Genomic DNA, 72,089 nt, shown 5'->3' on the forward strand with positions numbered 1-72,089 from the left:
ATGATGGGTGATATGGGGAAGTGTGGTAAAGCCATGGACAAAGATATACTTCACAAAGGCTTTTAAAAAAATTATTTTGGCTAAAATGTTGACATTGATGCGTAATGCCCCTATGGGGCATTAAAGAGGTTGTCTCGAGGAAGCAGTGAATTTTTTTTTTTGCCCAGTCCCCCTAATTAAGCATACATTACTAAGCCCCCCTGTAAATGACTTTTCTAGCTGGTTTGTACTTACAGTTCCAGCGTTTCAGCAACTTATAAAAATTTTCCCAAGATGGCCGCCGGCTCTTTTCCCATCGCTTGCTGTAGCCCGACGTGCGTGCTCCCGAGACGCTACCAGCGGTGTCTCCCTGACAACCAGACGCCCCGCAGCCGCCGACCGGACCCCTTGATTGAACGCGGCCGACCACGGCACACAGTCACCCACCGCCAGGCAGCAGGTAACCGGCGCTAGACCCCTGACCACAGACGAAGGCCCCCCTGGTCCAGCGGCAGCCCCCCCCCCCGGCACAGCGGCAGCCCCCCCCCCGGCACAGCGGCAGCCCCCCCGGCACAACGGCAGCCCCCCCGGCACAGCGGCAGCCCCCCCGGCCCATCACTTACCTGGGCGGCAGGACGGCGGGACAGCTGGGCGGCTTCTCGGGACAGCTGGGCGGCTCTGCACCTTCCTCTAACAGAGGATGGTACAGAATGGCCGCTCCAGCGCGCTCCCGAGCAGTGACAGCTCGTCTGCGCATGCGCAGAAGAGCTGTAGCGGCGAGCACACTGAAGCGGCTCGTGCTGAGAGGAGAAGACCGGACTGCGCAAGCGCGTCTAAAAAAGCAAGCTGCCAGCGAATTTAGACGGAACCATGGAGACGAGGACGCTAGCAACGGAGCAGGTAAGTGAATAACTTCTGTATGGCTCATATTTAATGCACGATGTATATTACAAAGTGCATTAATATGGCCATACAGAAGTGTATAACCCCACTCGATTTCGCGAGACAACCCCTTTAATGTAAGGGCAGTAAGACTATGAAACTCTGTCTGAGGATGTGGTTATGACAAATTCGATGAAAGAGTTCAAGAGGGGCCTTGACATCTTTCTTGAGCGATACAATATTATGTTACAATCATTTATAACTTCAAAAGGGTTGTTAATCCAGGGATTATTCTGATTGCCAAATTAGAGACAGGAAGGAATTTTATCCCTCAAATGGGGAAAATTGGCTTCTACCTCATTGGGGGTATGGGAATGAGTTCATCATTTTGTTTTGGAGGTTTTGATATATAATATGTATGGTTTTGGATTGCAGGACGCATAAGGCAACGGTTTTGGTTGGCGTTGGCTTTGGGTTATTTTTTATGCATATGTTTTTATTTTATTCTGTATTTTTGTTTTACTTAAGACACCTGTTTAAGACACTTGTTTTTTTTGACACTTTTACACTGTAGCTGGAGCAGCCCTAGGAGCCCCTGTTACAGGGAAAAACATCTGCCTGTAGTGACAATAGTCACTGGCAGAGCTGATCAGGGTCTGCTAGGACCCTGTAGCTCTGCAGTGCCATAGGATCCCGGGTCACATGACTGCCAGCTCGCGTAGCGCAAGTTATACATCCACTTTCACTTCTTAGTACATAGCTGTCATTGAGCATTGTGTACTATGGGAAGGAGAATGCAGAAGGGGTTAAAAACCACCCTTGTCTTCTCCTTAGGATTCTCAGCTGTGACTTACAGCTGACAACCCAACCTGCTTCTGATTGATTGCAGAAGCAGGGGCTTTAATCCCCTGCCATATTTTTACTATCGGCTGGGATTAAAGCCCAGGACCAGTGCTTGGTCCTTAATTGGTTAGAAACATTTTTAGTAAGTACATACTGAAATAACTAATATAAATATAAGGAACAGTAGTGATTCTTAGGGGAACAGGAGTTCAGAATTTGAAACCATATGTTGTAGGAATAAAAATCCATACTGGACACCTTTTTGTTTGCCAAGGAAAGGCTCCTTACAGGGTTGATTTGCAGTATTTCAAAGTGATAGTCTTCTTGCCCTTTGCTAAAAATGAGCAGATATTGTAATGCATCGTAATATTTATGTGTTTTAGACACCCTGGTTAACCTGTCATCATGGGAATCTAAAAACTATTCGCCCGTAAGTATGGCCGCGACTTCATTTATCAATGACGTGTTACATCATCGTTTGTGTTCCGCACTTGGCATATGGTCTTGGTACTTCACTAATTTACAATCTTCTCGCAGTATTCTGTCAAAAGCAGTTTTGAAAGTGGTGATAAGATGGTTATTTTCATTTTTTGGATTTTTAGAATAGTATCTTTTTTAACCCCTTGAATATTTTGACATCTGCGGTCAGCTTCATTATTTTCATCCCTTATAAAATAAATCTGTAAGAACTTATGTTCCTGATTATCTGTAGGAAGCAAAGAGCCAATTCTACAGTAAAATTGGCTTTGGATTGTGAAAGTAGGTAAAAAACATAAGGCATTATAATGTCCCCATCCACACCAAATGACGTCATCTGGAAGCACGGATTATATTTCTTAATTCTATTTTTTTTAAAACCATACAAACAGAGAGTGTTATTGGTTCCTCTGGCTCACCAGAACACAGATATCAACAGTTTCCTCCTTCCATTTTAGAGCTTCACAAGGCCTACATTTTTGATTCAGTATGAAGCTTGATAAAGACGTCGATTTAGGTGTTGAAACGTCGCTGCCATACTCTGTGGAGGAATAAAAGCAATTCCCTTTTGTGGCATTTTAATTGCACCATAGTTGCTGCTGGACTTCTTCATATTGACAGTACTTGGGATCTGGGTCTGATCCTTTACCTAGGGTGCATCTTTTACCGCTCCACCATACTTTGGCTTACGTGGTGACTGCTGCTGACACCGTCTTTACTTTGTGGCATTTACATTTTTGATTCAATGTCCCTATGATTACTGATTGATGATTAATATAATCAATCAATCGGTCGTAGTTTGCTCTAGAGTCTCGGCAGCTCTAAGGGATGCGTGATGCTCAGCATCTAAGGTCCGGCAGGCCTTAGATTGCTTCAATGTCTGTGTAGCTCTAAAAGACACGTGACAGTCAGTATCTAAAGTTTTGCCGGCCTGACATTGCTCCAATCTATCTCTAGTTCTGACAGACGCCTGACGCCCAGCATTTAGGGTTCAGCGGACCTGAGATTGCTTCCATATCTCTAAGAGATGCGTAACGCCCATAATCTGAAGTCCAACAGGCCTGAGATGCTCCGGGGTCTCTACTGCTCTAAGAGCAGCTTGTCTTTCAGCTTGTTGATGCCTTCTTGCCTCAGCGAGGTCATCAGATTCTTGGGTTCTTGTAATTTTTGCAGCTCGAGCTCTGATGGAGTTATGTGCTAGATCTGACATGCACGACATATTAAAAGAAGACCAAAAAATGGATAGGAACTACGATTATCAAAAGGAAACTAGTTTTTACACTGCTGAGGTTAAATAAAAGCTGCGCTGTGATTGGTTGCTAGAGCTCAGCTTTCATTTCCTGCACCACTCAGGTAAAATAAAAGCTGTGTAGTGATTGGTTGCTGTTTGTTATACTGCTCAGGTAAAATCAAAGCTGTGCTGTGATTGGTTGCTATGGGCAACACTGATTTTCTTTAAAATCTCAATCCACATTGATGTCTTTCATTCAAGTTTTAATCGGGTATCCTTGCTATGTTAATAATTGTATACATGCAGCAATGACATCTGTCTTCACGTGTCTGCCTGTTTGTGTAGGCCTAGCTTATGAAGTTCACCCTTCATAAGCCAAGGTGCATCTACGCATCACCAAATAAATCTGTCTTGTCGCACTCCCTGGAGAGCTCTATAAATTTTCATCTTAAAATATAGCTTATGTCCTTCCCCAAGATGCAAGCCAAATTTCATCAAAATCGCTCCAGATGGACAGAGCTACTTTTGTATTTATAATATTAGTATGGATATAAATAAAGAGGCATACCAATGCACTTCCTTACAAACGCAATCATTTGGTAACAATCGTTGAGCAAGCATGCTCGGCACAAGGCAATTTTTGAAAATAATCTTATTACCAACCATCTCTATAGAATAATTCACAGAGCACTCCAGCTTCAGTCTGACAATATATACATGTTCGCTGGGTGTTCTGCGTGTAATGGCCACCTCTACGGCTGCTGTACGTCATGGTTTATCGCACCGGTCAGCCCGCTCCTGCCTTGTAAAACTTTTCTGAGAATGGTATTTACATTTTAGAAACTTTATCTCAAGAACATGGTATTAATGTTAGGACCCATCTGAGAGCTTGGTCACCGGGACGTTGGTGGATGGGCCAATGTAATTTGATCAAATTATATACTAAGAACCTTGCGTTATTTAATGTGGTTAGACTATAGATATACCTCTGATAGTACATTTATTTTGACTGCTGTTGCCATTTTTGGTTTCTGCTTCTATCTCAAGAACATGAAAATATCTACTGTAAGTACTGGAGGAGAAATACATGGCCATTACCTAGTTCATTACTGGGGTAGTTTCACTCCTTGGAATGCCATGTTGTAAAGTAGATTATTTTCTCCAGTTTACCTGATTTTGTCTTTGTTTTTGCAGAACACATCTGACATCTTTAGTGTTTACAATTTGAGCTGATATCTGATAGAATTTAATGGGTAGAATCAGGAAAAAAATGCGTCTTGTTTGTTTATTGTTTTCACATTCTGTTTCTAAGGTGCTTTATTCAATGTAAAATGAATCCTTTAATCCTCACCTGCATTGTGATGTCAAACAGGTGTGCAATGTAAAACGGAAGGCTTGACTACGGCAGCAAGAATAAAGAGCAGATTTTAGTTTTTAAGGGGTTGTCCAGTTGTAAAGTGTTAATGGTCTATCCTCAGGACAGTTCATCATAGATTAGTGGGGGTCCATCACAGGACAGCTGTTCTCCAAAGCCACTTAGCTGACTTCTTCAGGAAGAAAACAACTTTTTTCTTACTGTAATGGCCAGGCTTGGTACTGCAGGCCAAGTTCCCACCTGGACAGGAGCTGCCCTACAAAGCAGCTTTCTATTCCAGTCACATAGGAGGATCCCAAGTGATGGACCTCTTCTTTATGATGCTCATATTCCCTAATAGGATCCCTGTTATTTGTTTGTGTTATAAGGCCGCCTGCACACGATCGAGTCAGATTCCGCATGTGGGATCCTGCAGCAGAATCCGACCCTGTGTCCGGCCGGGGAGCCCTGCAAAACTGTCCTGAATCTTCTAATCAGTACTGCGGATGGTCCGGCCGGCACACAGTACAGATTTTGCTGCAACGTCACTAGGCGATGACGCAGATTCCTCTACATTTTTGCAATGATGATTGTGGAAGGGCCGCAGGTTGGACGGCTTCCATTGAAATCCAGAATCCACATAAAAATAGAGCATGCCACATTTTTTTAACTGCAATGGATTTTCGCTTGTGTACTGGAAAAATCGCTTTTCCATTCCATGTTATAGGCAGTATTTGCCTAACTCACATCTGCAGTCTGGATGCAGGAATCCTTCATTATTTCACTTGCCTTAAATTGTCCTTACAGGCACGGTTATCAATCCAGAACCAGACATATGTAAGTCAATGTGAAAGTGTAGGTGAGGCAGGGAAGGAAAGATAATTCATAACCAAGGGTGAGTTTTGGTTAACATACAGCTTTAGGGCTCAGTCACACGGGCGCATCGGCACCCGTACACCAGCGCCAATGCACCCGTGTGACTGAGCTGTTACTGAAGAAAGAAGACGTCCGTCTCTGCAGCGCTGATGAAAGAACACATGACCGGCAATGAAGCCAGTCACATGTTCTTTCCTCCAGCGCTGCAGAGAGACGCCCGTCTTAAGGTACGGCCTACCTGCAGTAACACGGGCGCAGATGCGCCTGTGTGACTGAGCCCTTAGTGAAACTAACCTTTGACAACTCAGAAGCCTCTGCAGCTCCAAATGAGATGAAATTCAGACAGTGGCCACTTCAGACGATATATTCACCGTTTATGAAAAAGTAAACTGTTAGTAAAAAAGTTGCAGTTAGGTGGCGCTGTAGCAGAGCAGGTCTGCGGTGATACGCCTGCATCAGTGTCACATATGCAGGATTGCATTTGTTGGTACATTGTAGCAATTAAAGATGTGTTCACTGGTGGAAAAATGGTTTTGAGAATGGAGAGCATTGCTGAAATCCAAGAAGGACTTTTTAAACATTTGCAGCGTGGTTTGCATAGCTACATTGCCACTGTCACTATTTAGCTGCTTTTTTGTTGTTTTTTTTATAAATGGCAATCGCATCATCTGAAGTTGCATATGTCCAAATTTTGTCTCATTTGGAGTAGCAGAATGACCTCCAGAAGCCTCCGATTTGTGGAAGTTTATATAGCAAACCCTGTACATTTTGCACCTCTGCAAAAATCTGGTAATGGAGGATTTTATTGGGGACACTAGATGACGTAAAACAATGTATCTCCTCCGCAGTGGAATCCGTAACAGAGGATATGCTAGGAAGCTTTTGGGCAGAACTAGACTATGGAATGACATTTGCCATGTCACAAATGGTGCCAATAAGGAAAATGGAACAATACCTCTGCAGCGGCACCTGCAGCATTCTTGCAAACTAATGACACTTTATACAGGTCTTTGAAACAATGATTGGGAATTAAAAACCAAGCCAGAATCCATACACAGACAGCTGTTTCGGGGTGTTTGCTTGGCTAGTGAGGGGCCTATGATGAAAGAGATGGGTATCATCACTTCTTAAGGAAAGCACCTAGAAGATGAGTAAGGAGACTTATAATACCATTCATGCCCCTCCTTTTTTAACGCTGCAATATCACTGTGTTTTTTAAAGCAATTGTCAATGGACTTTCTAATGTTAAAAATGCATTGCATAAAAATCACAGAGCACCAACTTGTGATGCGTTTTTAATAGGGATGATCAAGTATACTCGCTAAAGCACTACTCGCTCGAGTAATGTGCCTTAGCCGAGTATCTCCCTGCTCGTCCCTAAAGATTTGGGAGCTGCCGCAGCTGACAGGTGAGTTGCGGCGGGGAGCGGGGGAGAGAGAGGGAGAGAGAGATCTCCCCTCCGTTCCTCCCTGCTCACCCCCGCAGCTCCCCGCCCCGCGGTGGCACCCGAATCTTTCGGAACGAGCGGGGAGATACTCGGCTAAGGCACATTACTTGAGCAAGTAGTGCTTTACCGAGTACATTCGCTCATCCCTAGTTTTTAACATTAGAAAGTCCCATTGACAATTGGGTTAAAAAAACTGTAATATTGCAGCGTTAAAAAACGCAAGTTGGTAGGAGCCCTAAGGAAGGTGAAACAATACTTTGGCTGGTATATTGTTCTATATTCATTATTTGCATATATACCAGAGGAGCATGAATGGCCTTATACTGTTGTCGTTAGCCGTTTAGTCGTTCACGACCCTCAGCGACCATCCGTGCGAGCTGCCTTCATGTTTTCCGGTTTTGCACTGCTTCTTTCAATTGTGTGATATCCATGCCAGTATCAGCCATCGTGTCCTTTGGCAGCCAGGTCTTCTCTTGCCACTAATCTTTCCAAGCATTATAGTTTTTTCCAGCAACTCTGCTCGCTTTACATGGCCAAAATACGTGAGTCTGAGTCGGGCCATCTTCCCCTCCAGTGATATATTGGTTTGTATATATTTCAGGACTTCTCTGTTTGTTACTCTTGCTGTCCAAGGTATACGTAGCAGCTTTCGCAAGCACCACAGCTCGAACGCATCAATCCTCCTTCTATCAGCTTTTTTCGCAGTCCAGCTTTACATCCATGCATGGCTATGGGGAAAATGGTGGTTTGGACTATCTTGAGTTTAGTTGCTATGCTGATATCACTACGTTTCCAGATTTTGTCCATGTTTAGCATTGCGCTTCACCCCAATGCTACCCTACGTTTTATGTCTGGCATAGATTCTCCACCTTGGTCAATTTTCTAACCAAGGAAGATGAAGTCTAACACACATTGTACAGGCTCTTTGTCGATTTTGATTTGAATCTGTCCATTTTTTGCAGTTGTCATACTTTTTGTCTTCTCTATATTCAGGTAGAGGCCCGTTTTTCCCTTTCAGTTTTAATCTTACATATTAGCTGTTTCAGTCCAGCTTCAGTTTCTGCAAGCTGAGTTGTGTCATCTGTGTAACAGAAATTGTTGATGTTTCTGCCACCTATTCTCACCCTATTTACTATTCATCTAGCTCCATTTTCTGTATGATCACTTCCACCAGAAGGGGGGGGGGGGGGGATACAGCCCTGTCGGAGATCTTTGCCAATCCTAAACCAATCTGTTTCCCCATACTGTGCTCGTACAGCGGCTTCTTGATTGGTGTAAAGTGATTTAATCAGCTTGACTAGATGTGCCGATATGCCCAGATCTCGTAGGGCGTGCCACAGCTTATTATTGTCAACGCATTTAAAGGCCTAGATGTAGTTGATCAAGCACATGTAGAAATTCTTTTGCTATTCTCAAGCTTTTTCCATGGTCCATCGTGGGTTTGCAATATGGTCGTGGCTGCCATGCTAGCCGCTCACTGAAAATCGGCATTTAGTTGCCAAACTTCGTCTTTGTTGCTGTCCGCCTTTGTTGCTTTTCTTTTATCGGCAATTTAAGGATTTTCTCAGACAATCATCATTTTTCCTGCTTCTTATAAGTGAGACTCTTACTGTCTGTTTCCTCTGGATGCTTTTCTGATGTGTCAAGCAATTTGAATCTGTTTGTTACCTCAATAGTGTATGACTGGGAGAATTTAGAGGTGTTGAATTTTCTCAATTGAGCACATTTCGTAATGCTGTAGAATTTAATCTTGATCTTAACTGCAAAGAGTTCATGATCAGTGCTGCAGTCGGCACCAGGAAAGGTTTTTCATTGCAATGACTGAACTTTGCCAACAATGATGACATAAGATGTAATCAATCTGATTTCGATGGAGGCCATTAGGACATGTTTATGTGTACAGTCGGCGTTTGGGTTGCATAAATCATGTGTTTCTTTCACCAACCTTGAATCTTCCTGTGATGTTGCTTCTGGCTGGCTGTCAACTTTGGAATTGAAGTCACTCATGATGTAAATGATGTCCTTCTTTGGCACTTTTTAGAGTTTTCTGGAGTTTGGCATAAAAATCTTAAATCATTTCCTTTTTGGCATCTGTTGTTGGGGCATAGACGTGTAAGATTTAGATTTTTACTGGCTCACCACGTATCCAAATAGCAATGATACAGTCGCTGATTTTTTGTTTTAAACTACTCCATTCTCTTGGTTTCCTCGTGTTCGGCATAGTGCAATGTGAAGTCATTGGACTGAAAATATCCATTATCTATCCAGTGCAGTTTACTCATCCCAAGAATATCAATGTCAAGTCTTGTCATTTCCAGTTTCACAAAGTCCGATTTCCCTAGACTTATGCCACGCACATTCCATGTTGCTGGTATGTGAGCTTTCGTACAGCAAAGTCTTTTCATTTCATCATGAGGCACATTAGCAGCTGGGCATCCCAAGGGTTTTCCCCCAGTTGCATCATAAGTCAACCCCTGACTCCTTGTACTTGGACCTTGCTCTTCACCAGTCACATTTAGATAATCCTTTGGTCTGGGGGGCCTACCATCAGATACCATATCTGAATCCTTTGAGAGCTCTTTCATAGGGTTTCAAAGGTGAGGTTATTACAGGGTAGGTCACCAGGTCTTTCCCTAACCCTTCCCATTTATCCAGGCTTGGAACTGGCATATAGAAATGACTCCTACATGGCTGGTTTGGCTGTATACTAGGCAAGCCAGAATCCTACTGGATACTGATGAGTGGAAAACATCCCAAAATAGCTGTCTGTGCATGGATTTTGGCTTGGTTTTCAATTCCCAGTCATTGTTTTAAAGACCTGTTAAAAGGGTCGGACATTGATTTGTAGGAAAGCTGCTATCCAATAGGTGGCACTGCAGAGCCATTGTTCTATCTTGCTTTTTTGTATATATGTGCCAGAGGAGCATGAATGGCCTTTTAAGTCTCCCCACTCACCTTCATAGGTACCCTCCTTAAGGAGTGATGATACCCTTCCTGACAAATAGTGCCCACATGAAACATCGGTAAAGTACATTAAAAACCTGACGATTCCTTCTCTCTTTTCAGGTCATTCTGATTGTTGTACGTCAATTCACATATAAAGAAATCAGGAGTACATTTGCGCCATTCTTTTTGAACCACTCTGCATATTAGTCATGTGAAATCAGCTTTTTAAAACTAAAAGGGTGAATCAAACATTATCTGCACTTCTGGCTGTAGAATTTATTTTAATCACATTTATGACAAATACTGTACATTATTTTTTTACTAAATCTTCCTCCTCTTTAACCCACTTTGTCCATCTGTCAACAAGCTATCAGATTCTGTCATCGAAAAATGTTTTAGGCTGAGCTGCAAGCCACAAATGCACTATTGTATTTACCTCTTCATTAGATGTAAAGCACATTTAGAATAAGCGCCCCTCTAATTCGATCCTCACATGCTCGTCTCCAGGACCTCTCTAGGACAGCACCGGTCCTCAGGAATGCATTACCACAAAATATCAGGACAATCCCTGATGCACAGAACTTCAGACGTGCCTTAAAAATGCCCCTCTTCAGGGAGGCATACCAAAACTCCTGATCTAATCCCCCACCCCCGACACCATGACACCTGCTCCTCCCTACGGCTCCCCACACTTTTCCCCTTGCCTGTCATACACATTTTCTGCCCCTGTACCTCCTTATCACCACCTCCCCATTTTGTTTCTTAATAACTCAGGACCACTCTTCATACAGTTTGTGTTCCTCTGTGCCACATTTCCTGGCCCTGTACCTCCTGTATTACTCACACCCGTCTGTCTCCAAATAATTGTGTACAACATGTAACTGTCATATTGATTGTGCCCCCCCCCCCCCGTGCTTTATAAGTGTTGCCGAATAAATTGCTGCCATACAAATAAAGATTATTATTATTATGTAAATCTTTGTCCTCTTAAGGCTTCTTTCAGGGGATCAAATATGTAGTCCAATAGTTCGATAGGGTAAGGTCAAGAATATAGGGGGGATACTTTAACACATCGAAATGAAGATTTGAAGAGTGCCGACAGCATGAGCAGCGCTGTGCGGATGTCTTGTCATGTAGCAAGGCAACACCCTTGGATAGCAGTACTGTGCACTTTGTATGAATTTTAGGCTTCAGCTCTTCAGTGAACATCTCAATGTAATGAGCACTGTTGATGGTTGAACCACAACAAGGGCTGTGGTGCTGGATCCCGGTGGATCCCGATGGTAGCAGCAGTGCCACATTAACCATTAGGCAAATAAGGCACGTGCCCTAGGGACTAGAGATGAGCGAACGTACTCGTCCGAGCTTGATGCTCGGGCGAATATTAGGGTGTTCGGGATGCTCGTTACTCGTAACGAGTACCACGCGATGTTCGGGTTACTTTCACTTTCATCTCTGAGACGTTAGCGCGCTTTTCTGGCCAATAGAAAGACAGGGAAGGCATTACAACTTTCCCCTGCGACGTTCAAGCCCTATACCACCCCCCTGCAGTGAGTGGCTGGCGAGATCAGGTGTCACCCGAGTATAAAAATCGGCCCCTCCCGCGGCTCGCCTCAGATGCGTTGTGACAGAGATCAGGGACAGTGGTATCATGTTGGAGCTGCTGTAGGGAGAGTGTTAGGAGTTAGTGTAGGCTTCAAGAACCCCAACGGTCCTTCTTAGGGCCACATCTAACAGTGTGCAGTACTGTGGAGGCTGCCTTTTGCAGTGATGCACATTTTTTTTTTTTTTTGCTATATCGGCCGTGCAGAGCATTGCGCCCTGCAGTAATACTACAGGGACAGAAGTGGTGGTTAGGCAGGGAGAGTGTTAGGAGTTAGTGTAGGCTTCAAGAACCCCAACGGTCCTTCTTAGGGCCACATCTAACCGTGTGCAGTAGTGTGGAGGCTGCTGTTAGCAGTGTTGCACCTTTTTTTTTTTTCCAAATCGGCCGTGCAGAGCATTGCGCCCTGCAGTAATACTACAGGGACAGAATTGTGTAGGCAGGGCCAGAAGACATATTTTATTGATTGAATATAGTCAGTGGGCCTTTCCTTTAAAAAAAAAGGGAAAAAAATCTATTTGGCCTGCCTTTGACAGTCCTCAGCGTTCTGGGTACGTGTGTGCTGGGTGGAGAACTTAAAAAAAATCATACGCAGCCAGCTAAGTTTAACAGCAGGCTTGCGCAAATTTATTTCCTGGCTGGGAAATCACCGCTCTGCTGCAGTTAATAACAGTGCAAGACTGCAGTTCTGTGACACACTGCAGGGCCACAACACATTTATTATTGATTGAATATAGTCAGTGGGCCTTTCCTTTAAAAAAAAAGGGAAAAAATTCTATTTGGCCTGCAGGCTTGCGCCAATTTATTTCCTGGCTGGGAAATCACCGCTCTGCTGCAGTTCATAACAGTGCAAGACTGCAGTTCTGTGACACACTGCAGGGCCACAACACATTTATTATTGATTGAATATAGGCAGTGGGCCTTTCCTTTAAAAAAAAAAGGGAAAAAATTCTATTTGGCCTGCAGGCTTGCGCCAATTTATTTCCTGGCTGGGAAATCACGGCTCTGTTGCAGTTCATAACAGTGCAAGACTGCAGTTCTGTGACACACTGCAGGGCCACAACACATTTATTATTGATTGAATATAGGCAGTGGGCCTTTCCTTGAAAAAAAAAGGGAAAAAACTCTATTTGGCCTGCAGGCTTGCGCCAATTTATTTCCTGGTTGGGAAATCACCGCTCTGCTGCAGTTAATAACAGTGCAAGACTGCAGTTCTGTGACACACTGCAGGGCCACAACACATTTATTATTGATTGAATATAGGCAGTGGGCCTTTCCTTTAAAAAAAAAGGGAAAAAATTCTATTTGGCCTGCAGGCTTGCGCCAATTTAGTTCCTGGCTGGGAAATCAAATCACTGGTAATACACCATGCTGAGGGGTAGGGGTAGGCTTATAGGACGTGGACGCGGGCGAGGATGCGGAGGCCCAAGTCAGGGTGTGGGCACAGGCCGAGCCAGTGCGGTGGCCAGGGGTAGAGGCAGGGCCAGACCGAATAATCCACCAACTGGTTCCCAAAGCGCCCCCTCGCGCCATGCCACCCTGCAGAGGTCAAGGTGCTCTACGGTGTGGCAGTTTTTCACAGAGACGCCTGACGACCGACGAACAGTGGTGTGCAACCTTTGTCGCGCCAACATCAGCTGGGGAGGCACCACCACCAGCATGCGCAGGCATATGATGGCCAAGCACCCCACAAGGTGGGATGATGCCCGTTGACCGCCTCCGGTTTGCACCACTGCCTCTCTCCCTGTGCCCCAACCTGCCACTGAGATCCAACCCCCCTCTGAGGGCACAGGCAGTACCGTCTCCTGGCCTGCACCCACACCCTCACCTCCTCTGTCCTCGGCCCCATCCAGCAATGTCTCTCAGCGTAGCGTCCAGACGTCGCTAGCGCCACAGTTTGAGCGCAAACGCAAGTACGACGCCACGCACCCGCACGCTCAAGCGTTAAACGCGCACATTGCAAAATTGATCAGCCTAGAGATGCTGCCGTATAGGCTTGTGGAAACGGAGGCTTTCAAAAGCATGATGGCGGCGGCGGCCCCGCGCTACTCGGTTCCCAGTCGCCACTACTTTTCCCGATGTGCCGTCCCAGGCCTGCACGACCACGTCTCCCGCAACATTGTACGCGTCCTCACCAACGCGGTTACTGCCAAGGTCCACTTAACAACAGACACGTGGACAAGCACAGGCGGGCAGGGCCACTATATCTCCCTGACGGCACATTGGGTGAATTTAGTGGAGGCTGGGACAGAGTCAGAGCCTGGGACCGCTCACGTCCTACCCACCCCCCGAATTGCGTGCCCCAGCTCGGTGGTGGTATCTGCGGGGGTGTATGCTTCCTCCACTAAACCACCCTCCTCCTCCTACGCAACCTCTGTCTCGCAATCAAGATGTGTCAGCAGCAGCAGCACGTCACCAGCAGTCGGTGTCACGCGGCGTCAGCAGGCCGTGCTGAAACTACTCAGCTTAGGAGAGAAGAGGCACACGGCCCACGAACTGCTGCAGTGTCTGACAGAGCAGACCGACCGCTGGCTTGCGCCGCTGAGCCTCCAACCGGGCATGGTCGTGTGTGACAACGGCCGTAACCTGGTGGCGGCTCTGCAGCTCGGCAGCCTCACGCACATGCCATGCCTGGCCCATGCCTTTAATTTGGTGGTTCAGCGCTTTCTGAAAAGCTACCCCCACTTGTCATACCTGCTCGGAAAGGTGCGCCAGCTCTGCGCATATTTCCGCAAATCCCACACGCACGCTGCCACCCTGCGGACCCTGCAACATCGGTTTAATCTGCCAGTGCACCGACTGCTGTGCGACGTGCCCACACAGTGGAACTCTATGCTCCACATGTTGGCCAGACTCTATGAGCAGCGTAGAGCTATAGTGGAATACCAACTCCAACTTGCGCGGCGCAGTGGGAGTCAGCCTCCTCAATTATTTACAGAAGAGTGGGCCTGGTTGGCAGCCATCTGCCAGGTCCTTGGAAAATTTGAGGAGTCTACCCAAATGGTGAGCGGGGATGCTGCAATCATTAGCGTCACCATTCCTCTGCTATGCCTCTTGAGAAGTTCCCTGTAAAGCATAAAGGCAGACGCTTTGGAATCAGAAACGGAGGCGGGGGAAGACAGTATGTCGCTGGATAATCAGAGCAACCTCATGTCTATATCTCAGGGCGTTGAGGAGGAGGGGGAGGAGCATGAGGAGGAGGGGGAAGAGACAGCTTGGCCCACTGCTGAGGGGACAGATGCTGCTTGCCTGTCATCCTTTCAGCGTGTATGGCCAGAGGAGGAGGAGGAGGGGGAGGAGCATGAGGAGGAGGGGGAAGAGACAGCTTGGCCCACTGCTGAGGGTACAGATGCAGCTTGCCTGTCATCCTTTCAGCGTTTATGGCCAGAGGAGGAGGAGGAGGATCCTGAAAGTGATCTTCCGAGTGAGGACAGCCATGTGTTGCGTACAGGTACCCTGGCACACATGGCTGAATTCATGTTAGGATGCCTTTCTCGTGACCCTCGCGTTACACGCATTCTGGCCACTACGGATTACTGGGTGTACACACTGCTCGATCCACGGTATAAGGAGAGCCTTTGCACTCTCATTCCCGAAGAGGAAAGGGGTCGAGAATGATGCTATACCACAGGGCGCTGGTGGACAAACTGATGGTAAACTTCCCATCCGACAGCGCTAGTGGCCGAAGGCGCATTTCCGCGGCCCAGGTAGCAGGGGAGGCGCAGAGATCAGGCAGCATGTACAGCGCAGGCAGGGGAGCACTCTCTAAGGCCTTTGACAGCTTTATGGCTCCCCAGCAAGACTGTGTCACTGGTCCCCAGTCAAGGCTGAGTTGGCGGGAGCACTGTAAAAGGATGGTGAGGGAGTACGTAGCCGATTGCAGCACCGTCCTCGGTGACGCCTCTGCCCCCTACAACTACTGGGTGTTGAAGCTGGACACGTGGTCTGAACTCGCGCTGTATGCCCTGGAGGTGCTTGCTTGTCCTGCGGCTAGCGTCTTGTCAGAGAGTGTGTTTAGTGTGGCTGGGGGAATCATCACGGATAAGCGTACCCACCTGTCAACCGACAGTGCCGACAGGCTTACACTCATCAAGATGAACAAAGCCTGGATTTCCCCAGACTTCTCTTCTCCACCAGCGGACAGCAGCGATACCTAAGCAATACGTAGGCTGCACCCGCGGATGGAAGCATCGTTCTCTCTCACCATCCAAAACGGGGACATTTCTGCTTCATCAATCTGTGTATAATATTCCTCCTCCTCCTCCTGCTCCTCCTCCTGAAACCTCACGTAATCACGCCGAACGGGCAATTTTTCTTAGGGCCACAAGGCTCACTCATATAATTTTTCTAAACAATTTTTATACGTTTCAATGCTCTTAAAAGCGTTGAAACTTTAACTTGAACCAATTTTTCGTTCAACTGGGCTGCCTCCAGGCCTAGTTACCACTTAAGCTACATTAACCAAAGCGATTAATGGGTTTCACCTGCCATCTTGGTTGGGCATGGCCAATTTTTTCTGAGGTACATTAGTACTGTTGGTACACCAATTTTTTTGGGCCCTCACCTACAGTGTAATCATAGTAATTTCTATGTTCTTCGCCTGCACTCATGGTACAGAAGGGTGTGTTGGGTTGGCCTACACTTTAGCTTCATAAATGTAACTGGGGCCTTGTCTATACTGCAGCTACTGAAATGTGAAAGAGACTGTTATCTCCCTAAACTGCAGCAATGGGAATGTTACTGGGGCCTGTCTTGAATGCTACTATTACTGAAATGGAACTAAGACTGCGCTCCCCCTATACTGCTGCTAGAAATATGTTAGTAGGGCCTGTCCCTAATGCTACCGCTGAAATGTTAATAATTCTGGGCTCTGCCTATACCGCTGCTAATGGTATGTCACTGGGGTGTGGAAACAGAGGCTTCACAAAGACATGATGGCGGCGAGGCCATTTCCCACCAACGCTGTTACTGTTAAGGTGCATATAACCACGGACACGTGTAAAGGACACATAGTGCCTCCAAAACATCCCCCTCCTCCTCCAACAATGAAAACATTCTTGGCAAATGCCTTTGCATTGGTCCGTCTGGTGGCAGTCCAAGAATTTCAACTTTAACGACACAACAAGAGAGCACCACCACCATCCCCCCGCCACGGCCCACTTAATCCTGGCCACATTCCGAAAATCAACTACATAAAACCACGCTACCAGGTCCGCAGTCACCACCACATTACCACCAACGAGGTTACTGTTAAGGTACATAGTACCAGTCTGACTGGGGCATGCAGTGTGGGCCGAAGCCCACCTGTATTGTATCTGACGTTAGCTCTGCTGAGTAGGGCACTGCAATGGGATATATTTATGTACCGCTGGTGGGTTCCAGGGAGCCACCCATGCTGTGGGTCCACACGGAGTTGTAACTGCATCTGTCCACTGGTAAAGAACCCCAGTCAGACTGGGGCATGCAGTGTGGGCCGAAGCCCACCTGCATTAAGCACGACATTACTACCTCAGCTGTGTTGGCAATGCAATGGGATATTTTTATGTACTACCGGTGGGTTCCAGGGAGCCACCCATGCTGTAGGTGCACACGGAGTTTAACCTACATCTGTCCACTTGTAAAGAACCCCAGTCAGACTGGGGCATGCAGTGTGGGCCGAAGCCCACCTGTATTAAGCACGACATTACCTCAGCTGTGATGGGCAATGCAATGGGATATTTTTATGTACCGCCGGTGGCTTCCTGGCACCCACGCATGCTGTGGGTCCACAGGGAGTTGTTACTACATCTGTCCACTTGTAAAGAACCCCAGTCTGACTGGGGCATGCAGTGTGGGCCGAAGCTCACCTACATTAACCACGACATTACCTCAGCTGTGATGGGCAATGCAATGGGATATTTTTATGTACCGCCGGTGGCTTCCTGGCACCCACCCATGCTGTGGGTCCACACGGAGTTGTTACTACATCTGTCCACTTGTAAAGAACCCCAGTCTGACTGGGGCATGCAGTGTGGGCCGAAGCCCACCTGCATTAACCACGACATTACCTCAGCTGTGATGGGCAATGCAATGGGATATTTTTATGTACCACCGGTGGGTTACAGGGAGCCACCCATGCTGTAGGTGCACACGGAGTTGAACCTACATCTGTCCACTTGTAAAGAACCCCAGTCAGACTGGGGTATGCAGTGTGGGCCGAAGCCCACCTGTATTAAGCACGACATTACCTCAGCTGTGATGGGCACTGCAATGGGATACATTTATGTACAGCGGGTGGGTTCCAGGGAGCCACCCATGCTGTGGGTGCACACGGAATTCCCATGGCGGAGTTGTACCTGCCTGTGACTATTTATAAAAAACCGCGGTCTGATTGGGCATGCAGACACCTTGACAGAATGAATAGTGTGTGGCACATAGGTTCCCCATTGCTATGCCCACGTGTGCAGCTCCAGATGGAGGTGGCACAGGATTGGATTTCTCATTGCTTCTGTACAGCATTGTGGACTATCGCTCCGCCCCTTTTATGGGGGGGTCGCTGCCTAGCCATGCCAACCCTCTGCAGTGTGTGCCTGCTTTTCCTGTGGCAGACGCACTTATAAATAGACATGAGGGTGGCGTGGCATGAGGGCAGCTGAAGGCTGGGCAGGGACAATTTGGTGTGCGCTGTGGACACTGTTGTGCGGGGGGGGGGGGGGTTTGGGCAGCATGTAACCCAGGAGAAGTGGCAGCGGAGTGTCATGCAGGCAGTGATTGTGCTTTGTTGGAGGTAGTGTGGTGCTTAGCTAAGGTATGCCATGCTAATGAGGGCTTTTCAGAAGTAAAAGTTGTTGGGGGGGGCCCCACTCTTGCCGGTATTGTGGCTTAATAGTGGGACCTGTGAACTTGAGATGCAGCCCAACATGTAGCCCCTCGCCTGCCCTATCCGTTTCTGTGTCGTTCCCATCACTTTCTTGAATTGCCCAGATTTTCACACATGAAAACCTTAGCGAGCATCGGCGATATACAAAAATGCTCGGGTCGCCCATTGACTTCAATGGGGTTCGTTACTCGAAACGAACCCTCGAGCATCGCGATAATTTCGTCCCGAGTAACGAGCACCCGAGCATTTTGGTGCTCGCTCATCTCTACTAGGGACACAAAAAAAAAAGTTAGAAAAAATTGATAATTAGCAGGTGATGACAAGACTTGGAATATCGTTGCCGCTTGCTGGAAATTGGCATTTAGTTGCCACTCTCTATCAGTGTAAGACTAGACGTTGTTCAGGTTCACTTGTCCGTAAATTGAAAAAGAATTGTAGCTTAAACCGAAGTATAACTAAATATTACGCTTTTGTACAAAGGTAAATACACAAATCCTATTAAATAATTTAGTTTAGCCTATTTAGTTGTGTTTTTAACAAATTTTATTTTAAACCAAAAAAAAGTCAATTTCTACAAGTAACTAATGCTACTGATTGGCCGGCAGCTTGTGACAGGCAATTCCGTTGTACAAGTTTTTCTTATAACCAATTTTCTTTACAATTTATATACAAAATTAAAAGTTATCTAATACATGCATTTATTATACTTTATTTAGTCATTGATTTTTAACAATTTAGTATTTCATTTTTTAATTGGACTTATTATTTTTTCTATTGTGGATAGTGAAACCTGCGTACCCACTTGACCATTGGGGTATCGAAGGCAAACTTATTTATTGTGTGCGTATTTTTGTGGTGTACTTTTGTAAGTTTTGATTGCATACATGAAAAACCTTAAAACCGTAAATCTATATATATATAAATGTATGTCTGTCTGTCTGTCCTTTATGCATTACTACACCATTCATCCAATTGCCATGAGACTTTGGGAAGTTGCTGAGTACACTCCTGGGAAGATTATAGGCATAGTACAACTATCCTACGATAAATGGCGCGCGTGCGAGCATCGCCAACAGTTATGCCCCCCATATGTAGATCGACCAATCGATTTCCACCTCAAGTACGAAAGAAAAAGGCATTACGAGCAACGGGATGAGTGTTCAACTACAAAATGATGCATCCGCCGAACGTATCACAAAACAATTGCTGGATATTGAGAATGCTGAGGTAAAATGAAAGCTGCGCTGTGATTGGTTGCTATTTCTTATACTGCTCAGGTCACCTGAAAGCTACGCTGTGATTGGTTGCTATTTCTTATACTGCTCAGGTCACATAAAAGCTGCGCTGTGATTGGTTGCTATTTCTTATACTGCTCAGGTTACATAAAAGCTGCACTGTGATTGGTTGCTATTTCTTATACTGCTCAGGTCACATAAAAGCTGCGCTGTGATTGGTTGCTATTTCTTATACTACTGAGGTATAATAAAACCTGTGCTGTGATTGTTTGCTATTTCCCATAGTGCTGAGGTAACATTAAAGCTGCGCTGTAATTGTTTGTTATTTCTTATACGACTGAGGTATAATGAAAGCTGTCCTGTGACTTGTTACTATTTCTTATACAGCTAAGTTAACATGAAAGCTGTGCTGTGATTGTTTGTTACTTTCTAAACTTCTGAGGTACCATGAAAGCTGCGCTGTCATTGGTTGTTATATATTATACTGGTGTGGGAACATAAAAGCTGTGCTGTGATTGGTTGCTATTCCTTATACTGCTGAGGTAACATGAAATCTGCAATGTGATTGGTTGCTATTTCTAATACTGCTGAGGTAACATGAGAGCTGCACTGTGATTGGTTGTTATATATTATACTGGTGTGGGAACATAAAAGCTGTGCTGTGATTGGTTGCTATTCCTTAAACTGCTGAGGTAACATGAAAGCTGTGCTGTGATTGGTTGCTATTTCTAATACTGCTGAGGTAACATGAGAGCTGCACTGTGATTGGTTGTTACATATTATACTGGTGTGGGAACATAAAAGCTGTGCTGTGATTGGTTGCTATTCCTTATACTGCTGAGGTAACATGAAAGCTGTGCTGTGATTGGTAGCTATTTCTTATACTGCTGAGGTATACTGAAACCTGTGCTGTAATTCGTAGCTATTTCCTGTAGTGCTAAGCTAACATGAAAGCTTCGCTGTGATTGCTTGCTATTTCTTATACTGCTGAGGTAACATGAAAGCTGCAGTGTGATTGGTTGTTATTTCTTATACTGCTGAGGTAACATGAAAGCTGTGCTGTGATTGGTTGCTATTTCTTACATTGCTGAGGTAACATGAAAGCTGCACTGTGATTGGTTGTTATAACTAAAAATATTGTGTATCCACCAGCACTCAAATGAATAAATAGAATTAAAACGACACTTTGAAATGTTTTCCAGATGAAAATGAATGAGTTTCAATAAAAATGGCAGAATGTAAATTCAATGTTATCAGAACGAGTTTCCTTGAATTTTCTTTCTTCTGAGATCGCAGAAACGCGCAACGGGTACACTAGTTGTCTATAAAAGCCTGGTGAAGTGAGTTTAATGGTCTGCATTATGGCTTTGTTGTCTCAGGGCCTGGACACCTTGTAATCATTGTGGGAACAGTGAATTCTAGGGTGGATTGAAATATTTTACAGGAACAAGTAAGGGTGGCCATCCAATATCTCAAGCTGCAATGTTATAAGAAGGAAGTGCTCACTGTTCAGATGACCATAGGTGGTATTGCATTGAAAGAGAAAGCAATAATGAATGAAGATGTAGATCTTGAAATCGAGATGACGTGTACCCAGTTCATGCAGGTAAAGGAGATACTGCAGAGCGACTTGAGATGACCCCCAAACATATAAATGATGGGGAAGATATATAGAAAGAAAGAAAAAAAGATCTCAGCGCTCAAGGAAAGGGTACCAATTAATGCAACTATGAAAAAATGGATATAATATTGAACTTACTTCACGGAGGCGTCCGTGCACAGACGCCTCCGATCCCAGCAGGCATAGAACAAAGTTCTGCAGTATAGGCAATCAGTTCCACGTGTTTATTGCTTAAAAGGATGGTAGACGCGTTTCGGCCAGTTAAAGCATCTGGCCTTCATCAAGTACAAGGTAAAATGTGACAGACATACAATATATATAACAATAAAAGAAATAGGTAATTACCTTCTCATGTGGTATGTAGGAGTGGTGTCCCATCCTACCGGTAGTCGTGTTAGTAACGTGAAGGCGCCGCAAGATGACGTAGCGGTGTCTTCCTGACCTATTCTAAGATGGCCAACACTGACTCAGCTGCGTAATGACGCAGCTGTGCGTAGCTATTTCAATAAGGATATGGAAATCATGGAGAAGTTTAGTGTGAACGTGATGACGTAATCACGTTAAGCACGTGATCGCGCTCATCTGCATAATGGCGTGATGTCGCAATGTAGATGATTACTGCAAGAACGTACTATATTAACAGTACGGAGGTTTATGAGGGATACTGGCATGATTAAATATCCCCAGAGGGTCATGTTAAGATATGGTGACGTAATCACGTCTCATAACCAGCGGGACACAATTCGTTGCTATGGAAATGCAGCATCATACCGCTGCAGAGGCCCACAGTGCGTACTATGAAAAAGTCACATGATGTGACGTCACCAATGTGGGCGTGGATAACGTCGCCTAGTAATGCGACAAACTTTCAAGAGTCTTATATGGGAAGATAAATATATATAAAATATTAGCACAAAAAGGGCTTCAATTTAAAAGACCGTTATATAAATATACCACAGGTTTTTGTACTATAAGGACTCAATTGTTTGATATCAACAGGGAAGTGTAAACAGCGCTATATCATTTAGCGCAATTGGTTTTCTGCATGCAGTAATCGCATTATATAGAGAAACTACCTACATACTACAACCTTAATAAATGTATCGCATGATATTTCATTAATACATTACATGCATAATAAAGTAAAAATATGAATATAATAAAATACAATATAAATATAAAAATCCTGGTACAAAAGCAACATAATAATGATAATAGTAAAATCAAATTTTCTCTAATATTTCGTTTAACCCGTATGGGGTTAGGGTATTAAAATGGAATATGTGGAACATTTCCTTTGCTTTTAATGTTGAAAAATTGCCTGCAGAGATTTGTTCTATGGGAGTGATTTTTAATAAAGATGGATTAGAATTATGATGAATAGAAAAGTGTTTAGACACACTATGTTTCAGAAATTTATTCTTGATGTTAAATCTATGCTGGTTGGCTCTGGTCCGTAGGGAATTAATAGTGTGTCCTGTATATCTAAAGGGACACGGACATTCAATGAGGTAAATAATGTAGTCAGATCCACAATCCAGATGTTGTTTGATTGGGAATGGAATGCTACCATTGATAGATTCTACCTCTTTTCTTTTATGGCAGATAATCGGGCAGCATTTGCAATTATGTTTGCCGCATTTATAGGTCCCTGGTGGTTTTAAAAGGCAAGTTTGGGAAACTGTTCTGATAGAATTGAACTGTTTCTGACGGGAGGGGGCTAAAATATTGCCCAGAGTGCGGCTCTTTCTAAATAATATTTGAGGTTGAGAAGGCAAATCTGATGATAATAGGGAGTCTGATTTGAGAATGTGCCAATGGTGTTTAATGATCAACTTTAATTCTTTGTGAAAAGAATTATAACGTGTGATGAAGTTGCAATTATAATTGGATAACGAATTACTGTCTTTGGAGCTATATGCCATGGGATTAGGTGGATTAATGCCCCTATCTCCTTGTTGGGCCCTATACCTTGAATTGGAAATAAGAGTCTCTGGATAATGTTTATCTCTAAATCTTTGTGCGAGAATATCTGATTGTTTATTGTACTCATCTAATGTGGAGCAGTTCCGTCTGATCCTTTTGAACTGGCCATATGGGACATTAAGTTTCCACTGCTTTGCGTGGCTACTATGAAAATCAAGGAAAGAATTAGCATCAACTGTTTTGAAGTGGGTTTTGGTTTGGATAGTATTGTCTTCAATAAATAAATCAAGATCTAGGAAGGAAATTTGAGTTTGGCTAAAAGAACCCGTAAATTCAAGGTTCCAAGAATCGCAAAGCAGTGGAAACTTAATGTCCCATATGGCCAGTTCAAAAGGATCAGACGGAACTGCTCCACATTAGATGAGTACAATAAACAATCAGATATTCTGTCTTAAGCACCATAACCTAAGTTAGGTGAGGTGATAAGTATCCGAGCGATGCTTTTTTTAAAATACTCACCTTCTTCCTCATTCCTATAGTGTCCACCTCTGAAGTTTGCAGGCCAGCCAAAAATCTGACTCTATTCAGAGTCCCGTGTCTGAGCTCTCCCATAGACTTGTATGCCATAATCTCATAACTTAGTTTATGTTTCTTTATGATTCCCTTGAAACAAAAGCCTGGTATAATGCCAAGCAGAATTTAACCAAACTGGGGTTACATTTTATTTGATTTTGGATTTTGCTTTGAATGCAGGAGAACAATCGGACTGCAGTCAGTGAGTTTTTCCTCTTAGGATTTCAAGTCAGCAAGAATTTGAAATTTTCCCTTTTTTCTCTGCTCCTCTTGGTTTACTGTGTGACAATATGTGGTAATTTCCTGATCATCACCTTGGTATATATAAACAAGACCCTCCACACTCCAATGTACTTCTTCATCTCACAACTTTCTGTCAGTGACATCTTGTTGACCACAGATATTGCCCCCAACATGTTTCACATCTTACTCAATAACAGGGGAACCATTACTTTTATTGGTTGCATCACTCAGTTTTATTTCTTTAGTGCTGCAGAAATATTTGAATGTCTTCTTCTCACAGTGATGTCCTACGACAGGTATGTGGCCATCTGTAATCCTCTGCACTATATCTCTATCATGACAAGCACATTGTGTGTGAAGTTTGTTGCCCTCTTTTGGTTGCTCAGTTTTTTCACTGCATCCACTGACATTTTCACACTATCAAGTTTTGAGTTCTGTGGGCCGAATATCATTGATCATTTCTTCTGCGATCTTGTTCCCTTGCAAGAAATGTCCTGTTCTGATACATTTCCTATAAAAGTGCAAACTTATTTACAAAGCATTCCATTACTAATTATTCCGAGCATAATCATTGTTATTTCTTATGTACATATTGTCCGCATCATCTTACGAATCCCATCTAATATGAGTAGACAGAAAGCCTTCTCCACCTGCAGCTCCCACCTCATTGTGGTCTTCATATTCTACTGGACTATATTCAGTGTTTATGTTATCCCAACAAAATCAAACACATCAGATGTTAATAAGATCACATCCTTGCTGTATACTGTATTTACTCCATTGGTCAATCCCATTATATATAGTTTCAGAAACAAAGATATTAAGAAAGCCGTACAAGAAACTATTAAGAAATATCTCTAATCTGTTGTCCTTGTCTTTAAATTTTTAAATTTACATACAATATAATGTTGACAACTTTATTTTTCTCCTTTTATTCCTTGTCACTAAAGTTTGACTTTCTCTCTTTGTGACACTGGGATGGTAGTATGATTATGAAGAGGCATTACCTTAGGGGATGCCAAGACCTGTAAAAGTTGTGATGTATTATCTTGTGAGTGAGGTTGAAGTGCTTATGCAGAGTAAAATATCATTACTTGCTGAGAAGAGGGGATTCTATTGGATATAGCACACCCCTCTATTGCTGCATCGAATTGCCCGAACGAGGGTAGTTATGGAATAGCTTAGATTTAATATGTGACAAGCAGATGAGACATCAATACAGTGCAACACATTTGATGGGATATTCCAGCAGGAAAATGCCATCCTGCCCAACTTGTCCAGAATTGGTTAGAGGAACATCCTGGAGAGTTCCTATGAATAGTGTTGCTTGCAAGTTGATCCAACATGTACCTAATCAAGCATTTATGAGATGTTGTGGAGAAGTCTATTTGCACCCGAGATCCTGCACCTTAAATACCACATATTTTTTCCAGATGGCATGGCTCAACATCCCCTCAGATGTATTTCATCTACTAGTGGAATCAATAACACATTGTTGCACTTCCCATCCTTTTAAATTCATGGGGTCCAATTCTGTTCCCCTTACCATCAATCTAACAAGGCCAAACTGCCTTCTTCCTGGACCATTTGCTTGTACAGCTTCTCCAATTCTCATTCACTGATATTCCCTATGTTACCCAGGTTAACTTCAATTAAATTAGACATTAAAAACAGGCCTCTCAACCAACTATCTTCTCTTACCTCCTTTGATCTCACAGGTTGATTCATTGCTCCCTCTTTGCTTGTGTGCCTTCAATCACCTCACTCGTATAGACACATCCATTTGAATAAGAATCTCTAAAATTTAGATATTCAGTTCTCTGATGCTTTACAACCCTTGCTATGTCGGCTTTTACTGAGCCTGAGGCAACACTGGAACATGCAGTAGACTAAATGGCTGAATTTTTATTTCAAAATTGTTCAAACATGGTTGAAGAGATACAAAAGTGAAGATGACTTTCTCATATACAAGTAGGCCAATGGCAGATTGATTGGTGGGGAAGGTTAGAGGAAAAGGCAATAGACTACACATTGTTATTGAAATAATGCCATGAATGTTGAAAAGTCTATGAGCTACCTTTTGGTTGACTTGGGTGCTGGTGAACCAGATAATGCCACATTTAGAGCAAGAAAATCAAAAGTGAGCAGGACAGTGCCTTGAAAGGTGTATGGTAATCAAATGTAAAAATAGCCCTTTCAAAGAAGGAAAGGGTATTTTTATTGTGCCTTCCATAAATGCCCTTCTGTCTTCTTGTATGTTTATGCTTGAAAAAAAGTGCATGCTTGTGCCAAAATGTGTTGCATCTACCTGTACTGCCGAATGAAAACCTTTTCATTGGACATCAATCTTCATCTGGATTTTTGGCCCTATGGAGGGGATTTTCCTATAAGAGACTTTACCCCACCTCTCCATGTAAGTGATCCCATCCCTTTCTAATTGTTTCAAAATCCTTATGAGCCCATAGACATTTAGAACAAGGGCATTGGAGCAATTAAGAGATTGTGCAAACAGCTGGGACTAGGAGACATCATCTTGTAATAGCACAATAGGAACTGGAGTCATGGAATGAACCTAAAGGCACATTTAGACACAACGATTATCACTCAAAACATGGCTTTTGAGCGATAATCATTGTGTCTAACTGCACTGACAATGTGCAGTTTCCGTTAAGCCATCACTCATCATTATCTTTCAGCATGCTGAAAAACAATGATGAGCCTTATCATGGATTCACAGCGGGATACAGCTGATACTATTGTTCCAGCTGTGTCCTGCTTCCTGATGACAGGCTGGGTATGGAAAATGGAGCGGTCCAGCTGTTTTCTCCATACCCCGCACGGAGCGCTCGGCTGTAAAACAGCCGGGCGCTCTGTGCAGAGAACAGCTGGATTCAGAAGACAAGTGGAGCCACCCCACTTGTCTTCTGAATCCTCCACTCAGAGCGCTCAGCTTTATGACAGCGAGGAACAGCTAGATGCAGAGAACAAGCAGTCCCCTGTTTGTTCTCTGCATCCTCTGCTTGGAGCACTCGGCTGTATAACAGGCAGGCATTTAATGCAGAGAACAGCTGGATGCAGAGAACAAGCGCCCCCCCCCCCCCCCCCACACACACACACACTTATCTTCTGCATCTTCTGGAGCGCAAGGTGATCGCTCTTTTGAGCAATAATAGCTGTGTCTAAATGGGCCTTTACTCCTCTAGTTATTGAACAACCATAAATATGATAAATATTTACTGGCTGTTCAATAAATGGAAAAGTCAGGTTCATTCCACAACTCTGGTTGTTATTGTACTATAACCAGAAGGCTGGTTTAAAGCCTCCTTTTATTAATTATGTAGTATATACTGCATATAATTATTATGCAAAACAACATATAAAGCAGAATGCTTAAGGTTTGCATAGTGTAACAATTTCCATACATCTGCTTCATCATAAATACAATTTGCCCTTTAGGGCTTATTCAGACGACCGTATATCGGCCGGGTATTTATGCCGGCCGATATACGGCGTCTCTCTGCAGGGGGAGGAGGTTGGAAGAGTCGGGAGCAGTGCTCTGAGCTCCCACTCACTCTCTGCCTCTTCTCCACCCCTTCTCCCCCCCTCTGCACTATTTGCAATGAGATGGGGTGGGATGGGGCGGGGCTAAGTTTCAGGAATTAGCTCTGCCCCTGCCCCGCCTCCCCTCATTGCAAATAGTGCAGAGGGACGGAGAGGAGTTGGAGAGCTGGCTGAGAGGGGGCGGGAGCTCAGAGCACTGCTCCCGGCTCTTCCAGCCTCCTCCCCCTTCAGAGAGGGGCGCTGTATATCGGCCGGCGTGAATACGCGGCCGATATACGGTCGTCTGAATAAGCCCTTATAGGGGAGATTTTTATGCACAAAATGATTCTTATTCTAGCTGTGTAGATAATAGGGCCAATTATTATTACTGTAGTTGTTTGAGCTTGATTAAAGAACACATTCTTGAGCTTTACTACGTAATATAATAAATTAACACATAAAACAGTTATTTAGAGGGAGTGGGGATTTACAGATTTGAGCAAAGGATGTTGCCTATCAAAAACATATATAATCAGGGTCGCCCTTACTATAGGGCAACCTGAGCTTACAACCTGGCTAGTAATTACTTTTCAAGGGTCATTATTACTACTGGTACCACTGTAGGGGACACTATTTTTACTGAGGCGACTATGGTGGTCTACTGGGGCTACTATGGGGTCACACTTACTCTGGGGCCCCACAAAAAGGGTTATTATAACTACTGGGGCCATTAACAAAGTCACTATTATTATTGGTTACACTAAAGGGGGAAGCCTGCTATTGGGGCCACTACTTGTTTTTATCAGCTGAAGTTAATTATGGATTACTGAATTTTCTTAACATTAGCCCAGAAGTTTAGGATCTTTTTATTTTCTCAGTGAATAATTTATGTAATGCTTTAAATGCAGTTGCAATAAAAATAATTACACCCCCAATTTCAAATTAGGTTTATTGCCCAAATTTAAATATTTCAGCTGTTTAAAAAAATCAATTAAACAATAAAAATTTAACTAGTACAACAAAACTGAGAGAACAAAGTTTTCTTCTAATTCACCACAAATTCCACTTTTAATGAATATTGCAGTCTCAGAATTATTTACCTCCCACAATTTCTTCACAAAGTGTGTTGGATGGCTGAATGTGCCCACACCCTTATATTTCAGATGCTCTGGTGTTTCTTTGTGTATGCAAATGCACCATGTGGGGGGCATGGCCTTGATGCAGACAGAGACAGTCCCATAACCCGGAGCTCTGCTCATATTCAGCCTGCATAGCGACTTAAAGCTATTCCAGCCTCACAAAAAGCATACAAAAGTGGACCGGAGACCTTCTGCAAGAAGATGCCTAAAAGAAGGAGCACAAAAACCCAGCTGAACAAAGTCTCAGACTTCTTCATTACCCGCGGCCCGAGGAGACCGGGACCGCTGAGTAAAGATGGCTCCCTCTCATCCACAAGCTCCAGAGGAGGAGCGGAGGACTCACCCTCTCTCTTACCCGGCGATATAAACCAGGACGCCGACCAAGAGCTGCAGAGAGAGGGGACACCGCTCATCACATCCCAGCGCAGGGTGAGTGTTTCATCCGGGGAAGATGATATTGCCGCTCCACATGGCCGCAAAATGGCGCCGACGGGCTCTCAGCCTCCATCTGCCTCCTCCACTCCCTCTGCGAGCCCCGAAAAGCAGCGCCCTTGTCTCTCCCCTCACACAAATCAATCTCATGGGGACTCCATACTGGAACCTGATCCAATCCTCAGCGTTCCATCATCTAACATGCCTGCTACAGAAGATTTTATCAAGCAAATGATCCTAGCATTAAGAGGATCACTGCAAAAAGATATTAAATCCCTGTCAAGCACAATCAACTCCTCCATACAAGATCTAGAAGAGAGAACTGACCACATTGGAAACAAAATGGGAGAAGTTACCGCATCCCATAATAAACTAATCGATGCCCACTACTCCTTAGAGGATGAAGTGGAAGATATAAAGAAAAAACTCACAGACCTGGAGGATAGAAGCAGGAGATGTAATGTCAGGTTCAGAGGCATCCCGGAGAGTGTCCCACAACACGACCTAAAAGCTTTCTCACCAAGCTAATCAAAAGCATCCTTCCAGATGCTTCAGAATTGGATTGCACAATCGATAGAGCGCACAGACTGCTAAAACCAAACTTTCTACCAGACTCCGTCCCACGGGACGTAATCGCTAAATTCCATTTCTTCCATATAAAAGACGCTCTGATGACAGCCTCAAGAAAGCAAGGTTCCCTACCACCTCCTTATGCAAATATCAGCCTTTTCACCGACTTGTCACAGAATACTATTCAAGCAAGAAAGGCTTTTTCACTAATCACCTCATCCCTGAGAGCTGTGAAAATACCCTACAAATGGGGCTTCCCTGCCAAAATAATAGTCCATAAAGATAATACAGTGCATGCTCTAACTTCTCCAGAAGATGGCGCCAACGTTCTTTCAAAATGGAATATCCTACTTCCAGAAGAATCTCAACCAGGCAAGCCTCAGAGATCTCCAAAATCCTCCCACCGCTGCATGCTCCCTACCACTCCTCCATGAGAATTACACATGTTCTCGAATTACCCTTCTTCTACAATAGATGATGGACACATTCTTCGCTGACCTTCAATGTCAGGCTGATGGTCTGCAAGCCGAACTTTTTCCCCCCACAACACGATTCAGGTTTTTACACCTGCTCTTATTCAATGTTTAATCTGTTTTGTTTTACAGGTTCTTTGCTATTGTCTTGGAGTGCTCACTTCAATGCTCTTGTATAATAAGAGCAGTTATTTAACGTTTGCTCTCCTCTATAACATGAATAGCGCAACATACATATCTCTCAATGTTAACAGGTATATTACTGTTTCTGCCTGTTTTTTTGTTACAGGTTCATATGTTATTTACACTGCCTACCTGTCTCAGATTGCTATGCTCATAACCTACCTCCATAATGGCTATAAAAATCTGCTCCCAGAACGTTAAGGGATTACATTCCCCATTTAAACGTGCGATGGACTGGAAAGACGCTAAAGCGTCCAACATCGACATCTTATGTCTACAGGAAACGCATTTTGCTCAACAGTCCTGCCCTAAATTCTCAAATAAACAATATCCACATATCTTCTTTTCAAATGCCCACAAAAAACATGCCGGAGTATTAATCTCCCTGAGAGACAATCTCCGCTTTACTCTTAATAAACAAATTTCAGATGAAAAGGGCAGATATCTGATACTGCAGGGTACCATTAACAACTCCCCGATAACTCTGGTAAACGTCTATGCACCTAACAAATCCCAAATCTCCTTCTTGAACAAATTATTAAAAAGGATCAAAAAGGTCCTCACGGGCAAATTGATCTTATGTGGGGATTTCAACATGATAGTGGATAGAGAGATAGACTCCACGGCACCCACTAGGAACATGTTAGTTCTCCACGCTTGGTTACTTAAAGAGGGCTTATATGACACATTTAGATGTCTTAACTCCTCCTCAAGGGAATTTACCTTTTTCTCCCCAAGACATAAGACCTATTCAAGGATCGATATGTTCCTGGTGGATAGGGGAACTCTCACTTCAATTACTGATACCACGATTGGCGTCTCCACATGGTCAGACCATTCGCCAATATTTATGAAATTGAATATCGGCGCCCCTTGTGCCCTAACAAAAACTTGGCGTAACGACATTAACCTATACAAATTACCTGAGAACCAAAAAATAATCAATAAAGCATTAGAGGAGTATTTTTCTATCACCTCCACCCCTGATATTAATAAAGCTACGCTATGAAATGCCCATTAGGCAGTTATAAGAGGGATCCTAATAAAACTCAAAATTCAACAAAACAAAAACAAATGAGAGAAAATAGACCTCTTACTAGAAAAGATAAAAAAAACTTGAAACACTCCACCGGGAATCCTCCCAAAATAAACTTCTACTAGAACTGGCTGCCTTGAGGAGAGAATTAAAAAAAACGCTTCTAGATAACTATAACAAAGGCCTGATGTATTCCAAAGCAAACTTCTACTCCCACATGGATAAGCCTTCAAAACTGATGGCTAATCTTGTAAAAAAAAAAGCAAATAAAAGCAAATGCACCATGTGTTTGTGCACACAAATATATAGTCACAAAATCTCATTGATTTTATCCCTATATGCTCCATGAATACACTGGTTTTCAGAGTATTTGTGGCACATTTGCCCAAGCCCATTAAAACCAATGGGCTCTTGTGCTGTGTAAATGCACAGAAAATAGAGCATGTTGCAGCAAATACCAACATGTGAATAAACCCATTTAATCTCTTCAGTGGCGGCTTTCTTACCCCCCTGTAAGACCCACCAGGGCAGGTTTTTTAAATGGGCCAATCATTTAATTTCAACTAATTTTCCAGTCGCGTTCCAAGAGCCATAAATTTTTCATTTTTCCATTGACATGGCCATATGAGGGCTTGTTTTTTTGTGGAACAAGTTGTATTTTTTTGATGGCATAATTTTTGGGTATATACGAGTATTACATAACTTTTATAAAAAATTTGTAGGGAGATTGGGCAAAAAAAGGAATTCTGCCATTTGTTTTTTGGATTTCATTTTTATGATGTTCAGTGTGCAGAATAAATAATGTGATAACATTATTCTCTGAGTCACACGATCCTGGCGATACCAGGTTTATACAGTTTTTTTATGATTTGCTATTTTTGTACATTTAAAACATTTCTTTTCCTTAAAGGTTTGCTTTTGTGTTGCCACATTCCAATAGCCGTATTAATGTTATTTCCCACTGCCAGAGCTCTAGAAGGCCTTGTTTATTGCGGGATGAACTCTAGTCTTCACTTATCTAATTTTTAGGAAAATGTAAATTTTTGATCGCTTTTTTTTTCATTTTTTCTAGGGGCAAGATTAACAAAATCTGTAATTCTGTCATGTTTTTTATTCTTCACTGCATTCTCTGATCAGTATAAATAATATATTAAAGTAATTCTACAGGCCAATATGATTATGCCAATACCAAATTGTAATAGTTTTTTTCTTTTTTGCCACTTTTTCACACTTTAAAAAAATAAATATTTTTTTTATTGCTGCATTCAAAGACCCCTATCAGTTTAATTTTTTTTTATCAAAGGAGCTGTGTATACAACACAAATAGATTTTGTGTTTTAGATACAAGATACTAAGCAAGCGAAGGACCTGTTTGGGCAGAAGGACAACAGTCGCACTATAACTACGAGTGTTATCCCCGGCTTTCTATCGACCGGATCAACACACCATGTTCATGCTGCAATGCTTTAACCCTTTCCAATCCACTGTCTGACGTCTTAGGTCATTATGATTTAAGGCTGTACAGCTCCGATGTTGGAAGACATCCGTTGGGGTTCTCTTACTGTATATTGCCAGCCTCTCTGGTGCCGGAGCCTATCCAACGTGTCACCTCATGCAGTACTGGCTTTAGCCAGCATATAGCACCGTTGTATAATGGAAGAAAAAGAGTAAGCCCCCTAGGAAAACCAGGATACAAATTGGATTGGAAAGGGTTAAAGTGGCCCCAGGAGACCCCTGGACTATGTTGCTGTGGCAGAATGGTTTTACTATCAGCGCTTAGAATTCCTCCAAACCACTAGAGACTCTTGTGTCAGGGTAATTTTCCAGATCAAAACATTTCCTGGACATGTACAATTTCCTGAAGGTACAATTTTCATGACATAATTTGGCCTGACTTCTATACTGGAAAAGATCTTTGAACTGATTATTAAACAGCATGTATGCAAATACTTGGATGAAAATTGAGTAATTAACCAGAGCCAGCATGGGTTTATAACAAACAAGTTATGCCAGACTAATCTAATTTCCTTCTATGACAGAATCACTGACTGGGTTGATCAGGGAAATGCAGTGGATATAGTATATCTTGACTTTAGTAAAGCATTTGACAAAGCATCTCATACCATACTTATTGAAAAAATGACCAAATATGGGATTGACAAGGCAACTGTTAGGTGGATTCACAACTGGCTGAGTAATCATACTCAAAGAGTGGTCATAAATGGCTGCGCTCCAAATGGAAGAATGTATCAAGTGGGGTACCACAAGGCTCTGTCCTAGGCCCAGTTTTGTTTATTATTTATATAAATGATCTCCAGGAGGGAATTGATGGGAAACTGATCAAATTTACCAACGACACAAAGCTAGAAGAGATAGCTAACACTAGGGAAGAGAGGGAGAGTATTCAAAAAGATCTAGAAAAGCTTGAGCAGTGGGTGGCGACTAACAGAATGGTACTTAACAAGGACAAATGCAAAGTCCTACATCTGGGCAAGAAAAATGAAAAAAAAGCACATATAGAATTGGAGGAATTGGGCTAAGCAGCAGCACATGTGAAAAAGACTTGGGTATACTAGTAGATCATAGACTGAACATGAGTCAACAATGTGATGCAGCAGCCAAAAAGACAAACAGAAATATGGGATATATTAAGAGAAGCATAGAGTCTAGATCACGTAAGGTCATTATCCCCCTCTACTCTTCCTTAGTCAGACCTCATCTGGAATACTGTGTCCAGTTCTGGGCACCCCACTTTTAAAAAGACATCGACAAACTGGAGCAAATTCAGAGAAGAGTTACCAAGATGGTGAGCAGTCTGCAAATCATGTCCTATGAGGAATGGTTAAAGGATCTAGGAATTTTTAGCTTCCAAAAAAAGAAGGCTGAGAAGAGACTTAGAAGCTGTCTACAAATATCTGAACGGGTGTCACAGTGCAGAGGGATCAGCCCTATTCTTATCTGCACAAGGAAATATTAGAAGCAATGGTGTGAAACTAAAAGGGAGGAGGCACAAATTAGATATTAAAAAAACTTTTGACAGTAAAGGTGATCAATGAGTGGAATAGGTGGAACAGGTTACCACAGGAGATGGTGAGTTCTCCTTCAATGGAAATGTTCAAAGCTGGACAATATCTGTCTGGGAGTATTTAGTGAATCCTGCACTGAGCGGGGGGTTGGACCAGATGACCCTGGAGGTTCAACTCTACTATTCTATTATTATATGATTAGACTTCTTGAATTCATTGCCATACAACTTATATTGTTGTTGTTATTCTTTGTATTCATTGTGCTACTAATGGTTCTATTAGCTGTTGTATCAGTTCTGACTGTACTAACATCTCCCTCTGTTCAACCCCCTTTCTCAATACTTGGTCCCAGGTCATTGTCTACACTGTCTTCCCCCCTATTACTCTTTTTGCCCTCCCCCACTCCTTAGTTTCTGGACATTTCTGTCCTGAGGAAAATCCAGGCATTGAATCCTGCCTATCCTCTTCCTGAGTGCATTACAATCTGCCTTTCTGAAATCCTACCTTGATGTTTGAGTCTTCTTAGGTCTTCCTCCCCTTATTATCCTAACTTCATTGAAAGCATAATCACTGCCTCCTAAGGTCCCAGCCACCCTTACTTCCTTAAACATTTCCTCCCAGTTTGTAAAAATTAGGTCAAATATCGCAGATGCCTTTGTTTTATCATTTACGTTTTGGAAGATAAAGCTGTTAGGAATTTGTAGGACCCTATACTTTTGCCTGAAAGAGATTTCCAACAAATTGTCTGGATAGTTAAAATCTCCAATAATCCCTATGTCATACTTTTTTGAGTACTTGGCCATCTGATGTAGAAAGAGTTCATCCATATCTTCTGCTTCTCCAGGTGGCCTATAGTAAATGCCTATATTGATATCCTTTTTGTTGTTCTCTCCTTGTATTCTTACACAAACAGTTCTTTACAGAAATACCATTCTCTGAAGCAGACACAGATAGGATGGCACCAGTCATGGCTGATGATGGGGGTGCTTAGTGACCTTAGAAAACCCTTAAGTTCCTGCCAGTATCCAATAGGCTACTCTAATAAACTGCTATACTTCTAAGCCCACTCCAACCCAACGTGCATGGTGCTCATCGGGAATTGCTTAACCAAAATCAAGTTTGTATACCGTATGTTTCTCTTTACATTATATCTCAGTTGCTATCCTACTTCTTTGGTTGTATTTACACCACATCTTGGGTTCCATCTTGGGTTTAAAATTCCAGAGTTTCATCCGGTTTGAAAATGGCATCCAGATCTTTGTTCAAACAGAGGCCAAGATGGCACCTCGGGACAGAGACTAAAACACGGTGTGAACACAGCTTAAAAATATTTGTTGTACTAAATGGACAATGTAGAAAGACCAATATTCAAAATGATTTAAAAGGCATAATACATTTTGCTCTTGAGATTTGTAAAGGCCTGCTTAATATCTCTATTACTTAGACTGTATATTATAGGATTGAGAAGTGGGGTCACTACAGTATACAACAGAGAGAGGATTTTTTTTGCATTGTTCATATTTGGAAATAAATAGATACTGAAAAGTGACCCATAATATAAGGACACCACAGCCAGGTGAGAGCTACAGGTGGAAAAGGTCTTCTGCCTCCTGGTCACAGACGGGATCTTTAGTATGGTGATGATAATATAAACATATGAGGCTATAATCACAGTAAACGGACAAAGTACAAATGGAGCGGACAGAATTATGTCTTCTATTTTTATTAAAAAAGTGTTGGAGCAAGAAAGTTCAACTATAGGATCTAAATCACAGAAGAAATGGTCAATAATGTTGGGTCCACAGAAGTCCAAATGACTCATTGCTACTGAAAGAATCAATAAAACCGCAAACATCATCACCCAACACATGAGAACAGCCTTTATACAAAATGTGAGGTCCATGACTGAGGTGTAATGTAGAGGGTTACAGATGGCCTGATACCGGTCATAGGACATCACAGACAGGAGAAGACATTCCAACGCCTCAGAGCCCGCAAAAAAATAGTATTGAATCAAACAGCCGATAAAGGACACAGAACTTCCTTCATACAGCACGTTGTGAAGCATGTTAGGTACGATGGTGGTGGTGAGTAGAATATCTAAGAAGGAGAGTTGTGTGAGGAAGAAGTACATGGGAGAATGGAGCGATCTGCTGTAGGCCACCACCAGAATGATGAGGAGGTTCCCACATATGGTTATACAGAAGATGATCAAAAGCAGAAGAAAAAAATAAATCTTAAAACTTTGTAAATTCTGAAATCCTAGGAGCAGAATTTTAGTCACCATATTAGAATTGTTGTGCTGCATATTCAGAAAGAACATTTTTTTCTAAAAAGTTGAGTAAAATTGATCGCGAAGAGCCGTGATCAGGTCATTTGGACGATAAGGTTTAGTGTCCCTGGACTTGTAATGCTGTTTTATATAGTGTGACAAATTTGTCTACAGTACATAGGGAAAGAAAAAGTGACAGAAAACTGAAGTTTTAATTTTTTTATATTTATTATACTCTAATTCTGTCCATAAAAGTGAGAGTTACACAGTGTCAATAACACTCCAGGATTTAATAAGCACATTTTGAATACACTCTAGAAAAACATATTTTTTTCTATTATTCAGTCATTTTTACTAGTATAAATCTGATAGAATTGCCGAAGGAATGAGAATTATAATGCGACAGCTGATGAGCTTACATATATGGATTTTAATGCATATGTGTGTGTATATATATATATATATATATATATATATATATATATATATATATATATATATATATATAAATATTACTGTAGGGAAAGCAGAACTTACATTGTACATTTATGGAAGCAGATGATGAGGATCTTGATGTTTTGGGTGAAGTAGAACAACATCATTTCTTCTTGTTTTGCAAATCTACAATATGTAAACCCATTACCTGGTGCCCCATTTATAGATGATTTATTACAAGAATGGCTTAACAAAGCTGGGGGGATTTCTCTAATGGTCTCTGGTGGGAATAGTCACATTTTAAAAATTGGCCTTTATAGATTTATTTCTATGAAATTAAAAATAAGATAGGAAAATGTTTCCAGATATCTTATATGGACGGTCACAAGAAAAAGAAAGTGCACCCTCCCTCAATTCCAGAATTATTTTTAACAATTTCTAAATAACATTTGTGATGTCTTCACCAGCAACTCACTTCCGATTACAACAAAAACACAGTAGATTTCAATATGGATTCAATTTTCACAAACAGTAAACGAATACTCAGAAACAAGATGGCAAAAATAAGAACACCCTCACTACTTTCACAATCAATAATCTCTTTCTACTGCTGTCCTTTTTGTTTTTTTGGTTTTAATTTTTCCTCCCCACTTAAAAAAAAAAAAAAAAAAAACTTTTAAGAAGGTATAAGAGGGGTGAAATTGAAAAATACAACTGTATCTTTATTGGGTTTTTTTCACAGCATTCACGGTGCAGTTATAACATGCTAACATTTTATTTTGCGGGTCAGTACTATCACAGCCATAACAAATGTATGCCGTTTTTTGTATTGTGATGTGTGAAAAAAAAAATGTTTTGTATTGTTTAGGATTCCTGTATGCCTATATGATCCCACTGCACCTGTGTGCTTTTGTTTGGCATTTTAGACGTTAAATTATTTATCTTGCATATTTTCTTCGGTGATTTACATCCTATAGTTAACTAGAGCAACTAGTGTCAGGTAGCTGTTATTAAGGCAAATATGATCATGGGGTAGATTAGAAGAGTTTTAGGGGCACATTATAAGAACATTGTTCTTCCTCTGTATAAATCACTGGTGAGACCACACATGGAATATTGTGTATAGTTTTGGTCAGCAGTACTCAAGAAGTACATATTAGAGCTTGAGTGAGTTCAAAAAATAAATAAATGGAATGGGCAGACTACAATATCCAGACAGGTTATCAAAATTAGGGTTATTCACTAGAGATGAGCGAGCGTACTCGTCCCAGCTTGATGCTCGTTCAAGTATTAGGGTGCTTGAGATGCTCATTACTCGAGACGAGCACCACGCGGTACTCGTCTCGATTAAACGAGCACTGACCATTGAATTCAATGGAGCCGGCAATACAGCCGGCTCCATTGAAAGCAATGGGCTGCCGGCGATCTCAGGATGAATTTTCGGGAAGGGCTTAAAAATATAAGCCCTTACCTGAAAATCATCCTAAAATGTGTAAAAAAAAAAATATGTCAGCATAAAGATCGTTCTCCTCTGCCATAGCTGTAACAGCTGTGGCAGAGAAGAACAATGTTAGCCCATTGAATTCAATGGAGCCGGCAATACAGCCGGCTCCATTGAAAGCAATGGGCTTCCGGCGAGCGCGGGAGTGAGACCCCCCCCCCCCCCACTGTCAGCATAAAGATCGTTCTCCTCTGCCACAGCTGTAACAGAGAAGAACGATGTTAGCCCATTGAATTCAATGGAGCCGGCAACACAGCCGGCTCTATTGAAAGCAATGGGCTGCCGGCGAGCGCGGGATGAATTTTCAGAAAGGGCTTAAAAATATAAGCCCTTACCTGAAAATCATCCTAAAATGTGTAAAAAAAAAAAAAAAAAATGTATACTCACCTTTCTCAACAGTTCTCCTGAATTGCTTTCTGTAGTATTCAGCAGGTGGGGATTTAAAATCCCCGCCTGCTGAATGAGCTGCCTCTGATTGGTCACAGCCTCACCAATCAGAAGCAGCTCTCACTCACACCCATTCATGAATTCATGAATGGGTGAGTGCTGCCTCTGATTGGCTCAGCGCAGGGACCAATCAGGGGCAGCTCTCACTCACACCCATTCATGTATTCATGAATGGGTGTGAGTGAGAGCTGCCTCTGATTGGTGAGGCTGTGACCAATCAGAGGCAGCTCATTCAGCAGGTGGGGATTTTAAATCCCCGGCTGCTGAATACTACAGAGAGCAGTTCAGGAGAACTGCCGGCCAGACGCGGCTGAACTCTGGCTTCAGCGGAAAGGTGAGTATACATTTTTTTTTTTTACACATTTTAGGATGATTTATATGTAAGGGCTCATATTTTTAAGCCCTTCCCGAAAATTCATCCCGCACTCGCCGGCAGCGCATTGCTTTCAATGGAGCCGGCTGTATTGCTGGCTCCATTGAATTCAATGGGCTAACATCGTTCTTCTCTGCCACAGCTGTTACAGCTGTGGCAGAGGAGAACGATCTTTATGCTGACAGTGCGGGGAGGGGGGGGGCACTCTTGCCGCTATTGTGGCTTAATAGTGGGACCTGAGAACTTGAGATGCAGCCCAACATGTAGCTCCTCGCCTGCCCTATCCGTTTCTGTGTCGTTCCCATCACTTTCGTGAATTTCCCAGATTTTCACAAATGAAAACCTTAGCAAGCATCGACGATATACAAAAATGCTCGAGTCGCCCATTGACTTTAATGGGGTTCGTTACTCGAAACGAAACCTCGAGCATCGCGGGAAGTTCAACTCGAGTAACGAGCACTCAAGCATTTTGGTGCTCGCTCATCTCTATTATCCACCTAAAAACAATTACCTAAAAACTCTGTATAAATACAAAAGGGGACAATACAAGGATCTCTCCCATGATCTGTTTATACCCAGGACTGGGACTGGAACAAGGTGGCGTCCTCTACGTCTAGAGGAAAGAAAGTGTCTACTCCAACATAGATGGAAATTTTTTACTGTAAAAACAGTGAAACTTTGGAACTCTCTGTTTGAGGACGTGGCGATAAGACATTTGATAAAAGGGTTTAAGACGGGCCTGGACACCTTTCTTGAGTATTGCAATATTACATATCACTGATAACATCAGAAGGATCGGTGATCAAGGCATTATTCTAATTGCAAGATTGGAGCCAGAAAAGACACTTTTCCTTTAAATGAGGAAAATTGGCTTCTACATCATTGCTTTTTTTTCCTTCCTCTGGATCAACACTGTGGGTGGGGTTGGGGGAGGGGGGGTAATAGACATTAGAGATGAGCGAGCATACTCGCTAAGGGCAATTGCTCGAGCGAGCATTGCCCTTAGCGAGTACCTGCCCGCTCGAGAGAAAAGGTTCGGGTTCTGGCGCGGGGGAGCGGTGAGTTGCGGCAGTCAGCAGGGGAAGCAGGGGGGGAGAGAGGGAGAGAGAGATCTCCCCTCCATTTCTCCCCGCTCTATAACGCAGCTTCCTGCCCGCCGCCGGCAGCCGAACCTTTTCTCTCGAGCGGGCAGGTACTCGCTAAGGGCAATGCTCGCTCAAGCAATTGCCCTTAGCGAGTATGCTCACTCATCACTAATAGACATTTATCTTTTTCAGCCTAGCACACTAGCAGCACATAAACCCAAGAATATTAGTGATTTGCAAGCCATTACCCATGAAGAATGGGGTACGATTCCTCAGACACAGTCAGAAGCTGTTGCCTGGCTATGCATCATGTTTGCAGCAGTTCATAACAGCAGAATGGGGCTCTGCTAAGTACTAAAGATAATTGTCATGCAGGGGTGAATAATTCTGAGATTGCAGTAGTCAGTGAAAGTGTCATTTTGTGGTGAATTTGGAGATACCACTTGATTGAAGACTAGAAGGTTTAGACATTCTGTGTTGAAGAAACAAACTGCTATTTTGTCCACACGGCTGCACAACATTGACATTAAAGGGGTTGTCTCGCGAAAGCAAGTGGGGTTAAGTACTTCTGTATGGCCATATTAATGCACTTTGTAATATACATCGTGCATTAAATATGAGCCATACAGAAGTTATATACTCACCTTCCCTGCGCTGGCATCCCCATCTCCATGGCTCCGTCTAATTTCAGCGTCTAATCTCCTTATTAGACGCGCTTGCGCAGATGGGTCTTTTCCCTTCGGCTCGGTCCGTCACGAGCGGCATTCTGGCTCCGCCCCCTTGTACGCGTCATCGCATAGCTCCGCCCCGTCACATGTGCCTATTCCAGCCAATCAGGAGGCTGGAATTGGCACATGTGATGGGGGCGGAGCTACGTGATGACGCGTAGAAGGCAGCGGAGCCAGAATGTCGCTCGTGCCGGACCGAAGAGATGGGAGAAGACCCTTCTGCGCAAGCGCGTCTAATCGGGAGATTAGACGCTGAAATTAGACGGAGCCATGGAGATGGGGATGCCAGCGCAGGGAAGGTAAGTGAATAACTTCTGTATGGCTCATATTTAATGCACGATGTATATTACAAAGTGCATTATTATGGCCATACAGAAATACTTAACCCCACTTGCTTTCGCGAGACAACCCCTTTAAGTGTACCGGGCATCTGATAGACATAAGGCCAGGATCAGAGATTTATGTCTTCAAGGGAATGCTGGTAAGTGCCCAACACTACTGAACATAAGTGCTTTCCCCAAAAGTGAAGGGGTTAGTTACCTGGGGCTGGTCTCTGCTCCCTGTTTGTATATGGTGTGGTGCAGTGTATGCCCCAAATAAAGTCTTGACAGTAAAGAGTGGAACAGTTAAAGCTCATGTTTACTTGTACTTTGAAGTGCAGCAGTTCAACATCCTGGAGATGAAGACACATTTCTTAAAAATCATCAGTTTCCATACAGATGGTGGCTTTGATCTCCCTGAAGCTATCTCTCATTGCAATTTGTAATCCTATTGACTAGGATGTCCAACCTGAAACAGTTTCCATACCACGTGGTATGTAATTGCATTTGGTAAGAGATGGAAACGGGGTCAGCTCATCTTATTTGCAGCATCACAGTCTCTTTAAAAATGACTGCATCCCTCTCTGCTCTGCATGTTCTAAAACTGCTGAGTTGCTTCCTCTCTCAAAAGGTCCTTAAAATCATACAAGTTTAACCATGCGAAGGCAGGCTTATCAATAGGATAAACACCTTCCACTGCAATACAATGTTGGTTTTATGGCTCTGGAATCTGTCAAACCTCGTACTGAAGTGGTGAAGTGGTGTTCACAGCCCTGGAGTCTGCAGCTTTCCCTAGGGAGCCATTGCATCAGTTAAAACCAATACTGTGGTGTCTGTAATCTGATATGTAGCAATCCAGGAACAGGATAGTATACTTGCAACTCAAGAGTGGACCTCCATACCAATTTCACTTAGGCTAGGAGTAAAGGAGGTTGTTGTTAGAAAACGGACAAGGCTATGAACTTACTGAACTTTTTAGGTGTGTGTTCTAACTTTCACAACTTTAACTTCACCCACAAGACTAGCTCTGATTAGCTATTGTATAACTACAATTCTGTGCTAATTAACCCTTTCTGAACTGTATTATGCATAAGCCACCACCTGTAAATTATAACGCAGTGGTACAATATATTTAAAGACATACACATCATAAAGACGCAAGTACATATTGCAAACCCTATGCACATACAAGTGAATAATCATAAACTGTTATCCAGATGGTATAAAACCCCTGAATGGCTACATTTATACAAACTCTTTGGAGATGTCAGATATATGTGGGCTCCTACGTACATATATGGTGCAATTGTCCCAAGATCAAACAATTTTGGTCAGACATAGAAAAAGAAATGGAACATATACTAGAGAAGAAAGTTCTGCTCCCTCCAGATATAATCATTCTTAGCAGACCCAATGAGTACTTCAACAGGTTGGCCTCTTATCTAATTGCAACAGCTAAGGCCCTGATTCCTCTTTACTGGGGAAATCCAACCCCCCCCCCCATCAGTAAGTTTATGGAAGCAATCAGATCTTTAGATTTGAAGAACTATCGAGCTGATCCAATCAATTACATGTATCATTTCTTAAAATATAGTCACCTTGGCAACACTACACAGCTCAAAACTCTTGAGCACACAAACACACAAATACATTACCACAACATTTCTGGTCATGCTTTCTCACATTGCATACTCTTCATCATAAAGAAGGTGGAGTGAATCTAGTCTGATCTATAATGTGAAGTGATGCCAATATTTGTTGTAAACTATGTTAGCACATAGAGTATGTGTCTCTCTTCTCCCTCCACCCATTTCACCCATCATTCCCATAATCTTAATCAAGTCTCTCATCATTGTCAGTTTACTTACTCAATAAATTATTTTTCATGATCATCAAGACTAGAGATGAGCGAGCACCAAAATGCTTGGGTGCTCGTTACTCGAGTTGAACTTTCCGCGATGCTCGAGGGTTCGTTTCGAGTAACGAACCCCATTTAAGTCAATGGGCGACTAGAGCATTTTTGTATATCGCCGATGCTCGCTAAGGTTTTCATTTGTGAAAATCTGGGAAATTCAAGAAAGTGATGGGAACAACACAGAAACGGATAGGGCAGGCGAGGGGCTACATGTTGGGCTGCATCTCAAGTTCCCAGGTCCCACTATTAAGCCACAATAGCGGCAAGAGTGGGCCCCCCCCCTCCCAACAATTTTTACTTCTGAAAAACCCTCATTAGCAAGGCATACCATAGCTAAGCACCACGCTACCTCCAACAAAGCACAATCACTGCCTGCATGACACTCCGCTGCCACTTCTCCTGGGTTACATGCTGCCCAACCCCACCGCACGACCCAGTGTCCACAGCGCACACCAAAGTGTCCCTGCGCAGCCTTCAGCTTCCCTCATGCCACACGCTGGCCTCATAGCCACACCACCCTCATGTCTATTTATAAGTTCGTCTGCCATGAGGAGGAACCACAGGCACACACTGCAGAGGGTTGGCAGGGCCAGACAGCGACCCTCTTTAAAAGGGGCGGGGCGATAACCCACAATGCTGTACAGAAGCAATGAGAAATCCAATCCTGTGCCACCTCCATCAGGAGCTGCACACGTGGGCATAGCAATTGGGAACCCATGTGCCACACACTATTCATTCTGTCAAGGTGTCTGCATGCCCCAGTCAGACCGGGGTTTTTTATAAATAGTCACAGGCAGGTACAACTCCGCAATGGGAATTCCGTGTGCACCCACAGCATGGGTGGCTCCCTGGAACCCACCGGCTGTACATAAATGTATCCCTTTGCAGTGCCCAGCACAGCTGAGGTAACGTCAGGTTTAATGCAGGTGGGCTTCGGCCTACACTGCAAGCCCCAGTCAGTCTGGGGTTCTTTATAAGTAGACACATGCTGTTACAACTCCGTGTGGACCGACAGCATGGGTGGGTCCCAGGAAGCCACCGGCGGTACATAAATATATCCCATTGCAGTGTCCTGGACAGCAAAGCTAACGTCAGATTACATGCAGGTGGGCTTCGGCCCACACTGCATGCCCCAACCTGACCGGGGTTTTTAATTCATAGACACAGGCAGGTACAAATCCCCAATGTGAAGTCCCTGTGGACCCACAGCATGGGTGGCTCCCTGTAACCCACCGGCTGTACATAAATGTATCCCATTGCAGTGCCCTGGACAGCAGAGCTAACGTCAGGTTTAATGCAGGTAGGCTTCGGCCCACACTGCATGCCCCAGTCAGACTGGGGTTCTTTATAAGTAGACACATGCAGTTACAACTCCGTGTGGACCGACAGCATAGGTGGGTCCCAGGAAGCTACCGGCGGTACATAAATATATCCCATTGCATTGCCCAGCACAGCTGAGGTAACGTCAGATTAAATGCAGGTGGTCTTCAGCCCACACTGCATGCTCCAGTCTGACCGGGGTTTTTAATACATAGACACTGGCAGGTACAAATCCCTAATGTGAAGTCCCTGTGGACCCACATCATGGGTGGCTCCCTGGAACCCATCGGCGGTACATAAATGTATCCCATTGCAGTGCCCTGCTCAGCAGAGCTAACGTCACATACAATACAGGTGTGCTTCGGCCCACAGTGCATGCCCCAGTCAGAGTGGTAATATGTACCTTAACAGTAACTGCGTTGGTGGGAATGTGGTGGCGACTGCGGACCTAGTAGCGCGGTTTTATTTAGTTGGTTTTCGAAATGTGGCCAGGATTAAGTGGGCCGTGGCGGGGGGATGGTGGGTGGGCTCTCTTGTTGTGTCGGTAAAGGTGAAATTCTTGGACTGCCACCAGACGGACCAATGCAAAGGTATTTGCCAAGAATGTTTTCATTCTTGGAGGAGGAGGGGGATGTTTTTGAGGCACTACGTGTCCTCTCCACGTGTCCGTGGTTATATGCACCTTAACAGTAACTGCGTTGGTGGGAAATGGCCTCGCCACCATCATGTCTTTGGGAAGCCTCCGTTTCCACACCCCAGTGACATAGCATTAGCAGCGGTATAGGCAGAGCCCAGAATTAGTAACATTTCAGCGGTAGCATTAGGGACAGGCCCCAGTAACATATCACTAGCAGCATTATAGGGGGAGCACAGTATTAGTTCCATTTCAGTAGTAGTAGCAGTCCAGACAGGCCCCAGTAACAATTCCGAAGCAGCAGTATAGGGGGAGCACAGTCTTAGTTCCATTTCAGTAATAGTAGCACTAAAGACAGGCCCCAGTAACAATTCCGAAGCAGCAGTATAGGGGGAGCACAGTATTAGTTCCATTTCAGTAGTAGTAGCAGTCAAGACAGGCCCCAGTAACAATTCCGGAGCAGCAGTATAGGGGGAGCACAGTATTAGTTCCATTTCAGTAGTAGTAGCAGTTAAGACAGGCCCCAGTAACAATTCTGAAGCAGCAGTATAGGGGGAGCACAGTATTAGTTCCATTTCAGTAGTAGTAGCAGTCAAGACAGGCCCCAGTAACAATTCCGAAGCAGCAGTATAGGGGGAGCACAGTATTAGTTCCATTTCACTAGTAGTAGTAGTCAAGACAGGCCACAGTAACATTCCTGTTGCAGCAGTTTAGGGAGATAAAAGTCTCTTTCACATTTCAGTAGTTGCAGTATAGACAAAGCCCCTGTTACATTTATGTAGCAAAAGTTTAGGCCAACCCCACACACCTTGCTGTAGCATGAGTGCAGGCGAAGCCCATAAAAATTACTAGGATTACACTGTAGGCGAGGGCCCAAAAAAATTGGTGTACCAACAGTACTAATGTACCTCAGAAAAATTGCCCATGCCCAACCAAGAGGGCAGGTGAAACCCATTAATCGCTTTGGTTAATGTGGCTTAATTTGTAACTAGGCCTGTAGGCAGCCCATTTTTTAAAAAAAATTGGTTCAGGTGCAAGTTTCAACGCTTTAATGAGAATTGAAACGTATAAACATTGTTTACAAAAGTTATATGACTGAGCCTTGTAGGCCTAAGAAAAATTGCCTGTTCGGCGTGATTACGTGAGGTTTCAGGAGGAGGAGGATGAATATAATACACAGATTGATGAAGCTAAAGGGTCCCCGTTTTTGATGGTGATAGAGAACGATGCTTCTATCCGCGGGTGCAGCCTACGTATTGTTTAGGTACCGCTGCTGTCCGCTGGTGGAGAAGAGAAGTCTGGGGAAATCCAGGCTTTGTTCATCTTTATGAGTGTAAGCCTGTCGGCACTGTCAGTTGACAGGCGGGTACGCTTATCCGTGATGATTCCTCCAGCCGCACTAAACACCCTCTCTGACAAGACGCTAGCCGCAGTACAAGCAAGCACCTCCAGGGCATACAGCGCGAGTTCAGGCCACGTGTCCAGCTTCGACACCCAGTAGTTGTAGGGAGCAGAGGTGTCACGGAGGACGGTCGTGCGATCGGCTACGTACTCCCTCACCATCCTTTTACAGTGCTCCCGCCGACTCAGCCTTGACTGGGGAGCGGTGACACAGTCTTGCTGGGGATCCATAAAGCTGGCAAAGGCCTTGGAGAGTGTTCCTCTGCCTGCGCTGTACATGCTGCCTGATCTCCACGCCTCCCCTGCTACCTGACCCTCGGAACTGTGCCTTCTGCCACTAGCGCTGTCGGATGGGAATTTTACCATCAGTTTGTCCGCCAGGGTCCTGTGGTATAGCATCACTCTCAAACCCCTTTCCTCTTCGGGTATGAGAGTGGAAAGGTTCTCCTTATACCGTGGGTCGAGCAGTGTGTACACCCAGTAATCCGTAGTGGCCAGAATGCGTGTAACGCGAGGGTCACGAGAAAGGCATCCTAACATGAAGTCAGCCATGTGTGCCAGGGTACCTGTACGCAACACATGGCTGTCCTCACTAGGAAGATCACTTTCAGGATCCTACTCCTCCTCCTCCTCAGGCCATACACGCTGAAAGGATGACAGGCAAGCAGCATGGGTACCCTCAGCAGTGGGCCAAGCTGTCTCTTCCCCCTCCTCCTCATGCTCCTCCCCCTCCTCCTCCTCCTCCTCAACACGCTGAGATATAGACATGAGGGTGCTCTGACTATCCAGCGACATACTGTCTTCCCCCGCCTCCGTTTCCTAGTGCAAAGCGTCTGCCTTTATGCTTTGCAGGAAACTTCTCAAGAGGCATAGCAGAGGAATGGTGACGCTAATGATTGCAGCATCACCGCTCACCATCTGGGTAGACTCCTCAAAGTTTCCAAGGACCTGGCAGATGTCTGCCAACCAGGCCCACTCTTCTGTAAAGAATTGAGGAGGCTGACTCCCACTACGCCGCCCATGTTGGAGTTGGTATTCCACTATAGCTCTACGCTGCTCATAGAGCCTGGCCAACATGTGGAGCATAGAGTTCCACCGTGTGGGCACGTCGCACAGCAGTCGGTGCACTGGCAGATTAAACCGATGTTGCAGGGTCCGCAGGGTGGCAGTGTCCGTGTTGGACTTGCGGAAATGTGCGCTGAGCCGGCGCACCTTTCCGAGCAGGTCTGACAAGCGTGGGTAGCATTTCAGAAAGCGCTGAACCTCAAAATTAAAGACATGGGCCAGGCATGGTACGTGCGTGAGGCTGCCAAGCTGCAGAGCCACCACCAGGTTACGGCCGTTGTCACACACAACCATGCCTGGTTGGAAGCTCAGCGGCGAAAGCCAGTGGTCAGTCTGCTCTGTCAGACCCTGCAGCAGTTCGTGGGCCGTGTGCCTCTTCTCTCCTAAGCTGAGTAGTTTCAGCACGGCCTGCTGACGCTTGCCCACCGCTGTGCTGCCACGACGCGCGACACCGACTGCTGGCGACGTGCTGCTGCTGACACATCTTGATTGCGAGACAGAGGTTGCGTAGGAGGAGGAGGGTGGTTTAGTGGAGGAAGCATACACCGCCGCAGATACCAGCACCGAGCTGGGGCCCGCAATTCTGGGGGTGGGTAGAGCGTGAGCGGTCCCAGGCTCTGACTCGGTCCCAGCATCCACTAAATTCACCCAATGTGCCGTCAGGGAGATATAGTGGCCCTGCCCGCCTGTGCTTGTCCACGTGTCCGTTGATAAGTGGACCTTGGCAGTAACTGCGTTGGTGAGGTCGCGTACAATGTTGCGGGAGACGTGGTCGTGCAGGGTTGGGACGGCACATCGGGAAAAGTAGTGGCGACTGGGAATCGAGTAGCGCGGGGCCGCCGCCGCCATCATGTTTTTGAAAGCCTCCGTTTCCACAAGCCTATACGGCAGCATCTCCAGGCTGATCAATTTGGCTATGTGCATGTTTAACGCTTGAGCGTGCGGATGCGCGGCGGCGTACTTGCGCTTGCGCTCAAACTGTGGCGCTAGCGACGGCTGGACGCTGCGCTGAGAGACATTGCTGGATGGGGCCGAGGACAGCGGAGGTGAGCGTGTGGGTGCAGGCCGGGAGACGGTTATGCCTGTGTCCTGAGAGGGGAGTTGGATCTCAGTGGCAGGTTGGGGCACAGGGGGAGATGCAGTGGTGCAAACGGCCTTCGTCCCACCTTGTGAGGTGCTTGGCCATCATATGCCTGCGCATGCTGGTGGTGGTGAGGCTGGTGGTGGTGGCTCCCCGGCTGATCTTGGCGCGACAAACCTTGCACACCACAGTTCGTCGGTCGTCTGCACTCTCAGTGAAAAACTGCCACACCTTTGAGCACCTCGGCCTCTGCAGGGTGGCATGGCGCGAGGGGGCACTTTGGGAAACAGTTGGTGGATTATTCGGTCTGGCCCTGCCTCTACCCCTGGTCACCGCACTGCCTCTTCCAACCTGCCCTGCTGCTGCACTTGCCTCCCCCTCTGAAGACCTGTCCTCAGTAGGCTTAGCATACTAGGTGGGGTCAGTCACCTCATCGTCCAGCTGCTCTTCCTCCGAATCCTCTGTGCGCTCCTCCCTCGGACATACTGCCCTTACTACTACCTCACTGATAGACAACTGTGTCTCATCGTCATCGTCCTCCTCACCCACTGAAAGCTCTTGAGACAGTTGCAGGAAGTCCCCAGCCTCATCCCCCGGACCCCGGGAACTTTCCAAAGGTTGGGCATCGGTCACGACAAACTCCTCCGGTGGGAGAGGAACCTTTGCTGCCCAATCTGGACAGGGGCCCGAGAACAGTTCCTGGGAGTCTGCATGCTCCTCAGAATGTGTCATTTTAATGGAGTGAGGAGGCTGGGAGGAAGGAGGAGCAGTAGGCAGAGGATTCAGAGTTGCAGCAGTGGACGGCGTAGAAGACTGGGTGGTCGATAGATTGGTAGATGCACTTTTTGCCATCCACGACAGGACCTGCTCACACTGCTCAGTTTCTAATAAAGGTCTACCGTGTGGACCCATTAATTGTGAGATGAATCTGGGGACCCCAGAAACTTGCCTCTCTCCTAATCCCGCAGCAGTCGGCTGCGATACACCTGGACCAGGAGCTCGGCCTGTGCCCACACCCTGACTTGGGCCTCCGCGTCCTCGCCCACGTCCACGTCCTCTAGGCCTACCCCTACCCCTCTGCATGGTGTATTACGAGTAGAGCAAAAGCAGAACGCTGTAATTAAATGTGCCGCTTATTGGCCTGTGGTTGGAGGCTGCCTTCGCTTAGGGAACGCACAGCAGAGCCAGGAAACAATTATGCGAAAGCCTGTAGTGAGACGTAGGTGCATATGACTGAGCTACTGGAATTCACAGTGCAGAACCAGTCAAGTGGCCATAGGCCAGTGGTAGGCCGTAAGTATCTTGCTTCTATTTTTTTAAATGGTGAGCTGAAACACCAGACAGACCCTGTATGCAGCGTATATTATGTATACTGTTTCCCTCTGGCGGGATGACGGCGGTCATGTAACGGGCACAGCAGAGCCAGGAAACAATTATGCGCAAACCTGCTGTAACGCTTAGCTGGGTACTAATTATGACTACTACCCCCAGCAGACACACAGTACACTGAAGACGGTCACAGGCAGCCCAAACATAGTATTTTTCCCCAATTTTTTTGAAAAAGCCCACTGCCTATATAGACAGTATATCTCTTTCACCTTTCCCACTGTCCCTGCCTCACCAGTACTGCCCCTATACTCTGTAAAATGACTGCAGACTGAGGACGCTATGGTCTGCACGCCCGATATACAAAAAATAAATAAATTGTGCAACAGTGCTAAAAGCAGCCTCAACAGTACTGCACACGGTCAGATGTGGCCCTAAGAATGACTATTGGGGTTCTTGAAGACAAATATAACACCTAACACTCTCTCTATAGCAGCTACAGCAAGACAGCACTTTCCCTGATCTCTCTCAGAATGCATCTGTGGCGAGCCGCGGGCGGGGCAGATTTGAATACTCGGGTGTCACCTGATCTCCCCAGCCACTCACTGCAGGGGGGTGGTATAGGGCTGGAACGTCACAGGAGGAAGTTGTAATGCCTTCCATGTCTTTCTATTGGCCAGAAAAGCGCGCAAATTTCTCAGAGATGAAAGTGAAAGTAACTCGAACATCGCGTGGTGCTCGTCTCGAGTAACGAGCATCTCGAACACCCTAATACTCAAACGAGCATCAAGCTCGGACGAGTACTCTCGCTCATCTCTAATCAAGACCTCTCGTTTATTCATATTGGTTATATGTAATTGTTTTATTAAGGCGTCAAGGACAAATATGGATCCTAATTGTATAACTAAATGACTGATGTAGCATTCTCGTAAATTATATAATTGCAATATTTACTTCAAAATTTTATTGTGCACAACTCTGTTAAAAAATATAAATGAAGCAGTTGTCAATAAAAAGTGATTTAATTTAAAAAAATGCCTCGCACCCGCAGCAAAATTGCGTGTTGGCGAGCACGATATTTGGCTGTGATTCACTGCCTTATATTACACTCACCCATATAAATTTAGCCTAACACATCCTTTTTATTTTTAGGAAAGGTTGAACACAAAACTTCAGAGTGAAGCTTGGACTTGACAAAAACATCATCACTCTGCAGCAGCTGACACCCCATCTGATTGCATATTTCAAATAAGGGAGATGGAACAATATCTCCACAGTGCCATCTATTGGAAGGCTGCATTCCTTAGACTCTTTATACAAGCCTTGTAACAATAACCAGGAATTGAAAGCAAAGCCAGAAACCATGCATAGACAGCTGTTTCAGGTTGTTTGCCCCTCATCAGAATGCAGTAGGTTTCTGGCTTTGCTAGTGAGAAGCCTGTGATGTGGATCAGAAATGCTATCTTTTCTCCTTAGGGAGAGCACCTACATGGTGAGTTAGTGTGGAGACTTAAACACTAGCTAGGCTCTCTCTAAGCCGGATGTGAAGACTGCCTATCATCAATATTTTGTTCAGTTAAACTACGAGAATAGCTGAACAATAATAAACAATTTATGGCTTTTGCTGTGCCTATGGTTTGTCAGGAGCCTACAAACCATACAGATGACTGCTATTTCTGCTGAATCCGCCTATAAAGGCAGGATTGTCAAAAAAGAAAACAGGAACAGTTCAATACCCGAATCTTCCATCTGCTATTCGACCTATACCACATTTAGATATTTTTGTAATTCCTACTACATCCCTACATTATGAGCTTGAAGTAGAAAATAAAGAAAGTGTGGAAAAAAAAGAACCCAACAAGCCTTCCACATCCCATGACACTGACTTTGAGGTAAAAGATTATACACCAAACAGATTGAGTCAAGTAGAATTGAGTGATCTCATTCAAGACTTTCTTGTCAAAGGAGAAGGCGGAACTTCTAGGGTCAAGACTACAGCAATGGAATCTTCTCTAACATGATGTCCGGGTCTCACAGTACAGAGAATGTCAGAGGAATCTGCTTCCTTTTTTTGAGAAGAAAAACAATCTGGTTCTTGCTGCAAAGTTAGTGGCTTGATAAAATGTTTGAATTTGAACTATGATCCAACTGAATGGTGGTTATTCATAGACTCCTACAAGCTTTGTTTGGAAGCTGTATTACTTTACAACGGCAACCCTCTTCCCTCTACTTCTGTTGGTCATGCAGTTCACATAAAGGAGATTTATGCAAACATGACAGCCCTCCTCGACTCAATCAAATATGCTGAACACAAGTGGAACTAGAGATAAATTGAGTGATGCAAAGGTTAAGGAAGGTATTTTTGTTGAGCCACAAATTTAGAAACTTGAAAAGTTTCCTGCGTCTGACCAAGTTTTGGAGGGAAAAGAAAAGGACTCTTGGCAATCCTTAAAGGGAGTTATTCATGGATTCTTAGGCAACAAAAGAGATTATATCTACACTTAGTTGGTGACAGTACTTCTGGAAAAATACCATCAACTCGGATGCAACATGTCCCTTAAAATCCATTTTCTCCACTCCCATCTAGACTTTTTCCCTCCTAGTTGTGGAGCTGTCAGTGATGAACAAGGAAAAAGATTCCATCAGGATAATCCTGTAATGGAACAAAGATATCAGGGCCGTTGGAGTTTAGCAATGCTTGCTGATTACTGCTGGTCTGTGTGTAGGGATGCTCGGGAACTTACAAGAGTCAAGCCAAAAGAAAATGATGAAAATGAAGTCATCACATGATTCTTTTCACACCGAACCACCTGCCAGGAATTCTTCCATTAATTTAGAACTCTTAGAATGTAACTGTCATTAAAAAAAAATTCAAATGCACTTTCAATATTGTTAGCATATGTAATTAAAATGTATCATTTTCTCTTACTCCATTAAAATAACATACTTCCACCTATTGTATATCATAGAAACTAGAGCTAATAAATTTTTTTTGTCATATTCGTTTTTTTCTCCCCAAATTTTATAAGGTCTGACTCACAAAGTTAGGGAAACATTCTAAAATATTTTTTTGTTGGCCAATGTAATTTACCAAAACACGCGTTTAGGAATTACTTCTTGTACAGCTTTCATAATGTCTTTATTTCGCAGACTGTATATAATAGGGTTAACCAAAGGAGTAAGCACAGTATATAGCAGTGATAGGACTTTACTCATTGAAAGCATTTGTCCTTTTGTTGGAACAACATAAACACTAAATATAGTCCAGTAGAATATGGAGACCACAATGAGGTGGGAGCTGCAGGTGGAGAAGGCTTTCTGTCTACCAGTATTAGATGAAATTCTTAAGATTGCTAACACAATATAAGTATAAGACATTACAATGATTGTGATTGGAATGAAGACAACTGGAGTGCCTAAAATAAAAAACTCCATGTGGATAATGAATGTTTCAGAACAGGCAAGTTCTAGTAAGGGGACAATGTCACAAAAGAAATGGTCAATAATATTTGGTACACAAAAAAAGAGCTTTGCTGCTGTGATGGCGTAAAGCAATGTAATGGAAAATCCAAGCAACCAACAAATGGTGACCAAAATTACACAATGTCCACTTCTCATGATAGAAGTGTAACGAAGGGGATTACAGATGGCCACATATCTGTCATAAGACATCACAGCAAGGAGAAGACATTCAAATGTTTCTGAGCCACAGAAAAAATAAAATTGAGTGATACAGCTGATAAAAGTAATTGTTCCCCCACCATTCAGTAGGATGCGGAGCATGTTGGGGACAATATCTGTGATCACCAAGATGTCACCAATAGACAGTTGTGAGATGAAGAAGTACATTGGAGTGTGGAGGGTCTTGCTGGTGAACACTAGGATGATTATAAGGATATTTCCACATATTGTCAAACAGTAAAACACAAGAAAAAGACAGAACAGGAATTTGTTTATACTTTGCCTACATTGCAATCCTAAGAGGAAAAACTCGAAAGTCCGATTTCTCTCCTGCATGTAAAACAGATAGTATTTAATCTACCATAAACATACACAGCGGTAAGTTCCTTTTTCTCTTAATACGCAAATACTATTGTATTCCATTGTCATGTACTAAGCATAAATATAATTATGGTCGTTATATAATGTACCTTAATATACTTTATGCATGATTCTGTATTAATCAGTGGCTGGTTATTCTGGTTCTTAAAGAATATTTATGGTAGATGGTTAAGCTTGATGCTCCCTTTTTTTTTTTTTTTTACTAATCCTCATGGTATAGCCCCAGATACAGTAGAACAAATATAGTATTAAAAAAAAAACATTTCTGACCTTTGTGTATTAAAAAACACTAAAGAAAGATGCTTAAATAATATGACAAATCTAAATAAAATACCCAATTATTGACATAGTGCTACCTCAGACCCAATTACATTAAAGTGGACATACAGCATATTGAAATTACTTGTAGGTAAATATTAAGATTAATACTATATGATTCTCAACAAACGTAACTAGAATTTAAAACATTATAGAATTGTTTTATTATTTATTTTTATGAATTTTACAAACTACTATATAAGTCTAATAACTTTTAAAAAAGGATAAATAAATTAATTAGTCATCAAAACCCTCCAATCTACGTATGGATCCTGGTAGCAAAAAGCAGTGCAGAAATCACAGCAACAGCCTAGCAACTGAAAATGGTAAAGCTGTTTAAGTTACACTAAAAACAGCTGCTTTGAATCTGGTCCTGAAGGCACAACATGTCAAGACCTGAAGTGATTAAGCCTTATAATTGAATTTAGTTCTACAAAATAATAAAAAAAACATGGAACAAAAAAAATCAAAGCTCCCTGCTCACCAAGTCTAGAGGGAGGAAGCAAAAAATGCTAGATCTAAATAGTCCTTTATACTCTTTTAATTTTCTGAGGATGAGAATACATGGCTCGTCATTTGTAGTAAGACTATAAATCAAAGTACTAATTCAACAATCACTCCATTCCCATAAAGGAAACCTACCATTGACAGCACATACAATATTTTTCCATTTCTCCAAATTTCTGAATAGTGAACAGAAAACTAAAAAAAAAATACAAATGCTTGCAACAATAATTTTTAATAGCTACCAATAAACAAAAATGTCTATATAATAAATAGACGAATATGAGAATTGCATTTTTCCTAATGAAGTTCAAACTCTTAATAGAACAATAAAATATTGTTGATTGCAATATGTTGCATGTCCATTGAAAGGTAATTGGGTTTGGGGTAGAGATAAGAATTGTGGTATCTGCGCATTTTATGCATATGTTTCACCTGATATATATGATACATATTATGTGCTTGATTTGTTTTACAATGTGTGTATATACTTATTTATGCATATATTGGTAATTTCAAATTATTATCATTTTATCATTTCTTGATTAGATTGAGCTATTATTTGGGTTCCAAATGATCCTTACATGCGATATATTTTTGCTTTCAAAATTCATTTTTAGATAGAATTTGTTTAATTATTTCAATCCTGTTGTAAAGAAATATCTTGGAGAGAAAATATCCTGGAGGGAAGTGATTATAGACATAGACATGGTTTGTGGTCATCAGGCACATGAATATGATCTACAATACAACAGATATTTATATAGAAAATAATACTATGGGGAGATTTTTGCCATTGTCTCCTGAGTCTCCTTTATTTTTAAAATTGAGAAATTGAAAAAAAAATATATAATGATCTACTTTATTCTAGGAGTATGTGAATCAATTAATTTATTTAAATAATAGATAATGGATGAAATGGATAATGGCGGTCACGTAAAAGTCAAAAGACAGTTAAAGTTTGATGCTCCATTCAGTTTGGGCCCAGTTGTGCATCCAGACAGAAGATTAGGGCCACAATGCATATGTTTCTGAACACGGGACAAATGGGGGTATACATTTTGGGGTGAACGTCTTCATTCCTATGTATGCTGTACAAAAAAACCTATTTTTAAAATTACATAATTGCCAAAAAAACAAAAATCGTAATTTTTTCCTTCTGCTTTGCTTCGATTCATTTAAAAACTGTGTGGTCAAAATACGCAGTACACCGCTAGATGAATGCTTTAAGGGGTCTAGTTTTTAAAATGGGGTCATTTGTGGGGATCCTCTGTCGTTTTCGTCGCTCACAGGTTCTATAAGTGGGCAATGGGGCCTGAAACACCTTCAACCAAAATATCTGTTCTGAAAACCACCCGCTGCTCCTTCCAGTTTGGGCCCCGTTGTGCATACGGACAGAAGATTAGGGCCACAATGGGTATGTTTCTGAACACGGGACAAACGGGGGTATCCATTCTTGGGTGAAAGCCTCCATTTATATGTCTGCTGTCCCCCCAAAAAATGTTTTTAAAATCACATAATTGATAAAAAAAACAAAAATCGTAATTTTTTCCTTCTGCTTTGCTTTGCGTCATTCAAAAACTGTTGGGTCAAAATATGCAGTACACCCCTAGATTAATGCGCTAAGAGGTCTAGTTTCCAAAATGAGGTCATTTGTGGGGGTTCTCTATCATTTTGGCCACTCGAGGGGTCTACAAGTGGGCAATGGGGCCTAAAATGCCTTCAGGCAAAATGTCTGATCTGAAAGCCACTGGCTGCTCCTTTCGGTTTTGGCCCCGTTGTACATACGGACAGAAGATTAGGGCCACAATGGGTATGTTTCTGAACACAGGACAAATGGGGGTATGCATTTTGAGATGTAAATCCCTGTTTTCATGTGCACTATAGAAAAAAATTCTGTGTTAAAAATTACGTATTTGCAAAAATATGAAATTTTATTTTTTTTACTCTAAATTGCATTAATTCCTGAAAAGAAACTGTGGGGTCAAAATACTCCTGACCCCACTCAGTGAATACACTGAGGGGTGTAGTTTTTAAAATGGGGTCATTTGTGGGGTTATCTATAATTCTGACACCTATGAGCCTTTACAATCTTGTCTTGGTGCCGGAAAATAAAGCGTTCCTCAAAATGTTGATAAGTAATGTTAAATTTGTACGTCTCCTAAATGGTTAAAAAAAAAAAAAACTTTTTCAAACATGCATTCAGAATAAAGTGAACAGATGGAAATATATATCTGAGCAAAAATTTATACAGTATGTTTGCACATATTTGAGATATTACAGTTGAAAACGTGAAAAAATTACAATTTTTTCAAAATTTTCTCATTTTGGGGGTTCTTAATAAATATACACAAATTCTATGGGTCGATTTTTACCACCTAAATGAAGTACAACATGTGGCGAAAAAACAATGTAAGAATCACTTGGATATGTAAAGCCTTCACGATGTTATGATATGTTAAGTGACACATGTCAGATTTCCAAAATTTGTCTCCGTCACTAAGGCCCAAACAGGCTTTGTCACTAAGGGGTTAAAGAACTACAGAAGTTTTTGCTTTGTAAATGCTAATTACATGCACAGACAATCATATCAGACAGGAGTGTGCAGAAAGACTTAGCAGTGTATCTGTGTACAAGCAGCAGTAAATTTACCCATTAACTCTACTTGCAGTTCTCCATGTCAGTGTCTTTCCCTTCCCCTCCTTCTTTGCTCTCTAATTATTACTCATATTTTCATTGCTGTCTTCACCTTCTCCACCACTGATTAAAAAGCCTCTCCTGTCAATCACTGAAAACATTAATACATAGCTTTACTGTTAAGAAGTGATATGAGGAAATGTGGAACGGTGGGAGAAAGCAGTGAATAGTTGAACATTAATTATTCGCACGAAACTCATTTTAAACATAAGTTTTCGAAAACAATTGATCCAATCAGTACAAGTAACAAATTCCTGTAATCAGAGATCTACGGTAACCTACAGGTACAGTACCCTGACAAATGTTTTCCTTGATTGTGCGTAGTGTAGCTAGGGATATCGGCAAAAGTGTATTGTTTGAATGGTCATCCCTCAAGATTTCATATAGGAATAGTACTACTCACCATGGCTGCAATTGTAAAATAATTTTCTCTCAGTAAACACTTTTTAATCACATTCTATTAAAATCCTTATTTTCTTAAGAGAAAGGAATTAAAATGTCTAAAAGCTAATGGTCAGCAGAAGTTAATTAGATTCAATCTGGTTTACAACAGTTTGAACACATGGAAAGTTTAAACATAGTTTCTTTGTTTAAAGGGGTTGTCTCGCGGCGAAATCTAAAAAAATTTTTTTTACTTACCCCCGCATTCTGCCCTGTTAAAAAGAAAGCATAAGTTAGTTTTTAAAAATAGCATAGCGCTTACCTGCATCAGCATTCTGCAGCTTCTTCTTTTCTTCTTTTAAAGATGGCGCCGTTGGTCTTCCCCCACGGTGCACCGCGGGTCTTCTCCCATGGTGCACCGTGGATTTTCTTCTCCTTCCTTGCGTTCCATTGCCGATTCCAGCCTCCTGATTGGCTGGAATCGGTACACGTGACGGGGCGGAGCTACGATGACGACGCGGTGACCAGCTCTCCAGCACGAGCGGCCCCATTCACCAGGCAGAAGCACGGAGTGCGCAAGCGCGTCTAAAAACGCCAGAAGACAGCGAAATTAGACGGAGCCATGGAGACGGGGACGCTAGCAACGGAGCAGGTAAGTGAATAACTTCTGTATGGCTCATATTTAATGCACGATGTACATTACAAAGTGCATTAATATGGCCATACAGAAGTGTATAACCCCACTTGCTGCCGCGAGACAACCCCTTTAAGGTGAGTAAAAGAAATGAAAAAGGAGGGTGGAGCAAGACCCAATGAGAGTGGTGGAATATTTATGGAGTACAAAGTGTTTCCAATGATGGAGTATTTTGAATGGTGGAGATGCTGCCAACCAGATGACGCTCGACCAGTGTGGGCGTGAGTGTAGCGAAGAGGTGTGATGGTGAAAGCACTTCTTTTTTCTAGAAGATGAAGATCAAGGTCCAATGTGTGATGGTCTAAAGCACTTCTTTCTCCCATGTCCTCCTGCACATACAGGACCTCTGACACATCCAATACACCTTTGGAATTGTGTCACCCCCAGGCATCCTGTTGTCCTATCCAGTCGAACTGACGAAGGGGTTCACCCCCAAAACGCGTATTCTATTGCTGGTTTTTAATTTGTGAAAAAATAAAAAAGAAGTGCTTTCACCATCACAGATTGGACCTTGATCTTCATCTTCTAGTAGCTTAGAGGGTTGCGCCTCCCTACCAGTTTTTTTCACATCCTTTTCTTTGTGTAAGGGACAATTTTACTTTGCAATACACAGGAACAGACAGACACAGCCCTGTTTTGGAATTCACTAAATGCACTGAACTCATAGACAGAGGTAGCAGCTTTGTGTAGAGATGAGCGAGCACCAAAATGCTCGGGTGCTCGGTACTCGAGTCGAACTTTCCGTGATGCTCGATAGCTCGTTTCGAGTAACGAACCCCATTGAAGTCAATTGGCGACTTGAGCATTTTTGTATGGGACTGATGCTCCGCATAGCTGATAGCTTGTCAAACACCAGAAAACATCAGAAAGTCATGGAAACACCACAGAAATGGAAAAAGAAGGGCAGTGGCAGCATGCATGGCTGCATATGAGGCTCCCAGGTCCAACTATTAAGCCAAAATGGGGGCAAGAGTCTGGCAGTCACCCCCCTAACAATTTACTTTGGACAAACCCTCATTAGCAAGGCACGCGGGCTGGCACATCTTAGCCAAGCACCACACTACCTTTAACCAAGGACAATCACTGCCTGCAAGTGACACCGCTGCCTCTTCTCCTGGATTACATGCTGGCATTGCTGTCCAACCTCCCGCACGACCCTGCGTCCACAGCGCACACAAAAGATTCCCTGCACAGCGCTCAGCTGCCCTCATGCCACACGCTCGCTTCATAGCCACACCACCCTCATGTCTATTTATAAAAATGCGTACTGGATGAGGAGGAACCGGAGGCACACACTGCAGAGGGTTGGCAGGGCCAGGCAGCGACCCTCTTTGAAAGTGTTGGCGATAGCCCACAATGCTGTTGAGAATTGATGATAAATTGACGTATGATCATCATTCCAATCCACCTCGGTCACAAAATTGTCAGGAGCCACGAACAAGGGCATAAAGGGGACTCGGGTGCCAGCACTTCTACACATCTTCACAATGCAGCAGCACATACTAATACCAAAGATGGTTTGAAGGAGGAGGTGTTGCAAAAGTAACCACCACAGGTATACAGTGGCCCAGTGAAAGTCTCATGAAATCACTAACGCTTCCTGTGAATGCTCCAATCCTGTATCTTGGATAACTGTGGTAATTTGTAGCAAGAGAGATAATACATGCCGTCCAACGCAGATCCCCAGACTCCGAGCAGGAGGAGGAGGTGGCATAACAAGGCCAAGAAACCATTACCTTGGTAGGACCCGCAATAGTCTGTGTGGGAAGTATGTGAGCGGGCCCAGGGTCAGGCTCGTTCCCAGCCTCCACCTTGTGTGACCCAAGGTGCCCTGAGTTACATAGCAATGGGAAATCCATGTGACCACACACAATTCATTCTGTGTAGGTGTCAAATAGCTCAACACCGCAAGGGGAAGTCTTTGTTTTCCTTGGGCTCGCTTATGCTGTCAGTGCACAAAGATAGTATTACACAGGAAGAAATCAGAGTGCCCAAACATGGGAGGGTTTCACACCGCCAAGGACCTTGGCCTCGGCCCACATTTCTTCCCTAGTCAGTCAGTGTATTTGTGCCAGATAGGTAAAACACCGCAATGGGAAGTCTTTTTGCACCCACAGTATGGGCAGACCCCAGTAACATTTCTGTAGCAGAAGGATAGGCAGACCCCAGTAACATTTCTGTAGCAGAAGGATAGGCAGACCCCAGTAACATTTCTGTAGCAGAAGTATAGGCAGACCCCTGTAACTTTCCTGTAGCAGAAGAATAGGCAGACCCCTGTAACTTTCCTGTAGCAAAGGTATAGGCAGACCCCTGTAACATTTCTGTAGCACAAGTATAGGCAGACCCCTGTAACATTTCTGTAGCAGAAGGATAGGCAGACCCCTGTAACATTTCTGTAGCACCCCTGTAACATTTCTGTAGCAGCGGTAAAGTCAGACCCCTGTAACATTTCTGTAGCAGAAGTATAGGCGGACCCCAGTAACATTTCTGTAGCAAGAGTATAGGCGAACCCCTGAAACATTGGTGTAGGCAAAGTCCGGAAAAATTAGTTAGATAACTATATTGGCGAGAGCCAGAAAAATATGTGTACCCAGAGTACAAGTGTATCCCTGAAGAATTAATCAATCAAGAGGGCAGTTGAAACCAATAAACATTTTTTTAAAGATACAGCTCGCTGTTGCTTAATTTGCAACAGAGCCTGGAGGCAGCCCTGTGAAAAAAATTGGTTTCTGGTAAAGTATCAATACATTCGAAACTTTGAAAAATTGTAAAAAAATTGTAAGCAGAGCCTTTTGGGCCGCAGAAAAATTGGCAGTTCAGCGTGATGACATGATGTTTCAGGAGGAGGAGAAGGAGGACTAATATCCGAGAGTGATTGACAAAGCTAATTCCTCCTTTTTTCCGGGGATAGGGAATGCTTATTTATCCGGCTGCAGCGAAAAGAATCTTTAGGTACTGCTGCTTTTTGCCGGTGGAGAAGAGACGTCTGGGGAAATCCAGGCTTAGTTCATCTTTATGAGTGTAAGCATGTCGGCACTGGCAGTTGACAGGTGGGTATGCTTATCCGTTATGATTCCCCCAGCTGCACTAAACACCCTCTCTGACAAGACGCTATCAGCAGGGCAGGCCAGCACCTCCTGCTGATAGCGGAAGTTCCTACAGCGCAAGTTCGTGCCACGTGTCCAGCTTTGACACCCAATAGTTGTATGGAGCAGAGGCATCAGGTAGGACGGTGGTACGATCGGTTACGTACTCCCTCGCCATCTTTTTCAGTGCACCCTTCAACTTAGCCTTGATTGGGGAGTGGTGACACAGTCTTACTGGGGAGCCATAAAGCTGGCAAAGGCCTTGGAGAGTGGTCCGCTGCCTGCGCTGTACATGCTGCCTGATCTCCGCTGCTCCCCTGCTACTTCGCCCTCGGAACTGCGCCTTCTGCCACTGGCGCTGTCAGATGGGAAGTTTAGCATCACTTTTTCCACCAGGGCCCTGTGGTATTGCATCACTCTCCTACCCCTTTCCTCTTCAGGGATGAGAGTGGAAAGGTTCTCCTTGTACCGTAGGTCGAGAAGGGTGTACACCCAGTAATCCGTGTTGGCCAGAACGTGTCTAACGCGAGGGTCACGAGAAAGGCAGCCTAACATGAAGTCAGCCATGTGTGCCAGGGTATCAGTATGCAAGAGATGGCTGTCCTCACTAGGAAGATGACTTTCAGGATCCTCCTCCTCCTCCACACCCCATACACGCTGAACAGATGAGAGGCAAGCAGCATGGGTACCCTCTGCAGTGTGCCCAGCTGTCTCTTCCTCTCCTCCTCCTCCTACTTTTCCCCGTCCTCCTCTGCCTCCAAAATGTGCTGAGATATAGACATGAGGGTGGTCTGGCTATCAAGCGACATACTGTCATCGCCCATCCCCTGTTCCAACCTCAAAGCGTCGGCCTTTATGCTTTGCAGCGAACTTTTACGCAGGCATAGCAGCGGAATGGTAACGCTAATGATTGCAGCATCGCCACTCACTATCTAGGTAGACTCCTCAAAGTTCCCGAGGACCTGGCAGAAATCTGCCATCCAGGCCCACTCCTCGGTAAAAAATTGGGGAGGCTGACTACCACTACGCCGCCCATGTTGGAGTTGGTATTCCACTATTGCTCTACGCTGCTCATAGAGCCTGGCGAACATGTGCAGCGTAGAATTCCACTGTGTGGGCACGCCGCACAGCTGTCGGTTCTCTGGCAGATTAAACCGATGTTGCAGGGTCCTCAGTGTGGCAGCGTCCGTGGTGGACTTGCGGAAATGTGCGCAGATGCGGCGCACCTTGCCGAGCAGGTCAGACAAGTGAGGATAGTTTTTAGGAAACCGTTGAGCCACCAGATTGAAGATGTGGGGCAGGCATGGCACATGTGGGAGGCTGCCGAGCTGCAGATCTGCCACCAGGTTACAGCTGTTGTCACACACGACCATGCCCGATTGGAGGCTTAGCGGCGAAAGCCAGAGGTCGGTCTGCTCTGTCAGACCCTGCAACAGTTCGGGGGCCGTGTGCCTTTTTTCACCTAAGCTGAGTAGTTTCAGCACAGCCTGCTGATCCTTGCCAACCACTGTGCTGCCATGCTGCGCCATACCGACTGCTGGCGACGTACTGCTCACACTTCTTAATTGAGAGGTAGAGATTGTGTAGGAGGAGGAGGAGGAGGGAAAGGGTTTAGAGGAAGTGGCATAAACTGCCGCAGATACCAGCACCGAGGTAGGACCCGCTATTCTGGGTGTGGGTAGGACGTGAGCGGTCCCAGGCTCTGACTCGGTCCCAGCCTCCCCCAAATTCACCCAATTTGCCATAAGGGAGATATAGTGGCCCTGCCCGCCAGTACTTGTCCACGTTTCTGTGGTTAAGTGGATCTTCCCAGTAACCACATTGGTGATGGCACGATTGATGTTGCGGGAGACATGCTGGTGTAGGGCTGGGGTGGCACACCGGGAAAAATAGTGGCGACTGGGGACCGAGTAGCGCGAGACCGCCGCCGCCATCATGTTTGCGCTGAGAGACATTGCTGGATGGGGTAGAGGACAGTGGAGGTGAGGGTGTGGGTGCAGGCCGGGAGGCGCTCGTGCCTGTGTCCTGAGAGGGGGGTTGGATCTCAGTGGCAGGTTGGGGCACAGGGAAAGAGGCATTGGTGTGACCCAAAGGCACTGAACGGTCTTCGTCCCACCTTGTGGGGTGCTTGGCCATCATATGCCTACGCATGCTGGTGGTGGTGGGGCTGGTGGTGGTGGCTCCCCGGCTGATCCTGGCACGACACAGGTTGCACACTACTGTTCATCGGTCATCCGCAATCTCACAGAAAAACATCCACACCTTTGAACACCTAGGCCTCTGCATGGTGGCTTGGCGCGAGGGGGTGCTTTGGGAAACAGTTGGGGGATTCTTCGCTCTGGCCCTGTCTCTACCCCTGGCCACCCCACTGCCTCTTCCAACCTGTCCTGCTGCTGCACTTGCCTCCCCCTCTGAAAACCTGTCCTCAGTTGGCTAAGCAAACCAGGTGGGGTCAGTCACCTCATCGTTCAGCTGCTCTTCCTCCGAATCCTCTGTGCGCTCTTCCCTCGGACTTAATGCCCTTACTACTACCTCACTGATAGACAACTGTGTCTCATCCTCATCATCCTCCTCACCCACCGACACTTGCCGGAAGTCCCCAGCCTCATCACCCGGACCCCGGGAACTTTCCATCGGTCACGACAAACTCCTCAGGTGAGAGAGGAATCATTTTTTTCCCACTCAAGGCAGGGACCCGAGAACAGTTCCTGGGAGTCTGCCTGCTCATCAGAATGTGGAGGCTGGGAGGAAGGAGGAGCAGCAGCCAGAGGATTCAGAGTTGCAGCAGTGGACTGCGTAGAAGACTGGGTGGTCGATACATTGCTGGATGCATTTTCTGCCATCCACGACAGGACCTGCTCACACTGCTCTGTTTGTAATAAAGGTCTACCACGTGGACCCATAAATTGTGATATGAAGCTGGGACCCCAGAGACTTGCCTCTCTCCTAATCCTACAGCAGCCGGCTGTGATTCACCTGGACCAGGAACTTGGCCTGTGCCCACACCCTCACTTGGACCTCCGCGTCCTCGCCCGCATCCACATCCTCGACCCCTACCCCTACCCCTCAGCATGGTGGATTACAAATAGAGCAGACACAGAGTGGTGTAAATAATTATGGAATTATTTGCGTACACTTTCACGCTGACAGCGGTATTGCAACGCTAACTCCAGAAAGAAGCAAAAAATACGGAAGGCTGCAAACAGGCCTAGCTGTGCAATAGTGATGCACTACACTCCCACCAGACACCCTGTAAATTTCAGATGGTCAGAGGTAGCCCAACAAGGGAGCTTTTTTAATTTTTTGGAAAAAGAATGCAGGCTATATAGTGTGTATATGACTTTTCCTCTATCAGTGGCTGTGGCCGTACGCTGTGCGTTAAGTTCACTGCAGACACAGACCGGTGTAAAAAATTATGGAATTATTGGCGTACAGTTTAACACTGAGAGAAGTATTGTAACACAAACTGGAGCCAGAAAAAAATTATACGGAAGGCTGCAAAAACTGCTAGCTGTGCAATAGTGATGCACTACAACTCCCACCAGACACCCTGTAAAATGCAGATGGTCAGAGGTAGCACTAAGAAGGACCGTTGGGGTTCTTGAAGACAGGATCCTACGCTACCACTGTCCCTATCTCAGCAGCACTTTCCCTATACTCTGTATTACAGACTGCAGACTTGGAACGCTATAGCTGTAATAGCCTGCACAGCCCAAGATAAAAAAAAAATGTGCAAAACTGCTCCTAGCCAGCCACACAGTTATGCACACGATCAGATGTGGCCCTAAGAAGGACCGTTGGGGTTCTTGAGGACAGGATCCTACACTAACACTATCCCTGAATAAGCAGCAGCACTTTCCCTATGCTCTCCCAGTGTGTGTCTGAGGCGAGCCGCGGGCAGGACCGCTTTAAGTACTCAGTGGTCACTTGATCTCACCAGCCACTCACTGCAGGGGGGTGGGATAGGGCTGGCACGTCACAGAAGGAAGTGGTAATGCCTTCCCTGCTTGTCTATTGGCTAAAAAATGACACTAAACATGCAGGGAAGGAAATGGAATCGACTCGAGTACCGCGTGGTGCTCGTCTCAAGTAACGAGCATCTCGAACACCCTAATGCTCAAATGAGCATCAAGCTCGGACAAGTGTGTTCGCTCATCTCTAATGTGTAGTCTAGGAATGGTGATAAGGGCTCAAATCCACCTGTGTACAATATCAGATCATTAGTTAGTATAAGCTGGTGATATCAACAAACCTAGAAAGACTAAGTATAAAGTCTAGAGAGGCTAAATCCTGAATAACACTCTCTAATTAATAAACTGAATGCTCATCGCGTTACCATCATAACTAGAGATGAGCATACATGCTCGTCTGAGCTTGATGCTTGTTCGAGCATTAGCATACTTAAAAGTTCTCGTTACTCGAGCGAGCACCACACAGTGTTCGAGAAAATTTCAATCTTTACTCCCCACATGTTTAGTGGCTTTTTTAGCCAATGAACAGGCAGGGAAGGCTCTGGCACCTCCAACCCTTAGTGTGTGTCCTGTCAATATGCACTATATAACAAGACTGTAATCCTTTTACACTGTCTATTTTTGGCCTAAAGCGTACGTAAAATACCCTTAGTCTGTGTCCTCTCGATCCGCACTATATAACAAGACTGTACCCATTTTACACTGTCTATTTTTGGCCTAAAGCGTACGTAAAATACCCTTAGTCTGTGTCCTCTCGATCCGCACTATATAACAAGACTGTACACATTTTACACTGTCTATTTTTTGTTAAAGTGTATGCCAAATTTGTCTGTGTGCGTCCTCTCGATCCATACTATATAACAAGACTATACTCATTTTACACTGTCTATTTTTGTTTTAAAGCGTACGTAAAATACAACAGTGTGTGTCCTGTCCATCCGCACTATATGACAAGACTGTACTCATTTTACACTGTCTAATTTTGGCTTAAACCACACTTAAAATACCTTTTTTGTGTATCCTCATGATCCGCACTATATAACAATACTGTGCTCATTTTACACGGTCTATTTTTTGTTTAAAGAATAAGTAAAATACCCTTAGGCCTCGGTCACACGGGCGTTTTTAGGTCCGATTTGCAGACGTGCTTGTGATCTGCAGATTTATAGACCCAATGCAAAGCAATGGGATCTGTCACATGTCCGTTTTTGATGCGGATGTGCTGATAATTGTAGGACACACCGATTAGCAGAACGCATGTAACTGCATTCTGTGCAAATCGGTGCTTGTATATACGCTCAACGGGGCCGGCGGCAGCAGCGCCGGCCCCATTGAGAACATATACTAAGATTATTCTCCTCTGCCACAGCTGTGCCACAAATGTGGCAGAGAAACCAAATGTTCTCTCATTGAAGTCAATGAAGCCGGCAATACAGTCGGCTCCATTGAAAGCAATGGGCTGCCAGCAAGCTATTGAATGACAGCTGAGAGCTGCCTCTGATTGGTCCCTGCACTCAGCCAATCAGAGGCAGCACTCACTCACCCATTCATGAATTCATGATTGGGTGAGTAAAAAGGTGAGCATACTTTTTTTTTACACATTTTTAGGATGGTTTTCAGGGAAGGGCTTATATTTTAAGCCCTTCCCAAAAAATTCATCCAGCGCTTGCCGGCAGCCCATTGCTTTCAATGGAACCGGCTGTATTGCCGGCTCCATTGAATTCAATGGGCGAACATCGTTCTCCTCTGCCACAGCTGTGCCACAGCTGTGGCAGAGGGTAGCAGGCAGCGCTTGATCGTTTTGCTGAAAATGCTGCTAGGTGCAGATTTTTCAGCGAATCGTCGGCTCTGATCACACGATTTGCGGATGCGCATTCGTTATGCGATCCGCAAATCGCGCGAAAAAACGCCCGTGTGACCGAGGCCTTAGTATGTGCCCTGTCAATCCGCACTATTTTACAAGACTGTACTCATTTTACACTGTCTATTTTTTGGTTAAAGCGTAAGTAAAATACCCTTAGTGTGTGCCCTGTCAATCCGCACTATATAACAAGACTGTACTCATTTACACTGTCTATTTTTGGCTTTAAGCATACACAAAATACCTAGCAGTTTGCGTAACATTTTGAAGCAGTGCATTATACAACATGATTAACACTAGGGGTAAGGGTCGAGGACGTGGACGTCCAAATGTGGGTGTGCGCAGAAGCCGAGGTCCTAAGCGGGGTGAAACCGTGCCTGCTGCTGAGGTAGTAGTAGAACGCTGTGTATCTACCCTCCCTAGCTTCATCTCACAGTTTGTAGGTCCGTGTGATACACCATTATTAAAACCACAACACTACGATCAGGTGATGACATGGATAGTGGATATCGCGTCCAGTAATTTATCCACCACCCAGTCTTCTACACAGTCCACTGATGCTAGCCAGGGGACTGGAACTGTGAATCCTCATGCTGATCCTCTTTCCTCCCAGCCTGGTCACTCCAGGAAAAGGAGAGAATAAGAACAGGCATACTCACAGGAACTTTTTTCAGGTTGTTTCCCTGTTGCAAACAATGATTCATGAGCTACCTGAGGTTTGTCGTGACCGATGCCCAAAATTTGGACCTTTCACAGTCTCAGGGCGAGCACCCACTGGCGTTTTTTTACCTGCGTTTTGCGTTTTTCCTGCACAGGCATAGAGATAACATGTGTTCCTGTCCACTGGCGTTTTTTTTGCATTGCGTTTGCGTTTTTAACATAGGAACTGTCAGTTGCATATGTGTCCTTATTTTTCTCCATGGAAATTAATGGCAAAGCCGCGAAAACGCCGCGAAAACGCCGGAAAAACCGCGGGACACGCGGCGAAAACGCTGCGTTTTTTTCCCGCGGGAAACGCAAACGCCAGTGGGTGCTCGCCCTGAGGGTGATTAGGGTGGGGACTTCCAAGTAGTGTATCAAGAGGTATTTGTTGATGATGATGATTATGATGAGACACAGTTGTCTGTCAGTGAGGTTGTTGTTAGGGCATTAGGTCTGAGGGAGGAGCAGACTGAAGATTCAGAGGAAGAGATGGTGGATTATGAGGTGACTGACCCTATCTGGGTTGGTAAGCCTACTGAAGACAGTGCTTCAGAGGGGGAGGCAAGTGCAGCACCAGGACAGGTTGGAAGAGGCAATGGAGTGGCCAGAGGGAGAAACAGGGCCAGAGCTAGTAATACCCCAACTGTTGCCCACAGGACCTCATCGTGGCAAGCTCCGCTGCAGAGGGCTAGGTGTTTGAAGTTCTATAGGTTTTTAATAAGAGCGCGGACGACCGACGAACAGTGGTGTGCAAAGTGTGCTGCACTAAGATCAGCAGGGGAACCACCACTACCAAACTGACCACCACCAGCATGCACAATCGCTAAATGTGCATATCTCCAAACTGCTGAGCCTGAAGATGCTGCCATATAGGCTGGTAGAAAGTGAGGCTTTCCGCAACCTCATGGTGGTGGACGTCCCACGATACTTGGTCCCTAGTCGCCATTATTTTTCACGCTGTGCTGTCCCCACACTACACCAGCACGTCACAGAATATGAACCGTGCCCTCACCAACGCAGTTACTGGTAAGGTCCACTTAACCACCGAGATGTGGACTAGTGCTGGCCGGCAGGGACAATACATCTCCCTGACGGCACATTAGGTTATCCTGGTGGAGGCTGGGACCTAATCTGACCCTGGGACCGCTCACGTGCCTATCGAGGATTGCGGGTCCTACCCTGGTGATGGTTTCTCCGGCTTATTATACGACCTCCTCTAACCCCCCTCTCCTCCTCCACCTCTCAATTACCATCTGTGATTCTATAAAACATATTATCCAGAAAATCTTCCAATATTGAGACAAGATAGCATAATAGATAAAATGCATAATGTAGACCTCAGATCCTTCAGCTGACATTTGTTTGTTTTATTTGTTTTTAACTCACTTGGGTATTTAAGGAAGTGACGTGATTATCCAGATTAGGTGATCAAGACTCCACACGGAGTTGAAACGTGTCCTGCTTAGTGTCTGTCTGTTTCTTATGCTGCACTTCGTCAAATAAAGGCTTCTGGATTTTATCCACTTTTACAATAGTAATGTCTTCAATTAACTTGGTACCCATGCTACTTCCTTCATATCTGTTCAGCGTGTATGGACTGAAGAGGAGGAGACAGAGAGTCATACTCCTAGTGAGGACAGTGATGTGTTGCATACTGGGACTCTGGCACACATGGCTGACTTCATGTTAAGCTGCCTATCCCGTGACCGTTGCGTTAGATGCATTCTGGCCAACACGGATTACTGGGTGTACACCCTTCTTGACCCATGGTATAGGGAGAACCTTTCCACTCTCATTACCAAAGAGGAAAGGAGTACGAGAGTGATGCAATACCTAAGGGCTCTGGTGTAAAAGCTGATACTAAACTTCCCATATGACAAAGCTAGCATTAGAGGACGTGGTTCAGTGGGCCAACTAGCAGGGGAGAAGAGGGGAACAGGCAGCATGTCCAAGGCAGGCAGACGAACACTCTCCAAGGCCTTTGCCACTTTTATGGCACCCCAGCCAGGCTGTGTCACCACTCCACAGGCTGAGTAGAAGGGAACAGTGTAAAAATATGGTGAGGGAGTACATAGCCGACCGTACCAACGTCCTCCGTGATCCCTCTGCTCCATACAACTATTGGGTGTCAAAGCTGGACACGTGGCACGAACTTGCACTGTACGCCTTGGAGGTGCTGGCCTGCCCTGCCACTAGCGTGTTATCAGAGAGGGTTTTTAGTGCTGATGGGGGGACTATCAAAGATAAGCGTACCCACCTGTCAACTGACAGTGCTGACAGGCTTACACTTATTAAAATGAACAAAGCCTGGATTTCCGAAGACTTCTTTTCTCCACTGGTGGAAAGCAGCTTAACATAAAGTATCTTTAAGCTGGAGCTGAAGAACCATGCACCCTCTATCACCCCAAAAAAGGGTAGAAGTAGCTTGGTCTACCCTTCTCTGTTCGTTCTCCTCCCCCTCCTCCTAAACCAGCATGTCAGCACGCTGAACAGCCAATTCTTCAGAGGGCCAAAAGGCTCTGTAGAAACAAATTTTTTCAGAGGGCTACCTCCAGGCTCTGTGAAAACATTTTCTTCTGAGGGCCGCCTCCAGGTTCTCGCCCCCCCCCCCCCAATTTTGAAGAGGTTATCCACTAGAGTTCAGCAAACATGCTGGTTTCAGCTTCATACACCCACAGGGTCCACAAATGTATCCCAGCGCAGTGTCCAGCTATCTGACTCTGAGACAGAATGAATTGTCCTGGTTTGTCCAGTCTAATTTCTTCATAGTACATGCTGTCTTTCCCTGGGGTACTGGTTAAAAAGCCCCTCAGGGAGAGGCAGGGGCTGGGACAGGCGGTAGCTTTCCTCTCGTTGTACCGCCACCTGGATCCTAATAAATAAGTCTGCGTTCTATGTTAAAAAAATATTTCAGGGGTTCACCTGCACTCTGGGTAAACAAATCTTTGAGTGGTACACCTATACTTTTGGTACACAAATCTTTTAGGGGTTCGGCTATACTCTTGGTACACATATTTTTCAGGGGTTCGCCTATACTCTTGGTAAACAGATCCTTTTAGTGGTTCACCTCTACTCTTGGTAAACAAATCTTTCAGGGGTTCACCTGCACTCTGGGTAAAAAATCTTTAGTTTTAGAATGGGTTTTTGAATTGTGGAGATGTGTAGAAGTACTGGCATCTAAGTTTCCTTTATGCCCACGTTTGTAGCTCATGAAATTGTGTGACGGAGATGGCACGGGATTGGAATTATGATCATACGTTGATTTATCAGCAATTCTCATCAGCATTGTGGGCTATCGCCCACAATTTCAAAGAGGGTCGCTGCCAGGCCCTGACAACCCTCTACAGTGTGTGTCTCGTGTTCCTCCTCATTCAATACTCACTTATAAATAGACATGAGGGTGGTGTGGCTATCAA

At 44.3% G+C, this 72,089-nt stretch overlaps 3 protein-coding genes across 3 annotated transcripts; 1 reads left to right on the forward strand and 2 right to left on the reverse strand.

The window, feature by feature from the left end:
• Positions 1-24,026: 24,026 nt before the first annotated feature.
• Positions 24,027-24,956, forward strand: LOC136613182 (olfactory receptor 5G9-like). The gene has a single exon (XM_066594022.1). The coding sequence runs from the start codon at positions 24,027-24,029 to the stop codon at positions 24,954-24,956; it is 930 nt and encodes a 309-aa protein (XP_066450119.1).
• A 10,916-nt stretch (positions 24,957-35,872) lies between these two features.
• LOC136613183 (olfactory receptor 11L1-like) lies at positions 35,873-36,802 on the reverse strand. The gene has a single exon (XM_066594023.1). It carries the CDS (start codon positions 36,800-36,802, stop codon positions 35,873-35,875), a length of 930 nt encoding a protein of 309 aa, XP_066450120.1.
• A 16,682-nt stretch (positions 36,803-53,484) lies between these two features.
• LOC136613184 (olfactory receptor 11L1-like) lies at positions 53,485-54,414 on the reverse strand. Its single transcript, XM_066594024.1, has one exon. The coding sequence runs from the start codon at positions 54,412-54,414 to the stop codon at positions 53,485-53,487; it is 930 nt and encodes a 309-aa protein (XP_066450121.1).
• Between the last annotated feature and the right edge of the window lie 17,675 nt (positions 54,415-72,089).

This window comes from Eleutherodactylus coqui, chromosome 2 (assembly GCF_035609145.1).
Source record: "Eleutherodactylus coqui strain aEleCoq1 chromosome 2, aEleCoq1.hap1, whole genome shotgun sequence".
Lineage (NCBI taxonomy): Eukaryota > Metazoa > Chordata > Amphibia > Anura > Eleutherodactylidae > Eleutherodactylus > Eleutherodactylus coqui.

Bases quoted from the DNA above. Each gene is read 5' to 3' on its own strand.
- LOC136613182 (XM_066594022.1), top strand. From the start codon at position 24,027: ATGCAGGAGAACAATCGGACTGCAGTCAGTGAGTTTTTCCTCTTAGGA.
- LOC136613183 (XM_066594023.1), bottom strand. From the start codon at position 36,802: ATGCAGCACAACAATTCTAATATGGTGACTAAAATTCTGCTCCTAGGA.
- LOC136613184 (XM_066594024.1), bottom strand. From the start codon at position 54,414: ATGCAGGAGAGAAATCGGACTTTCGAGTTTTTCCTCTTAGGATTGCAA.